Genomic DNA, 70280 nt, shown 5'->3' on the forward strand with positions numbered 1-70280 from the left:
ATACACTCATTCACTTCAGGCTGTGACCCACTTGAAAGTTATTCTTTCATTCTTTAACGAGCACTGTAGCACAGAAGCTGAGCGCAATTGTTATTTACATGGCATGACTTGCAATGTTTTCAAGTTACGAACCGTCGTTTTGTCTTTTTTTTTTGACTTTGTGTTACAAGCCAAAATTTGACAGAGCACACATTGAAAATAAAAACACTCACAAGGAGCATAGAGCAGATGTTAGCCATTCCATGAGGCCACAAAAGTCCTACTTTTTATTGCTTTAGCTTGAACAACAAAAACCTTTTCAGCAACTCATGATCAGTTCCCCCCAAAACCAGCAAAAACTTTGCCAACGTTGATGTGACTGTAATGGCATTTCTGCGGATGTCCAGGTGGTATCGACTTAACTCCAAGACCGGCAAGAAGGAGAAAGAGCGAGGCGACATTCAAGTCAGCGTCCAGTTCACACGCAACAACCTGACGGCTAGCATGTACGACCTGGTCATGAAGGACAAAGGGGCTTCCACGTTCAGCAAGCTGAAGGAGCGCATGAGGGGCAAGAGACGTTCCAGTGAAGATGAGGCAACCTCAGGTGGCACCGGCCCGCTGAGCCACGTGCGCCAACGTCTGCCCAGCGACGGGGGCGGCGAGGAGGACTACGAGGACGACGAAGGCGGCGAAGTGAGGCGCAGTAAGATGAGGACTTTCTTCCTGCGAGGCAAGCTGAGGAAGTCGTCAGACACGCGCTCCAGCACGTCGGTGGGGTCCGAGAGCAGCGAGTCGTCGTCACGTGGTGGGAGTCTCAGCCCCACAGCTGGCATCAGTGTCGTGGTCTCCGACCTCTCCAACTCGCCCAGTAACAGCAGCAACCTGACCGCTGACAGCCCAGGTGACAGAAAATATGCAGCGGTTAGCACATTGTTTACATATGTTGGGTTAATGCTGCATTCAAGGAAACTGGGAAGTTTTAGTAGATGCATCATTGGACCTTGGAAATTTGAAATGTCCCTTTTAGGGCCAATGATGCATGCACAAAATAGTGAACTTTGAAATGAGAACAAAGCTAATGCTGAATTCAAGAAAAACCCAGAGATACATCTATAGGAAATGAAAAACCTATGCACCAGTCTAGTGTTTCTTCATGACCTTGTTTGTGTCTTGTCTTCTCTTTAGAGCGCACGGCTGACGCATCACCCAGGTTGTCTCCCTTGCGCTGTGACTTTAGCGATGAGATCAATGAGATCACCATAGACGTGCCTCAGCTTCCCGCGGGCATCAACGGAACGCACAGGCCCCAGGATCAGGCCTCGGGAGCTCAAGAAACTTCTTTGGGCTTGGGGCACCTGCAGAAGACTTTGCCTCTATCCGTATCTTTGCAGAATCTTCACCCGCGGGCCTCCGCAGAACCCCTGCATGGCACCGTGGGCGATGGACGGCGTTGGTCTTTTGACAAGGCCGGCGAGGAGGAGAGTGCTGCCATTGCAGCAGCCATGGAGAAAAACTGCCCTGCGTTGGGGAGAGAAGAGACGGGCGAGGAGGTCGAACAAGACTCTGGCACAGAGGACAAACACAAAGGATGGTTCGGGTCCAAGGAGTCGCACAGTAAATCCAGGTGAGTTTCGTCATCTATACCAGTGGTGGGCCACGCCTTTGGTACCTGAGCATTCAGGGGGCATTTATCCAACTCCCAGTTCCACTACTATCATTTTCCAGTAATAGAAACCCTCAATACTGCAAAATAACATGTACTACATTATCTGGAGCAAGTCGCAATCATCATATCAGTGCAGTAACAATAAATCTAATCTGATCTGGAACAGCCCTATTGCAAATATATTTTAAATTTCATGGACTAGCACGAAGCATTCTGAAGCCCCTGGGCAGATTAGATTGACATGGCAGCACAAAGAAACTGAATTCTGATTAGATAAAAAAAAATAAAAATCAAACATCCACGTGCACAGCAAACAATTACAAATTTAAGCATTACAAATTATGCTCAGACGGTTCTCGACTGTATTTCAAATCGATCCAATTGAATCTAAGAGCAAAACCCTTTCCAAGCCCTTCAGTTGAGGTTAGTGTGAACCACCTGCACTAATCTGGAGGACTGTGTTCGCTTCCTTCCACAGCCCGGTGGCACCTCATGAACTAGATCCCTCCACTGATCCACCCCTTGACCCACTGCACCACTCTAACCCGTTTTGTTCCTCACCACCCCTGTCACCCAGCAACCCTTTCCTATTGCACGACACTTTGTACGATTCCTCGTTGCCCCCCCTGCCCTTTCTTTCCAATTCCCGGCCTCCTATTGAGCAACTCTTTCCAAAGACGGATACCCCGACTTGGGAGAGTCAAACTACCGAAGACCACGTCATTGGCTTGGGCAATTTAAGCCAGAAGTCTTCAAAGCCTTTTGCATCTACTGAGGAACAGGAACCACATACGGAATGGGTCGATTCTTTTGAGGAGTTTGCCGCTTGCAGGCTGCAAGGTCCAAAAGACCTGGCATCTAACACTTTAACCAGCAACCATCAGCTGGAACCTGGCAGTGATGAAAGGAATGATTCCCTGAATACCAAAAGTGTCATGTTGAGCAACTACATGTCGACCTGCAGCCACCTGCACTCTTTGGACCCTATCCCAGAGGATGAAAGCTTTGAGTACTGCAACGAAGTGTTTAACACTTTGGAATCACACCCTCCCCCTGAATGGCATCAAGCTAACAGCGCCACTAAGATGGCTCCCTTCCCAGATGGCTCTTCGGGTATCGGGAGTTCAGGTGAAGATGATTTCCTCTCCTGTTTCTCTTCATATTCTGCATCGGACAAGTTCTCAGCATGTTCCTTGGATGAAACTGAGCCACAGAATTTCGAGAGCATTGCTCCAACCTTGGACATCATGTCCAAAACGGTGATCACTCCAAAGGGTTCTACCTCTACAGATGAGCTTTTGACTGATGCAGCTCAACAAACTGCAAGTCAGAGTGACGATTCGGAATGGTGGGATTCAGACGGGTCCTTAGTTTTCACACCACCGCCGACTATGTCAAGTGCAATGATCGCAGGTCTAGAAGCTGCAGACATGCAGACACCAGAGAACCTGGACCTAGAGCCAAAATGTGATATCTCTCTGCAATCTGATGACGACAACAATGAAGAAGTATCTCAAGACGAATTAAGTGGACAACCATCGCTGGACATTCCCAGCTCTCCCCTAAGCACTGGCCGATCTTTGTCGTTTGAGGAAGGTTGCTGGGAATCTTCTGTACCTTCCAGGCATCTTGGAGATAGCTTTCTCCAAAGCCTCAACATGAACGCTGACTCGCAGGACTACCAAAATTCCTGCTCTCTACCGCCCCCAGAATGTTCTGGGATTTCCAACCCTACTGAAAAGTCACATTCTGAGAACTTGACCTTCTGTGGGGAGCTAGGACAGATTGGGGAACCCGCCATTGCTTCAGTGAGTCCAGATGGCTCAAACAACCAAGCTGACCTGTTGGCTCCGATTCCGGAAATCAGATCAGAAACTGGGGAACTAGATTTCTCAGCAGTGGACAAGAGTTTTCAAGTTCTCCCTGCAACAGACGTCTTTTCAAAGTCTATTGAGGGAAATGAATTCACAGCTCTTGATGTAGGTTTTGCAAGAAACCCCCCACAACTCTCCAAAATATCCCAGAGCACCAGGAGCTTTCTCCAAAGCCTCAATGGCAACTTGCAGTGCCACCAAAACCAGTACTGCATATATGACCCATCAGAGACACTTGACTTGCAGAAATCTACCTTTTCTGGGGAATCAGGAGAGATTTCGAAATTTGTCGATGTTTCATTTTGTGGAAAAGGCTCAACCGAAGATCCAAACAATCAACATGACTTGTTTTTGGTGATGACCAACAGCCCAGATATTTTCGAGCCTTGTTTCACAGCAGGGGACGACAATAGTTCTCGATTTCTCCCTGTGACTCATGCAGACTCTTATCAGAAGCCCAATGAGGGCAATCAGGTCACTGATCTAAGTGCTTTGAAAAGGCCTTTACCACCACTACCCCAAATATCCCAGATCACCAGGGGCTCTCCCAAAATCCCAGAGAGAAACTTGCAGGACCACCAAAACCATATCAGTGTACCCGACGCCACTGAGAGTGTTAATTACGAGAAATCTACCTTCTGTGGCAAGCTAGAAGAGATTCCAGAACCCTTCAGAATTATAGTGAACCCCAGGGGTTCTACCAGTGGCCCAAATGACCAGGCTGATTCATTGTTTCTGATGTCAGAGAACACACCAGATACCTGTAAACCAAGTTTCATAGAATCTTGTGACTTGGGCTTCACAGCAAGGAATGATGGGAGTTCTGAAGTCCTTCCTGGCACTCCTTCAGATTCATATCCGAATACCATTGGTGACGAACAGTTCACCGTTCTCGATGATGGGTTTGTGAACAAACCTTCACCAGAAGTCTCTCAAACATCCCAGAGCACTAAGAACTTTCTCCAAAGCCTCGACGGAAACTTGCAGCATCATTTTGGCATAGCCACACCCCCCGAGATGGTAATCGCGAAGAACTCTACTTTCTGTGGGGAGGTAGGAGAGATTCAGAGTGCCGCCACTGCTTCACTGATTCCAGAGAGTTTTCCCAATGATTCAAAAAACTTAAATGATTGGTTGTCTGTGGTTACAGAAGACAGACAAGATACTTATGAGTCCAATTTCAACACGAGGGATGATGGGAGTTCTCAGGTTCTCCCTGCAACATCAACAGACTCGTATGCAAAGACTTTTGGGGATGATCTTGTCACTGCTTTTGATGACATGTTTGTGAAAAGCCCACCACCACAACTTCCCAAAATATTCCAGAGAACAATGAGCGTTCCTTCATTCCACTTATCTCCAAACCATTACGGTGACTCAAAGCCCACCGAGAGGCAAGGGTCAGAGAACTCTACCTTTGCTGAGAAGGCTGGAGAGGTTCCAGAAGACACCGGCGCTTCACTGAGCAGTAGGGGTTTGACCACTGGACTGAACATTAACACACACATCACCGACTGGTTGACTCAAGTGATGACAGACCGAACAGATGCAGGTCTCACTAGAGGTGACCTCATGAGTTCTCAAGTTCTCGCTGCAACTCCAACAATATTGAAGCCTGATGAGGTTTTTGGTAACCAGATGGTGGAAAACCCGCCACCACACCATCCCACAGTACATCGCGCAAGCACCCTCCCGTTCAATTGGGACAAGACCCTTCCACTGTCCTTCTGGAACGAGTCCTGCTCCCCCGAGGCGTTATCCACACCCCCTTCCTCCCCCTGCCCTTCAACGGCCTCTGCTCCTACACTAACACGTCAAAATAGTTGCTTCCCCTCTTTCCTTTCCTCCCCTTCTGATGCCTCGTTGCTGCCCGCCACACTGAACCCTCAGGAGGCACTGGAATGCCAGCAGGAGCACGCAACTCGTCAGGAGCTCAGGTGAGCTTGCTCGTCGGTTGGGGGAACTATCTTTCCCCCTTCCTTCCAGTTTTCCAGCCTTTTCTGGCCCTTTCACCTGCTTCTTCCTTTGTGTCATCGACTCCGAAGGGGATCCTCTTGGTAGTGGTGGTGGTGGTTCTTGTCTTTTAATCTCTCAGTTAACACATGCGCACTAATCCTGCCGGGACTCTCCCTGTAGGTGTCGTGTGTGTGTGTGTGTGTGTGTGTGTGTGTGTGTGTGTGTGTGTGTGTGTGTGTGTGTGTGTGTGTATGTGTCCTGTCTCCGTGGTAATGGGAGGGGAAACACTGCCGCGGGCCAATTAGCAGTTATTATTTTGCCCTCCGATTCCTAACACAACCCCTCTCCCCACCTCCACTCCTTCCTGTTTTGCCTTACACACACACACACACACACACACACACACACACACACACACACACACACACACACACACACACACACACACACACACACACACACACACACGCGGATCCCCCTTACCTCACAGGACCTGTTCTCACACTTTGCCCCCCTCCCCCCCTTCCCAAAAAAAAAAAAAGGTGTTGTTGTGTCACTGATAGCGTTTCCTTTTCAACCTGGGGCAATAACACACTTCTCACATTTGTACTTGTTTTGCATAAATGCATGCAATTAAAACAACTTTGGGCGCATTTGACTTTTGTCACCGCTTTAAGGAGGTCCACCTGCCCTATCCTTCTTCTCCTGGACCACTCTCAGATTGTGGAATGTAGAATTTTCTGGTGTCACACAAATTGTTTACAATTCAATGTCATTTTCAGGGGGAAAAATGCTAATCCTTGCAAGCAACCCTGGATGGCACGCAGAGTGTCCGAGTGTGTTGTAACGCGGTCTCTTGTGTGGTTTCCTTGCAGTCCCCACCCGGTGCGGCCTCTGAGCAGTGGCCCGCTGCTCGAAGGCCGATCGGTCCTGGAGAAGATCAAGTCCAGCATCCACCCTGGCAGGAGGAGCCAGATCGGCGAGAAGGTCCAATTTGATTCCTTTTCAGTTCATTTAGAAAATATTCACTGCACTTTTTCACATTTCCTTTCCTCAAAATTCACTTACCAGCAAGATCTGTAACATCAACATATTTTTTCAGTTAAATTCTTTTTTCCTATTTCCAGATCCTGACGGAGGGCGCCGGCTCGTACTATCACCTGACCCACAGCGAGCTGATTGGTCTCCTGGTGCAGCGCGAGGCAGAGTTGGATCAGCAGAAGGCAGAGTTTCAGCAGCAGCGTGCTCTGCTGGCCAAACGGGAGGTGGAACTGCGTAAGTTGAAGCCGCAGGTCCGGGACCTGGAGGACTACATTGATACGCTCCTGGTGCGCATCATGGAACAGAAGCCCACCCTCCTGCAGGTGCGATCCAGGCTCAAATGACGGCACGCTCCCCACTGGGAACCTCGGATACCCCAACAGCTTTTTAGTCTTTTCACCGCTACGCTGTCCCTTTTTTGATACGAGCGTTTTTGCAGAGGTTCTCAAACTTTCTAGATCCAGCAACCCCCCTCATAGTCCCAACAGCAATTCAACTTGTGTACCCCAAAATGCCAAAGAAACTAGGCGTGCGAGAAAAAACAATTTGTATTGAAAAATTTGTCAAAGTAAATAAAATAAAATCGCTACACTTTAAAATGTAGCGTACATCAACTTGTCTGATTAGACCTCATTTGCTCTGTATCGGGTATCATGGAGGCTCCTGATACCAGACACCGATACTTAAGTCAAAGAAAATCTTAAACTCTCCTTGGCAATATTTTGCGCGATGCTACACTTTGGCGAATTATCAGCTGCCCAAAACCTGCCGTTTGAGAACCGCTGCATTTGAGATGCTGACTTGTAACGAATGTGCTAGCTACGTAGTCCTCAGGTTGTTTTCAGCTCCTCACCCGCCAGGTTGGATTGGTTTTAGGATGGTGGGCATGTGCGCACCTATGTTGCTGGATGCTGAATCGGAGTGAGGAGGAAACAAGAAAAAGTCCTTTATGCCTCACCTTGCCTGTTATGAACACAAATGAGAGCAAATTCAGAATGTCCACCCTATTTTGTCACTTTCATCTTGAACTGCAGTACGTTTTTACAGCCATGTGTGGAAGATGACACAGCTTGAGCCAATAAAAATGGACAGCTTCACTTAATTTTTGTGCGGGAAAAATTTGAATCATCATCACAATGCGACAAAATGATTATTTTAGTAATTGTTAGTTCTAGCTGTAGTTACAGCCTCATTCCAAACTAGTGTATTTCTTTTTCTTACCAATTTTGAAAGTCTCTTAAAGTGAAGGCCCGTGAATACTTTCCAGATGCATTAAGTTTGTTCGGGGAAATGTTCACAGCGCTTCACTTTTTCCAGAATTTTACTAAGCTTGTGCTTATTGTGCAAGATTGTTTGCCAAACAGACAATGTTGATTAAGTTTGCAGCAAAATCAGTGCAATAAAAGATATGTGTTTGCCAATATATTTGCTCATGGATTTGTGGCTGTGTATGGACCAGCACTGTATACCATGTCTTCCATTTTGAAAGCTTTTTATTGAGGCGAATGTTTTTTGTGGTGGAGGGCGCCGGCCTCCCCAGGCCCACGTGTCGCAAAAGAGCGTTTACAAGCTGTGATGATGCAATTCTGTTTCACACAATTTTGTATATTTAATAAAGAATATATAGTATTTCTTCCTCACTATGTTTGCCTCGAAATATTTTTTTATGCAGTGTCTTGTCATGTTTTATTTGTTACAATAAATTCGGTTCTCAAGCGAAATTACACCCACACATTATGTGAAATATTACAATATCACATTTGAAATGTATAGATTTATTCAACTTCTGAGCCGCTTAGCCACACGAGGGTCGCAGGCACATTTCAAATTTATTTGATTATTTATATAATATGCACAGTCCAAAATTACGACGAAAGAATTAGACCTTCCTGGGCGCTCTTTAAAACATGATTTTGCTTTCTATCGCAACAAACTATGTATGTCCCTGATTTATCTGAAAGAATCGCTAAAACTACAGTTTTTACAGCTTTGTCCCCACGGGGGTCGCGGGCATGCTGGAGCCTATCCCAGCCATCATTGGGCAGTAGGCGGGGGACACCCTGAACTGGTTGCCAGCCAACCGCAGGGCACACAGAGACGAACAATCATCCGCACTCACACTCATACCTAGGGACAATTTAGAGTGTTCCATCGGCCTACCAAGATTGTTTTTGGGATGTGGGAGGAAACCGGAGTGCCCGGAGAAACGCTGGCCCGGGGAGAACATGCAAACTCCACACAGGGAAGGCCGGCGGTGGAATCGAATCCTCACCCTCCTAATTGTGAGGCGGACGTGCTACCCAGTGCGCCACCGAGCCGCCCCAGGTAATATTTGACAATTAGAATTTCTATTAGGATTGATCTTTAAGAAATATTCAACAAGTTGCTTTATTGTTGTAGAAACAGTTTTTATCTCATGTAATAAAGTGCTTACTTTGGGCCTAAACAATAAACACTGGGCAGATTCCCTAACAAGGACACTGGTTTGGCAAAGAAACGATCCCCACTTTTATCCCCACTCTCCATCCATCCATCCATCCATCCATCCATCCATCCATCCATCCATCCATCCATCCATCCATCCATCCATCCATTTTCTGAACCGCTTAGTCCCCACGGGGGTCACGAGCATGCTGGAGCCTATCCCAGCCGTCATCGGGCAGTAGGCGGGGGACACCCTGAACTGGTTGCCAGCCAATCGCAGGGCACACAGAGACGAACAACCATTCGCACTCGCACTCACACTTAGGGACAATTTGGAGTGCTCAATTGGCCTATCAAGTAAGTTTTTGGGAGGTGGGAGGAAACTGGAGTGCCCAGAGAAAATCCACGCGGACACGGGGAGAACATGTAAACTCCACACAGGGAGGAATCAAACCCGCACCCTCTTAACTGTGAGGCGGCCGTGGTACCCAGTGCTCCACCGAGCCGCCCACTCTACATTCAAGAAATAAAAATAATTACTCTCTTAATAGACTGTGAATTAAAGCACAGGCGCAACACAATTATGCTTGTAATTGAATATGCATGAAATTATTCCAACCATATGTATAGTTTGATGCGGTAAACAAGATGAATATGTTATTAGAAGTATTAATTGGATTTATCCTGCTAATCAGGGATTTTAAAACTTAAAAGTGACCTAGCATTTTTTTTTCAATCACATCCATATGTCAACATCGTCGCAGAGCAGATTTTCATCCAAATTAGCAGTTGCCGTAATTAAACTCAAGTTAGGGACGGGTGCCGGCGGCGGCTGGGCGCTCCAAAATGATTCCTTATGCTGCGTTATTAATAATAATAATCATGATTTAAGGGACGTCGCTGGCGCCGTCATTACGGAATTTAATTGCAAATGGTGCGAGCTGATTTGTGTTCTGACAGAGGGTGACAGGAAACAGTTTGTCAGAGGAACTAATGAGCAAGCGCCACCTGGTGTGTGGAAACATCTGGCTCCCGCTAATATGATGATTTGATGTGATTTGATATGTTGATTGACTGACAGTTGGAGCCCAAAAAAACTCAAATGATGACCTTTATTAAGGATGTATTGGGAAAAAGTAATTAATATTTAGCGAGACACAGCTGACAAAATGAATTCTCCACCCTGCTTGTGGCCGAGGTAAGCAAAATATAGTTTTAAAACAGACAATTTTTGAAATCGCTTCCTTTGCCTGGTGTCTTAGAATGATTTATGTAGATGCCTTTTTGTCAATTTGGAAAAAATATATATTTTTGAATAAAGTGAATCCAAATTATTATTAGCTTTTATTTATTTATTTATTTATTTATTTATTTATTTATTTTCCTGGATGTGTGGTGGCCATTTCAGGTCTGTGAGGAACGATGCTACCAAGTGGTGAGCGGGCTCTCCACTGACAGTGATAGCAACTCGATGAAGTGTGAGTGCGTGCATGCGCACACACACACACACACACACACACACACACACACACACACACACACACACACACACACACACACACACACACACACATATAGAGACACACACACAGACACACACACAGAGCGCACCCCGCAGGGCCAGGTCTCGCCTGGACTTGTTCCTTGTGACAAGAGCGGAAAGGGGCCGGGGGGGCACCAGCCAGGGACCACGGCGCTCTCCCAACCTGATGTCAAGCTAATTAGTGCAAATTGGACGACGGGCGTTGGTAGCTTTTGCTGCGACGGCGTCGTCGAGTGGCGCTCATCACCTTTTAGGAAACTCATTTGTCACCTCACCGGAGCGGCCAATTGGCCAGGCTCGCACACGCTCTTCCCGTCGGTGTGTGTTGAGCTTCTTTTGGGTGTCCCAAGAGAAAAACGTAAATATGCTCAAATATTCTAAGCGTGTCATGCTTACAAACACAGTTAGTGTTTCAAAAGAAGATTTTGAGTTTGAGTGCAAAAGGTGCCTTGGTTCAGAGAATGGGGCTCCTCACCAGACCTTTAATTGGCGACCTACTGACCCCCTCGCGGGTCCCGGCCTGCAGTCACGCCCCCTCCGAGCGCCCCCGCCATTGTTCCTGTCGCTTTCATGAACGCCTCAGGGCAGTCGCTAAAGGACGACTTATTCACTCGCTTTGAGCTTGACACCTGCAAATCTCGTACAAAAACAAAAGGAGTGCTGGGCAGTGCGAATGGTTTTCAGGGGTCGGCCTAGGATGTCAGGTGTCAAACTTCACACCCCTGTCGCGCCACTGAGAACAACACCCTTACACACGGGCAGCATCCCAACTCTGGCTCGGCTCTCATCCCGCCTCCAAAGGCAGAAAATGAAGTGGACACCAATTTGCCATCATTTTGACAGAAAAGCGAAACTGATCCACAGCATGTGAAATTTGACTTGAGTCATTAGCATCGTAGAGCCAACAGACATATCAGGAACGAACCAATCAGAGGAAAGCTGTTGTCCGAAACAACCCAATCACAGCCAAACTGGTTTACATATTGAATATGCGGGAAGTCGACCCAAATTTCTGCCTTTTGGAGGTAACAACACTGACTCATCACAAGCGAACAAGTCTTATGACAAATACCGTGCCCATATTTGGCTTTTTCTTTGTCTTTTTTATCACCTTTCAGTGCCACTGGCGGTGTCTTGCTGTGGAACTTCTTATGGATCTGAGAGCTTGTCATGTGGGCCAACAGGGAAGGCGGCGTTCGCCCCGGGAAGCGTCGCGGCTCCGCGGGGGCAACGTCAGGTTGTCTCGGACCTGGAAAAGGTCACACACGGCTGGTCGCTGATTAAGATCCGTCTCCCGTCGTGTTGCGGAAGCTTCCGTTGGCCCCGAGTCGGAATATTTTGCTTTCTTCACCGACCGCGCTCTGAGATGGCGATTAGTGCGTTAGCACCAAAACGTCGACACAGAATGACTGTATAACAGAATGACAGAACTGTAACGACCTTTTTAAAGTACAGCAACCAAGTAATGTTTAAAGAAATTGAAAAAGTCACAGAATTGAATTTCTTTATTCAAAACACAAAAAATCCTGAGATCTGAATTTCTCTTTCAGGCAGAGATCCCACAAAATACGTTTGTGAGTCTCCTTTGTGTTGCTTTCTTTCTGCAGCATCGGCCCTAGTGGGTCCACAGAGCCGTCGTCCCACAATGCCCCGGGGCCGTCGGCTGGTAATTAAATTGTTTGCCTGCTTCCCGGCGCCGTAGCACGCAGTTAATCTAATTAAATCAACAGGTTTGCGCGGCGACGCAGCCTTTCTCTGCGGTAATTGGTTGCTTGTTAGAACTCTGCTGCCGCAAACAAATTGGGTAATTACCCCTAAAGTGGCGTCTATGTCAGGGCCTCGTTTTGCCGATTTGTCTTTGCGCATTGTTGTCGTTTTGCCGTGCGCCTCAGCATAATAGGTAATTAAAAAAAACTAATTGGATGGAGCACAAGCAAAGTGGTGTTTGGATTTTGTTTGTTTGCTTACTTAGGGCTATATTTATTTGTAATAACCTAATCAAGCGCTGGCCTGTCAATCAATTAGACGATAAAGAGCTCGACCGGAGGCAAAGGCGCCGGCTAGCGTCTCGCGATTGATTTGCCGTTTGTTAGAATTGTGGCCGGCGGCGATTCGCCAGTGAATACCGCGCACGATTGACGCAGTTTCAAATGCATGAGTGAAAATGAGCTTACGAAAAAACGCCACCAGTTTCAAACAATTCCAAATGATTGGAGCATTCACGTTAATTGATTCCATGATTTGAGGCTATCTAGCAGATTACGATTCTTATTATTATTTATTCAGATTATGATTGTGACATAACCAGGTCATGTTTCTGTACAACCTCTAGTTTTGGTTTGAATTCAGATGGTAAGCGAAATGAAGACGCTCATTTGTGAACTAATCAAATATGACAAGTGTGATCGCAGGCTCTCGGTGCAATATGGCGTTCATGCAAACTGTCGGAGGGTGTCTCATAGCTGAAGGGAATCTCGAAAAAGGCCGATCTGCGTGGCCTACACTGATTGCCGGTGTTCTTAGACGGATCCCGATGTCGACGGCGATACTCGGGTGCATCATTTGCCGGAAAGCAAAGCCCTGCTTCCAGCTGGCTATTCAGGAATGCGGCCATCTTTGTGAAGGCCTGACAAGCTTGAGTCCTCTAGCCAGGTGTGTTTGGGATTCCAGACTGCAGAGTGAATAAGGAGGTAGGGGGGTGCAGAGCCTCTCCTCAATGTCAGATCGCCCTCGCTGGTGTTCAATAGAGCGAGAACAAGATGGTCGTAAGAGGGGCCCCCCCCTTCGGTGATGGATCACACCGCTGAGAGCATTTTTACCGTTCAGTTCAAGTGAAGCAATTACAACTTGTGAGCTTCTAGTTTGAGCAGACCCAACTAATCGTTCGGCTCTACCAAACGCTTTGCTTCTGTTCGATAATACGGTTAGAATTGGCAAACCTTGATTGGGGTGTATTTGAAGTCAAATCCTGTGCTAGCTACAAAAACATCATTACATGATGTTACAGAAAATCTCTGAAAAACAATTTATAATTCCGGTATCGTTAACCATACTAGCATTCTGTACCAAGAAGTGGTAATAGCACTATCCTTGCTTGTGCACGCTTGTAACATATTTCTAACGGCGCATGCTAAATTCAAAGTCAAGCTAGTGAGCTAACTGGCATTAGCTAATGAATGTGCTGAACGTCGTCAACACAAAGACGTTACATGCATTTATTCCACTATGAAATACAAACCACGGGTCTCATGCTGGAATTAGCAAGTTAGCATTTTAGCACATTCCTGATTCTGCCGTTGACCTCTTTGACGCCGCCTCTTCTCAGGCTCGGTTTTGTGTGCGAGCTGCCTAATTAAGACAAGGCAGCCTGACGTGTTAATGAGCTCCCTCATTAGGCAGCCGCTCTTCCTTGTTAGGCGGAGCAGCGACGGAGCTAGCTTCTTCACGGGAGCTCACGCTGCGTTTGCCCTCCCCACACGGGAAAGAGGTATTATCCTTGGAGATGGGAAAACTCTGTTTTTTGATTGAGTTGGTTCAGGTGAAGACGTTGCAGGTTTGAAAATGGACAGAATCTGGACAAAATCACTTTAGTGGTGTCAAAGCACATATTTTGGTGTCTTAGCAAGGCACATAGCCAGTTTGATTTTAAATATGGCTGGTATTTGTTATGTATTGACTTACTGAATTCAATTAATTGTCCAAATTGGTCTGTTTGCATGACTGCTTACGTAAGCCTTGTCTGTTCATGAACAGCGTTTACGTGTTTTGTTTCTTACGTTCTGCAGCCATCTTTCGCCCTCGCCGAATGAGACAAACCGCCTTTCTCTACTTGCCGAAGGTTTTAATTACGACTGGAAATAGCTCCCGCAGCCATATGGTGGCAAAGTCAGACATATGTAGCGAATAGACGCCTTCCGTTCCGATGGAAGAGCCAGTTTTGCACTTTCTCCTAGCCCCCCCCCCCCCCCCCCCCACAAAACCAAAAACCAAAACAAAAAGAAAGACACCTGAATGCTCCCCCACCTACACCATCGTTCCACTTCACACCTTGGGTTCTGCCATCTGCTTCAACTATTAGCAAAGCTCCACTCAGACTTTCCATGTGCCAAATTGGACCATTTTCTGCACATTAGCAGCAACGTTTAAAAATGTCTTTAAAATGGTCACAATTTGTTTGGTTACGTTTTCATTGTCGTGTCATACAACTGCTTGTTTTTGTCTCCTACCTTCAGGTCTGCGTCAGTCAATCAGACGTGGTAACAAACACCTGCAAGTGAGTGTTACGTGCTTTCGGACCACGTCATTATACACACAAATGCTTGCTTGCTAAGTCGCTCACCTTAGCCTTTTGATTTTTCGACCAGTTCAAACGTCTTTAGCCTAGCATAAAGTTAGCATTTTGCTTAAAAGCTAACTACAAAATAACGTTATTTCGTGGGTACATTGCTTAACTTGGATTGTCTGGTTTTGGTTTTACATAGTTGCATGGAGCGATGGCTCGTAACTTGCAAAACTCGAAGGTCAGGGCACTTCTAAGTCAAGGTAGTGCCGCAGGTGACAATATGTGTTTGAGTGCTGCTTGCACTTCATTTTCACATTTGCTGCCTCGCATCCTCCGCTGTCAACTGCAGTGTTTGTATGGTTGCCATGGCAATTGTGAAAAAAAAAAACGTCACATGTTGCATTGGTGTGTGCTGTCAAAATGAAGTTGTACCTGAGTGGGTCCGAATAACGCTATAACCATATGGAATCAAGGAAAAGAAGCCATTGCCCACTTTGGTGTGTGTTTACTGCGTGATCGTCATCTTCTTGAAGCGCAATAACCCCAAATGGTGGCTTTGTAGAATGCTAATTAGCAAAGCTGCAGTTTGTCATCAGTTGCACTTTTTATCACGCGACTCGTGACACGAAGTTTGTTCCACGAGGTGCTGTTTTGTGAAGCGGAGGAAGGATATAACATCTGCTCTTTAGCACGATGAGCTAATGATGGTGCAAGGAGACAGTCGCTTCGCTTTCTCCAACTTCTTGTCAAGGTGTCTGTCATCCGCTGTTGCAAACACACTTTTGTTTTTCCCATCACTAAATGTCCTCTTTGCTGACACAGGCGACAATTCCAATGTATTTTAAATTAAAGGTGTGTGTGTGTGTGTGTGTGTGTGTGTGTGTGTGTGTGTGTGTGTGTGTGTGTGTGTGTGTGTGTGTGTGCTCATACAAGTTGGATTTCCTGAAAGCCAGTCCTTCACAACACCCATTTTGTGCTCTTTGTCCAAAAAGTGAGAAGAGCACCCCCCCCCCTCGCTCCTCTTGGTTTACAAAACAAAACATCAAGGTCAGACATCACGGCTCATCGCTAAAGCCCAGCAGTCATTAGCGACAGATTCCTTCCGTTTCTTTTGACAGGTGATTACGGAGGCCCCAGCCGCCGCACAATGGCCGACTACTTTCCCTCTCCGTCTGTTTGACTTGTGTGCGCGGTGACTCGGGTAACGCACCTGACACCTGCGCAAGCGCCCGGCGACATTCTTGACATGTTTGACTAAATCGGCGCTTCCCGACAACAAATAGCAGAAGGTGGATGACTGACTTCCTGGCACGTTGACGTGGTTTTGTCTCCTCGTGTCAATTTGTTTAAGAGGCTCGAGAAGCGCTCAGACCTTATTGTGCCTCGACGTGTGGGAGGAGAGCAAAACGTGACCTGGCCGAAACCGGCCTGGCCCGGGAGTGTTACAGTATGTGGCTTAGGTTAATAATGTACAATTCAAGTCAAGGGAAACTAGCCACTTTCATTCCTCTGAGCGCCCGCTTGGATTGGTGCTGCTGTTTTAGTTAGCGCACGTGAGCAGTAGCGTCTTTTGGTTGACGTCTATTTGAAGGTGGCATTCATTCGAACGGAAAATGCACCCAACCCACTGGATGTCATCAAATTGTGTGCCTGGCGATGAAAATAAACCACGGTTGGTGACTGACACAGCAGCTTTAATGAAAGAACAGCATGAGAATACAGTGGAAGGGGGGCGGGGGGTCCATCTCGTCCCAGTCCATCTCGTCCCACTCCACACACAGTCTTGTTTGCTCCCGGTACGTGTACATATACTTCATCATATTACATAATAAATAGTGTTGTTGGTCCTCATGAGGCAGCAATGTTTCTGTTCCTTTTGTTTTTTTGTTCTCTTTCAGTCCTCCGAGGTGACGTCGATGTCCTCGGAGCTGGTCTGCTTGGTGGCCATACGCCACCTGTTGATGTGGTGGTTGCCCTTCTTCTTCTGCTGGGCGTCTGGCCCGTCCTCTTCCAGCTTCTGACGCTTGTACTTGGTCCGCCGGTTTTGGAACCACACCTTCACCTGTGCGGAGGCAAGCCACACACATGAGTAAGTCCATTCATGGCGAGTACACAACGTTGTGGGAAGATAACTTTGCATTGGGGAGCGACAACGTGTCACACAACATTGGGGAGTGACACAAGTTCATCGCACACAATATTGTTGAGCAAGCAGAGTCTACGAGAACACACAAATTGATGTCTGCTTGCAATTTTTTTGTTTTTCGTAACTTGCCGTCACCTCCTTGCCAGATTTCTTCTCACTTCGCATATCATTTACATAAATTTAAATGTTCTCTAGTATCGTCAAGTCTGTTTGATAACAAGACTGTAGTCACGTGACCTGGAATGAGTCCGTATGCTAAAACTATGTTTTCTAAAAAAAAACAAGTGAGATTTTTTTTTTCATATGCCAATCATAACTGAATCTTTGATGTCATGTTGTGTTAATGTTATGATGGTGAAGGGTGATGCAGCTTAAGCTTCAAGTCTCAAGTCATTCACGCAAACAATACTGCTGGCTCATAAGCTGTCTTTTTATGGCCCATTAGGCCTAATTGACACCCACATAGCATCAATAACACACACACACACACACACACACACACACACACACACACACACACACACACACACACACACACACCTTCATCCAATAAGTGATGTCGGTAGATATGCCACACGCTATTTTGGACTTGTCAAAGCGGCAAGAGCGAGGGTGCGAACGCCATCGTGATGACTAGTAGTAAAAGCCTGGTCGATAAATCTTGCTTTGATCACATGACACGAAGTGTGCTGTGTTTGTGGCTCACTGTTTCCAGATTTGCTCTGGTGGCGTTTGCACATCAGTTTGAAGTTTAGTCACAGATGATTACAAGGTTTCTTTCACAAACGTTGAACAGATAATTATGGGATTTATTTAAATGTAGTTCATAGTATAATGGTCTGTACTATGGTCCGTTCTCTGTTTGTATTTTATTTTCCTTTGATTATTTAATAACACTTAAAGCATAAAATGAAAATGTGAACATTTTACTCGTAGTTTTGATCATTTACAATAAACCAAAAAATATAAGTGCATTAAATCAAAAAGACTGTTCATTTTAATGAGCCTGTTTTATCAAATAATGATATAATTATAATAATAATTATAATAATAATTTTACAAATTCTGCACCAAGTATCACAAGATTCTTGATCACTCAAATGCCTGGTGGGCCGAATTTCAGAACGTAGTGTGCCACATGTTGCCCACGGGCCATGTTTTCCCTAACTTACAACCACCACAGCAAACGAATATTGAATAAGTTGAGCATTAAATCATCATTTTAAAAAAAAATTCTCAATGGTTAGATTAGATTTAAATGTTTAACATTTTTCATTAGCTCTTGTATTTATTTACAGTGTTGGTTTGTTTCTGTATTTCTAATATAAGTGAATATTTCTGTTGTGACAATTTAACCTCTATTTGTGTCCAAATTAAGAAAAGCAATTAACCACAAATCCACTATGAATCAGTATTTCCTCAAATTATTGTTGCTGACATTATACAATGCCAAAATTTGCTAAATAATCAGAGCGGAATTTATATAGTTACTTAACCACTGTTTTTTTCCGCAAGTGTCGATATTTCAGATGTACACGATTTATCCAATAGTCGCCCTCCAAAAGAACGCGAAGAGTCACCCTGTTTATTTGCCTTCATTCCTGACCGGGACCTCACCTGCGTTTCGGACAGGTTTAGGCTACCGGCCAGTTGCTTCCGCTCGGCGCCCACCACGTAATGGTTCTTCTCGAAGGCCCGCTCCAAGCGCAGCAGCTGCGACGGTGAGAAGGCGGTTCGGATCCGCTTGGGCTTCCGGGCAAACGGGCCGTGGAGGAGCAGGCTGTCCTGGGACGCGTCATGACCTGCCGGGCGCGGACGACACACACCGGACCACCGTTACGGCCTTGCAAGAAACATTTATATTTTGGAGCATTTTGTTGTGATTTAATTGCCTTCGCCAATTATCTATCAACATTTTTTTCCTTCTTTACTGCTATTCAAATGTCCAATGCACGTTTATTGTCGTTTAATGTTGACTAAAGTTATATTTAACATCTAAAATGCACACATGCAGTAAATGCTTTGGTAGCAAAAAACTAAATGAGTACAATATTTTTGCATAAAAAAAATCGGTTATTAATTATTCGTAAGAAATAGCGACTTGCATTTTGTACTGTTATGGTGATTGTAATTTAATGTAGACATGTACTTGAATCTCTTTTTCATTTGGTGTGTGCAGGACATGCTGAGTAAGAAGTGCTCATTGCAGAGTTTTATACGCTATGATTTAAATTATATATATATCTACATTGTGTGTTTGACTCAATTTAATCATTATACTGTATTTGCTGTTTTTGAATACAATTGATAATTTTGTCATTTAAAAAAATCTACCATGGCTCTTTGAAATATTTATATTTAATTAGGATATACCGATAGTAATTTTGCTTCTTTATGAATAATTGAGCGAGTGCAGTTCTCAATGTGTGTATGACTATATTACAACGGCCCCACACACGCGCGCATTAAATTGTACTCAGGTACGAAGACAAATATTCATCAGAATGGCTCAGTAAGTGAGGAATGAACTTACTGTCTTTGCGTCTATAGTATTGAATCGTATGCTATTTATAAAAATATGTACTTTACACCTGTAATAAGTAACACGTTGTTAAAGTTAATACAATAAAAAAAACAATATTGCTGTCGTGCATTTCTAAAGACAGATGAGATTTCCAATGGCTAAAAGATGATGTTGTGCATGCTTGAATTTTGCATTTAAATAATATAAAAGCATATTTTATTACTTCTTGTGCTGCGTGGTTAAAATGACCGCGTTGCGTGCGCGCCTCGTTGATTGACATTCATCCGAAAACGAGCGGCCTTACCTTGAAACCTGTGTCCGAAGAAGCGGTTCCGGAGCACCCAGGGGTAAAAATTGAGCGGGTCTCGGTGTTGCGCCGAGCCGAAGAAGTGCGCGTGGTGCTGCAGGTGCTGGTTCTGATGTTGGTGGTGATGGTGGTGATGGTGGGTGTGCGAATGGGGACCCACGGCCAGCTGCGGGTGGCTCACCGACTCGGGGAACACCAGCTCAGCTGGGTTCGGGTAGAGCGAGCGGGCTACGGCCGCAGCGGCAGCCGCCGCAGCCACCCCTGGAGCGGCGGCCGCTTGGTAGCCGCCCATCAGGGCGTCAGGGGCCGGGCCGGCGTAGCTGAGCGCCGTGGGGCGGATGGGCTCTTCGGCCAGCGGGTTCTCCTTGGCCACCAGAGACTCGATGGTGAAGCAGCGCTTGCCTGCAGGCGCGAACATCTCCAGACAAGAAAGACGTCGAGCTCTTTGTTTTTTTCTTTTTGTTCCCTGCTAAATCCTCGTTTAGATCTGCATGTCCAACTTTTCTTTTCGCGTGGAGCCCGGAGATGTTGCTTGAAAAGTCAACAGTGCTGCAAGTCCTCCTTGACGCCAAAGCTTTCTTCTATACGCAAGGCTGCGCAAGTGAGAGCGTGCGCGCATGTGGGGGTGCCCTCGATACCCCCCCCCCCCCCTCCCTTGCACGGACGCTGATTGGACCACCGCACCTGCCCGTCAAGCCAAGTATCGAGAAGCTCTTTTGCAGCCAGTAGAATTTACGTTTTGTACATATCGGTGTTGAAAAATTCTTCCAACTTAGCTGAAATATATTTTCATTTTTTCCCCCCAACTCCCTGCGTTAATTTTCAGAAAGGTCGGTTAATTTCTTTACTTTTCGACTTTTTCCCCCCTCTCATCATCTCATCATCTTTTTGATCATGCGTGTCCCTCTTAAGAAAATGCACTCACATCAAAGTCGACTATTTGATTGGGTTTATTAAATCCATAGGATTTTAAGGACTCACATTAATGGATGTCATCGCGCATTTTTATTATACAAATGCAAATTAACATGTTTTCATGTTTTATTTTAGTTTTTTTAAATTGCTTTTAAATCTCCATAACCGTCGATCATATTCTTGAGATTGTATACTTACAATGGCACTATAAACACTGCCACTCATTAACAGTCGTGATAATTGGCCTCCGTTCTCACACTGAAAAATTAATTTAAAAAAAATCTAGTCACATTAGTGTTCGTGTGTTTTATTTGTCTGTCCATTTTTAGATATTTAATCAAAACCTTTACGTTGTGTGCAAGCTCTGGGCAAAAACACGTTGTCCTCTATCACGAGAAGGATTTAGGTCGTGGAAAGAAAAGGTAGCGAGAGAGAGGAAAAAAAACACGTGATAGTTAATAAGTGACTTGGGAATGTAGAAAATGATTAGCGTCAAACAAGTTGTTGATGAGGCGTTTAGAGCTTTAAAGGCTCCTAAACGCACTAGCCGAGCAGATTTAATTTCCGTCAGTGACATCAGCCCGAGTCAAGCTAAAATTTAAGAGTTACGACTTTGAAGGAATTAAACATTTTGTCATTGGGTTAGCCTTTCTTTTTTAACAACATGAAAGCTTTTTTGATCCTGAAAAAAACCCGGGCATGCACGCTCGCTCATGCACATCCCCGCTGCAGGTTAATGTTTGGGTGCGCACGCGCGTGTGTGTGTCTCACAGAAAACCACTTGCGACACGATTCAGTTTCTTTTCTGGCTGGACACTTCATTAGGTACACTTTCTCGAGCCAATGTAAGCAAAAATCTTTTAGATTGCCCAGTGTGTTGTTCCTAGAATTTTGTCAAAATTATCTGCCTGAATATGTGCATTTTTGCCAACGTTTAAACACATTAAGAGAAGACTAAAAGACTGAAAAGTGAATAAATAGAAGTAGTTTTAAGACCATATTGTAAAAACAATATTTTTTTGCCTGCAGCGTAACACTAAAATGCCGCCTCAGCATATTTGCTTTGAGCTCCGGGCTCCACTAATCAATCACCTGAGTCTCACCAACCACAGAAACCTGGAACTTGAAGTCAATGTTTTTGATGTTTGACTAATTCTAAATGCGTCGTCACAAAGTGATAATAATCCCATTTCAAGATTGTAGACTAAAGAGAAAGACAAGAATGCATTTGACACTTTACGTGTGCGTAATCTAATCATGCGTGTGAACTTTATTATTATATAGTGGTAAAGAAATGAACAAAGGTGTTAATGAAAGTGCTCCACACACTTCTTAAAACAAAGTAATTATATCTAACAGTATCAACATTATCGGCCCATAAGTGTTGATTTGAATTTTTTTTATTGAGATTTCTATTCTTTTTTCCTTGCTCGTTGACTGTTATGCTAATAGAGAATCATCCGTTTTTATCCATCCACTTAATATCCTGTCATCTTTGTGTCAAATGATAACAATGCCAGGCGTTCTTAAAACAATTAAAAAACTGTCCAATTAAAATAACATGCACGCATAATCTCAACAAGTCCGTTCAAAAATTTTCTTGATGGAAATAAATCCGCATAAATTACAGTATTCAAATAAATGAATCCGTGCATTGCAAAATGGTTTTGGTCTCAAGTCCTGTTCAGACATGACAGCTGCCCCCCTGTGTTGGCAAAATGTAAAAGACATTTTTGATAAAAGACGTTTTTGGAAAACACGTTCCCGGCGCTTTTTTTTTTTTTTTTTAAATAAAATGGTGTTATTTATTTACATGCTATCGGATGAATGTTTACTTACAATTTTCTTGTAAAACTTGGTATAACATGTTTTAAGCGCACTGTCCTACAACGCTTGAAGTCCTGCGAATGAAAACGAGCAATCCGAGTTGTATCTGTTTTCTGGGTTTATGCTGCCACTTGTCGGAAAAAGCCAGGTACAACAGTTTGATGTCCCCTGCCTTTTTTAACATTTCAACGCCATAGAATTTGCATTGTATCATGACTGAAGTGAATATGGACTACAACGTGACAAACATTTCCTTATTACAGATGACTTAATCTTTATGCTAATCGACAGTTGAGTCAAGAATAAAAATTTGTTGCAAGTCAATCCGTATAATGAACGCAATACTTTTCCAAGAGAACATTGTTATGGTGAATGGAATGTGAGATGAATGAAGATGTGATGGCTCCTTCATTAAAATAACCTAATTGGCCATTTTGTTTGTGTGCTCAGCGCTAATGTGTGCCTTGATGCAAATGTACGCCACCTGCAGAAATTCACCCTTGCCACAATAACCACATGACGAAAGTAGCACGTCGCCGCGTATGTGGCACCTGCGCGATAACCTGCGACCGCCCCCCACATACCCCCCCCCCACACTACACCCACTTGGCCTAAACAAACATCCAGCTCAATACAGTCGATTGCACCTCAATGATACAGTAAATTTCAAGATATTAAACTAGTTGCCTGTGGTACAAAGTGAAAAGCTTATTTACAATCGGGGCAGTAGAATCACGTGATAGATATTTACTGCAGAATTTTGGGCTTTCCGCCCCTTTACAAGTAAATGCTTTTGAATTAATAACTTGCAATTAAAATGGTTTGTATTGAACTGCAAGCAGAAGTCATTCTACTGTAAAGTTGGCTTTTGTTGCCACTTTATTGGTTCCCTTTCACTCTGCGCGCTGATTGGCTGCCAGTCTGAATGCAGACAGGAAAAGGCGTGTCCCCGTGCCCTCCCCTAAGGAGGCCACGTCCGTGCTTGGTCCGCCATTGTGCTGGCTCACAAAAGAGCCTGCTTCCACTTCAAACGCAGTAATGAAAGCTAATGACTATTAGATGGAGTGCGCCACATAAAATATGCTAAGAGCCATTTTGACGAGGCATGAGAACTTTCACACCTTCTTCTAGCCTCCACATGTCCATCTTCATATGCAACTTCCAATTTGGACTCCACACTTGTCCTGTTGCATTTTGTTCTTATTAACTATTGGAGATTGTTAAAACTATACAAGGTCTCCCTCTAGTGGTACGTGAAAGTAAATGACCAAAATAAATATTCCAACTGAGCTGAATGGTGTGGTGGATTAAATTTGTCTTGAATTCTGCACAGTACTTTTGTTGTATTTGACATCTCACTGATTTTGAAGCCTGGTGACACAAGCAATGAGGACGAGGTCTTCATTTGAAGGAGCCCGTGCAGCCGGCGGCCCCTGGTGTTGCTTTCCAGCCGTTAAGGTGGCCTTTGCTAATTGAGAGCACGACCCCCCCCCCCTTTCCCCACCCCTCAACTGACCCCCTCCCTAAATCCTCTTCATCCCCTCCACTTTTTCCCAGGCCGCCCCTGGTCCTTCCTCAATGGGATTACGCTGGATGCTGAGATAGCGGGCGTCATCTCATCACGCTGCTTTGTGGTCTTAGCGCACAAATCAGATCACTCGCCACTCAGATCTGCTTCACTCTTTTTCAGCTAAATTCAGATTTATTTTGTCGGCTGCCATCCTCTTGTTCTTTTGCTCTTCTCGTCATCTTTGTTAGTTCATTAGGGAGTTTGATCATCAGTGTTGTATTTAATTAGTTAGTTCATTAATGAGTTTGTTTGTTAGTCAGTCATTCACTTCAGTCAATCACAAATCTGTTAGTTGTTAGTCATACAGTGCTGAAAGCATTCTGTCCAAGCAAATTGTGCCAACATCATCATCCAGTTTAGAACTAGAGAGTATCTGGTAGGCTTCCCTGCGTGCCACCTTTGTGGCGTGATGTGCTCAAAGTGTTGGTAGTCATGTTTACCTAAGATGAAAGCCTCAAACAAGCCCTCTTGATCCCCGAGGTGAGCGTTTCTCCTGTTAAGAGCTCTTGGGAGCAGATTAGTGACATGGAAACCTTCCCAGCGTGCCGCCTTTGTGCTCCGTCGTCTGCGATTCGGCGTCGCCAATTAGCCGCTCCGATGCACACCGTGCTCACGCGTCTTATCCTGGCACATGCGGCTGATGTGTCTCTGGTTGCCTACGGGAGGCCCGGGACCAGCACGCCGTTTACGTCCACCCCAGTTTACTTTATTAGGTATACCTGTGCCGAGCATTTGGCTGCTAAAATGCAATTGGGGAGAGGACTTCTTTGACATGCCTTTTCAATTTTTCTGCCAACCAAATGTCGTTAATCCCTTTTTTTCTTTCGTGTATTTCATGACGAAAAAATGGCACCTTTGGTTATAAACTAGAATTACTTAAGCGTTAGCCCTTTGTGAGTGTTTTCATATCTGTTTGGCCTGTTTGCTGAGTCAGCTCTGAAAATTTGTTTCTATATATAATGCTATGTCTTCGAATTAAGAAGCCAGGCAAAGTAGTGACGTTCATTGCATAAAATATTTTTTATGAATATGTCAATCAAATATACAAAAAATAACAATAGTCAAAGAGCAATGCATGTAGAAAAATTAAATATATAACTATACTTCTATTAAATAGGAATAGGTCGTCTTCTGTGGACAAGAGTCTTTTCGGGGGGGGGGGGTCTTCAGCATGGCTCGTGGGCGTCATCGGACACATCCACATCTACGTCAGAGTCAGAGAATTCTTCTTCCTCTTCGTCAGCGTGCCCTTGAGATCCGGGGCTTTTGGGTGGGGTGGTGGCGGCTAGGCCCAGCTTGGCCAGTTTGGCCTGCTGCTGCTCCAGACTCTGCTTGCGCCATTTGATGCGACGGTTCTGGAACCACACTTTCACCTGCAAAGAGAACAGCACAAGAATTAAAAATAAGTCATTTGGAGTCGTTAAAAATGTTGAGAAGTAATCACTGAAAGAGCCTTTACCCTCAAAATCAAAGACATCAAACCCACTATCAAAATGCATTCTCATGAAAAAGAAAAATCTTTTTCAGTGTTTGCAATCATCATTCATCATCATTGAGTGTCTTTAATTGACAATATCAAAGACTAAATGTCTTAAAAGAGTTTTCACCGTTAATATGTAAATGCAATATGTGAAAGGAAATTTGGTTTTGAGTGGTGGAATTGAATCTTTCTATGACCACCCACTCAAGGAGTTATTAGGGTTTTCTCACTTCACATCAAAGCCCTGAGGAAGAAAAGAAACTTCTAAAGTGATTCTCTTCTATTTTGTCATGTAAACAGCAGTTTTATTTCTTGCCTGAGTTTGGACAATTTATCATGTAACAGACTGAACGCCGCTTTGTTTTCCCCTTCACTTTATCAAACATACAATTTTAAACACAGTATCACAGACATAGTGAATGTTTCTCTCTCAACGTATAAAACAATATTTTTCATATTTAGAACATATTTTATATGCTTTAAATTGATTTAATTTGAAATTTCTTATGTCAGCACTCACTGAGTCTCGGTTCAACTTTTCTCCCCTTTAATGGCGACCTCAATACACATTAAAACTTTGTTGCCTTCATTTTGCCTCGTAAACTCCATCCATCCATTTTCTGTACCACTTTGTCCCCACGGGCGTGCTGGAGCCTATCCCAGCGGTCATCGGGCAGTAGGTGGGGGACACCCTGAACCGGTTGCCAGCCAATCACAGGGCACACAGAGACGAACAACCATCCGCACTCGCACTCACACCTAGAGGCAATTTGGAGTGCTCAATCGGCCTACCAAGCATGTTTTGGGGATGTGGGAGAAAACCGGAATGCCCGGAGGAAACCCACGCCGGCTTGTGGAGAACATGCAAACTCCACACAGGGAGGGTCGGAATCGAACCGACACCCTCCTAACTGTGAGGCGGACGTGCTAACCAGTGCACCACCAAGCCGCCTCCTCGTAAATTCAATCATATTAATTGTATTTTTTTCTGACCTGCGCTTCCGTGAGCTGCAGGGCGGAGGCGAGCAGAAACCTCTCGGAGCCGACCATGTACTGCTGCCGGGCGAATTCCTTCTCCAGGCGGGAGAGCTGCTCGCTGGTGAAGCTGGTGCGCATGCGCTTGGACTTGCCCCCCTTGGCTTTCAACGCGTGCACCTTGGGCATCGACGCCGCTGCAAAAACAGTCACAAAAGTCAGTCAAGGTGAGATGATTGAAAAGCATTCCAAGTGAAAAGGACTTGAATACCTTGCGCGTAAAAGGCACCGCGACAGGACGCCTGGTAGGGGAACGGCGGGCAGCAATAGACGGCGGAATAGCCGGCGGGCAGCACGTTGTACGGGCATGGCGCGTAGGTCAGTCCGGTGCCGAGGGGCAGTGCGGCCGGGTAAGTGAGCCCCGGACTCGCCCGCTCCGAGTTGCGCTCGTCTGGCTTGGCGAGCAGCGCGTCGATGGTGAATGACTTGGGCTTGGGCTGCGCCGGCGCGTAATTACGCACCGAGTATCCGCCGAAAACTCCCGTGGCTCTGCTGCTCGGAATCTGCATCCTTGCCACGAGATGAACATGCGAGGCTAACGGTGGCCTCCTTTCTTTTATACCCGGCCGGACGCAGAGGTGTCACCCCCCCTCGCCCCCCCCCCTTTTGTCTCCCCAAGCTAAAGATGAGAGGAGCCAACATCCCAACAACGTATCCAATTAATTGCGGGACGAGTACAAAATGGGATTGTCAAACATCCTCACCCTTTGAGGAGGGGGCGGAGAGGGGGATCAAGGGGGGGCTTTTGAAGACGCGGGTTGGGGGTCGTTGACTCCCAGCCAGAATTAGCCGGCCTACAAATTCCTGCATGGATCTTGAGTCCAGATGTAATCACGACTGCTGGGAAAGCCTTGATGTTGCCAAATGATCTTATTAAAGGCAAATCATCTCACCGGCGTGACCGAGCGAGAACCTTGCAAGAGCTCCATTCCCCCCCCCCCCCCCCCCCCCCCCTCGTTTCCACTTAAGCCACTGAATAAGTCGCCGACGGAACCATGAAGAGATGCACAAACACACGATTACAGCCTTTCTCGAGAACAATGACGGGGGGGCAAGCACAACGTGTGACGTTTTGCGGCTAGGGTGTCGCTCCCCGAAATGGGCAGCCTAATGGAGGCGTCAAATTTGACAACCGATGTTTTTCTCTTTTTTGTTTTGTGGCTTCTGTTGTTTCCCTTCCTATTACGACCATATAATCTGTCAGGGTTGCAACCTTGATGCACAGTGTCGTCCTTAACCACGTTGTCTGTATCATATCTGGCGAATTTGTGATTTTGTATGTGTGTGTGTGTGTGGGGGGGGGGGGGGGTTGCATTGCATGAAGAACACGATGAGTGCGAAAGTCATTAGAGGAGCAACTTTGTTGCCTGACACCTCCTCCCTCTCGGGTATTGAGAAAAAAAGTATCATCTATCAATCAGCTTTACTGGTTTAGGTCAGTGCAATTTGCACATCACATAGTCAGCTCTATTGGGACACTTGAGGATTGTATCAACATAGAACATACTATCATGATATTTATGAATTGACGGTTAGGTTCAGCATTTATATTATTAATAATTTATTAATTATTCTTTATCTACACATTTATACGTCAAATTTAAAAAATGAACATATATGACAAAACACGTGCCAAGAAAAAAGTTAATACTTTTTTAACAGCATCAAAAATCGGTTATATATGTTAAAGGGACACAAAAAGGCTTTTCTAATCAAAATGTGCTGCTAACTTTTCATTTTTGCAGTCTTTTTTTTTTTTTGTTAAAGTTGGTTTAGAAGTTTTCTTCCCACTGTATTGTCATTATGTTTTATGGTCAATGAACGTTTTTAAAATGTCGCTCTTTTTAGGATCCCTGTATGAGCAATCTTTTGCCAATTTTTCAGGTGGGTTGTTTGTGATATTTTCACGATCCCCCGTTAGTCACGTTTTTAAAACAATCATATTTCTCACAAAATTATTCCAACTGAATTCAAAGTATTTTCCCTCTCATCTTAATTCTCCCGTCTCTATATTCCCACCCCAGTTTTTGACACACAGACACCGTCAATGAGAGAATCGAGCAGGCGAGTGTGCCCTTCAGCGAGCCCCAGCGTCTCCGTTTGATCCCAACGACTTTCACTCCTGTTTGGGTTTCCCCTCATTATTGGCCGACGGTGTTTGCGTGTCGTGTACCGATTGCACTCTGGAGCAGCGTCTTTTGTGCAGACGTGTTTGCGCTGCGAGGCGATTGCGGCCCTAATTGCGCCATGTGATCTCTTTGCTTTGCTCACCGAGGTGCCGCTGCTGCGGGTGAGGCGATTCGAGGCAAAACAGCGTCTGCGAGTCAGCCTTTCAACTGCAGCTCTGCAAACACGGCGTATCCTTGTTGGAGAGCGCAACGTGCGCATGCGCGCGCTCACTGTTTGCTCTGCGCAGCTGAGTGACACTCCGACGTCTCATCAACCAGGTAAACACACTGCCTGTACTGTGCTGGGACCACCGTTCATCCAACTCTATCGGACTTTTTTTTTTTACACATAAATACAAATTTTCTAGCGAAAAAAAAGAAATCCACTTCCTTTTCATGACAAAAGTAATGTTGAGGTTCATTAAGAAGGAAGTGGCGGATTGTCGGATGTGTATTGGAACCAGACAAGGAATACACTGCATTCATTGTGCTGGCCCATTCAAAGTCATAGGAGTGAATGCGGACAGCGTGACGTCACCCTATTGGGCCATTGTGCACAATTGAGCTTGAAAGTGCGTGTATGTCAATATGCAGCCCATTCGCAGTCAGCAATTATACAAGAGGTCATAATTGCTTAATTACTCACCATGAAAGCAAATCGTAGAATTATTTTAAAAATATAAATAATACAGATAATATTTTTTCTTATTTATTCTTTGAAATGTTTATATTAAAAAAATCACCAATCAAAGGTTATGGTTGTATCTTTATATTTTTATTTTTCAGTAGATGATCGAATGCTGTTAAAGAAAACTGTAGTATATGATTCTGTGTGGCGTGTGCATTCAAGACCAACAATGAGGCACTCTAAATCAGCCACATGAGCCACAAGCCCCCATCCACATGTCAAGTCGAACTTCAATTTTCTTTTTTACTCTTCTCTGCATGAGATGCGTGCCCTCACGGCTAACAACAAGGCACTCTCACATGGCATGGGGTGAACTGTAGGCAATAGCTATTGCCAGCTAACTGCACACTGAAACTGTGCTGACTCAAAATCCTACAAAATTGTACTTTTATGCGAACTGGCCGTGTGAAGAGCAGTGACACATCAGTGCATGTTGATGCATCTTTAGCGTGTCGGCTATGCAGATGTTGGTTGCGTTGCATTCGCACCTGTGGCCGCCATTATCCATTAGCATCAACACCCGCTACTGTACGAGCCCCTCGAGCGGCCCCTCTGAGGACCCGCGGGGCCATCAGAGTAGCACTGGGCTCATTATTCACTTAATGAGGGATTAAATTTCCCGAAACAACCCGGGAACTCGCTGTGTGTATTCTGGATGCCTGAAAACGTCTTTTTCACTCAAAACACGTTAACTGTTGCAGCTTGTATTTATTTCGTCTGTTTTCATTTAGAGCTGGAATCTCTTGTCATTTGGCTTGTTTGCTTCATCTGCAGAATCCATTTTTATTGATTTTCCTACACTAGTCACAATTCAATCTTTTCATTTAGCATATTAGCTCCGTTGCCCTGCGATTGGGTGGCAACCGGTTCAGGGTGTCCCCCGCCTACTGCCCGATGACGGCTGGGATAGGCTACAGCACGCCCGCGACCCCCGTGGGGACAAAGCGGTTCCATGGATGGATGTTAGCTCCGTCTGCTGTGTCGGTTGTGCCTTAGTGTGTTAGCTTCATCCACAACAGATTACATTTTACTACATACATGTTTAGCATGCTCACCATTTATATATTCATTTAGCATGTTAGCTGTTTCACACATAAGCTTCATTGACTGTATTAATTTAATTGAGCACTTTAGCATTACCTATCTGTGTATCCATTCAATTGGAACATTTTAGCTTCATTTACGGCATTTATTTTCAAAAGATAAAAAGTACCCTTTGATCTGATTTACTCAGGCAACGAGAGATTAAATCCATCGTGTTCTCGTCCTGGCATTGAACAAGAGTATATCATTGATGACCCTTTCGGCCCAGGTGCCGTGTGTTGAGGTTTTGGGGGGGTTCTGTGAATTGCTCGTGGCGGCGGGGGTGCTGATGCAGACACCCCCCTCTAATGGAGGTGAGAATTGGCGGGTTGGACTTTAACACTTGACCTGTGTTTACACTTCCTGTGGGTGTCATTGTCCATAAAGTGCCTGCTCGCTCACATGGGGCCACGCTGCTTTCAGGAACCTCAAGCCGGGTCCAGGCGAGCCGGGCCGGACCGGATATGGCCTTCGCTCCACGCATCGCTGCTCCATCATTTCCTCTGCTTCCTTGCAAACTCTGTTTACTTATAGTGCTGCACCAGTTCCTCTGAACAGCACACACACGCACAGCCTCGGGAACTTTATGGGAAAATAATGACAAAGCTATTACCCACATTATATTGCTACGGCCTTATTCCAAAATAGGTTAGTTTAAGAATTTTCTCTAGAAATCCCTCGTAAAAGTTGTCATAATTCATACATGCCTAAAAGGTTTGAAAATATTTTTAAAAAGTAAAAATTCATATTAACCAGTGAATATAATTCCAAAATGTTTAAAATTTGAAAAAAAAATCCTAAAATGATTCATAAAATTGCCTATGAAGTGAATTAAGTGAAAACAAGTGCTATTATTTTTTTGCACATATGTTGTTTAGAACCCGCAATATTGTGTGCTAGTGCCTAAAGTAGTGGAAAAAAACAAGACACGATGATCCCTCTTTTTGTTTGCGTTGACGTCTCCATGGCAACAGCGGTTTACAGTGATGTGCATTGTATGCATCCATGTCAATGTAAAGAGCACATCAAAGCACTTAAACAAAGACTGGAGGACACTTGCGCCTCATAATGGACCCCATCATGAGCACACACACACTACTTCCCCTCACACACACGCACACACCCCGACACTGCACTTGATTGCATTGCAGTGGAGTGAGAACTTCAAACAAGGACCACACACAGGCAGACGGCAGCTCCTCCGGCGTCTGCTGACATCTGCTGGACAAAAAAGGTAGCAGCGATCAAGAAAAAGATTTGTTGAATTATTTCTTAAATGTATTTATATTCGTATGTTTTACATTTTCACTTTATAAGTATGCGCATATCTATATCTTAACACTTCCTACTGACATTATTTTGTTATTTTGGCATGTAAAAATGTTGCTAAACTCTCTAACGGTATAATTTAGTATTTTGTTACTCTAATTCTATTGTTTTGGTTGTTGTATTGTATTGTGTTGTAATTACATCCAAATTTGTCCTTAAAGAGTAGTAGGTTCAGGTCCGACTCATATTAAATATGTACACTAGAGGACGCTACAATGCCAGCAAACGAGACCAGACTTTCCACCATACGTTATATCATACATGAGACGCATTTGATGATGGATGTGCCTAGTTATGAAATATCTGCTGGACTCCTGTAATGCATGTGGAATTACCTTTAACCATCTATTTATGAACTGTGCATTTGATACTCTAACAGGGGTCACCACGTCCGGTCCTCAAGGGTGCCAATTCAGCCTGTTTTAGATGCATCCCCACTGCAAGACACCCGATTCAAATAATTAGGATCGTTATCGCTGATGAGCTGATCATTTGAATCAGGTTTGTTGTAGTAGGGGTTAGGGACAGTGGACAGTAGTAACAATGAAATGTATATAGCAACATACTCAGTCGATACCAGCAACCTTTAACTTACTGCTGTGCACAAGTGAAAATAGGTATAATATCTAGACCCTGAATATAAGACGACCCCCACTTTTTCAGTCTTATTTCAATGCAAAAAACATCGTCTTATATTCGGCCAAAATGGTATTTTGTTACGTGTTATGTATGTATGGATGGACAAGTCTTGTGCTGTTGATATCTTTTAATCAATCAAAACATTCGCTCCGTTTGTGAACAATTGTAAGCATGTCATCCGTTATAAAGAACATGCATCAGACTTAAGCCACATTTATGAGAAAAGAAATATAACAGAACAGAGAAAAACAGAAAACAGAGAAAAGTATGTCTCCACGACTGGTCTCAGTTTGTGCCAATATCGATGTGTTATCAGACTTGTTTCTTTAATAGCAGCTCTTAATAACTTATCATGTGTAAATATTCATTGTCCGCTTTCCAATTTTCTAAAATGCCACTTGAAAGATACACACGCCCTTTGTACTCAAGCGTCGTATCAAATGTGTGTTTGTTTTGCAAAAATATAAATTCATTATTCATGAAAAAGATACTTCAAAGAACTTTTTGGTCAGGGATGGACATGAAATGTTTGAGGTTCCCACAATTTGTCATGAGCGCTACTTAGGCATGGGCCGTACCACTACGTACTTCCTAAAAAGATGAAAAAAAAAGACATTTTAAATGAAAATGTGCACAAGTCTGTTTTTAATTAAAATAATGTACATCATAGTATAATTTTCATCAATTTCAAAATACAATACATATATAAAAGATCCAGTCTGAAACAACCACAAAATCCATCATCCGGGAGAGACTCGGAGTAGAGCCGCTGCTCCTCCACGTTGAGAGGAGCCAGATGAGGTGGCTCGGGCATCTCATCAGGATGCTTCCTGGACGCCTCCCTGGGGAGGTGTTCCGGGCATGTCCCACCGGTAGGAGACCCAGGACGCGCTGGAGAGACTATGTCTCTCAGCTGGCCTGGGAACGCCTTGGGATCCCCCAGGATGATCTGGATGAAGTGGCTGGGGAGAGGGAAGTCTGGGAGTCCCTCCTAAAGCTGCTGCCCCTGCGACCCGACCCTGGATAAGCGGAAGAAGATGGATGGATAGATGGATGGATGGATGGATGGATGGATGGATGGATGGATGGATGGATGGATGGATGGATGGATGGATGGATGGATGGGGGTATAAGTCATCTTTTTTTTCAGTTTTTAAATGTTAGTTTCCCACGTCTAACTTTTGAAGTCATCATCACTTAATTATTCTTAACTAATATTTGGATATGTAAATATGCGGGTTCGATTCCACCTCCGGCCCTCCCTGTGTGGAGTTTGCATGTTCTCCCCGAGCCCGCGTGGGTTTTCTCCGGGCACTCCGGTTTCCTCCCACATCCCAAAAACATGCTTGGTAGGCCGATTGAAGACTCTAAATTGTCCCTAGGTTTGAGTGCGAGTGCGGATGGTTGTTCGTCTCTGTGTGCCCTGTGATTGGCTAGCAACCGGTTCAGGGTGTCCCCCGCCTACTGCCTGTTGACGGCTGGGATAGGCTACAGCACGCCCGCGACCCCCGTGGGGACAAAGCGGTTCAGAAAATGAATGAATGAATGAATATGAGTACTGAGCAAGCTAAAAAGAACAAATGCCAACAACCTGGTATCACTGACTGCGGCAGAAGTCAAAAGAGACAGACGGCAAAGGTAGCTTTGAATTTACTTCGCAAGATTGTGTTAGTCAACAATTTCAATTTGTTTATATTGAAACTTGTGTCAAGTCTAATGTTTTCTTTCTCACAGAAGAACATCATGAAGCTTCTACTCCTGGCTTTAAGCGTTGCCTTGCTCTTTATAGTTGGTGAGTGTGTCTCCATCTTTTGGAGAAAAAGCTTGAGAATACCCAAGGATTGATTTGCGCTTTCTTTCGTCAGGGGAAGCTCTGAGTTGCCATTATTGTCTGCCTGGACCAGCGGGGGAACCATGTTCTGTCACTGAGCAGCTTTGTAAAGACGATGAAGATTATTGTGGATTCGCCACATACAAGGATTGTAAGTGTCATTAATGTTATGCAGTCCAAGCTGTGGCCCAAAAAAGAACAAATATATTGTGTTTAATTTCCGAGGTTCCACATCATACAAACTGTGCTAGAGTTGATATTAATTCATTTTCATTTCTTTGTCAGTTCCCACACTGCAGGAATGCATGTCCAGGATTCGATGCATTTGGTTTCGAAGGAATCCTGACTTTGTCACAGACTGCTGCTCAACAGACTTTTGCAACACCGTCCCGTAGCGAGCTTTGCAAATATCCCCATCAACGGAGGCTATTAATTCGGGAATCTTACATATTTTGCTCACTTTAGTTTTATCAGGTCACGGGAACCACCAAAGAAAGAATCCGCATAACCATGTTTTGCTTGAACTCCCATCCTCAAAAATCATCTGAATGAGTCCTTGAAAATCAAATGAATTAAAAACAGCATTTCTGACTCAGATTTATTGAATTGATTTGTGTGAGAGGTTAATATATAATATATTATGCTGCAAACAATCAAATTCATGCTAATACTCGAGAAAAAAATTCTTCTGCCATATTATGCAAAATCTGCTTTTTTAGCGTCCGTATACATTTTATTGTTCACCTGAAGTTTCCAAGGATTGTGAAATACTTGAATCTAATCCTCCCAGGTGCTGCAGAGATACTTTTCTCATCAGTTTGGGGAATATGTTTTACTTTTTTACTATATTTTATCCATTTTCTATGGATATAGTACTATTGAGCCACAGTCTGCACTGCCAAAACAAGGTCATGGGTGTGGCCAAACGGTTTCACCAATCCACCATCTTTATTATTCGGAGAGATTTATGCAGTCCAAACAACTCAAGCATGCCGAATTGGAGAAATCAAAATTTTTCGGTTTTGGATGCATCAATGGACACAACTCATTACACTGTCCCCCGGCATCAGAATCTCAGAGAAGTGCCTGGTTTAGGACGAAGTTCCCACATCTGTGAGCAAAGTCCTGCTTGCCTGTGTGAAGCACTTCAAGGACGAGTGTTTCAAAAATCTCTTGTCAGTTATCAGGTCTAAATACCATCAGACATTAATTCACACACTGAAACAAAGAGGAGAAGACAACCAGTAATCGTTTTACTAGGGAGGAGAACTAGCAAAGAGCGTTTTGGTTACAGTCTCCATCAATTCAGTTCTTACTCTGCGTTCTCCTCTTTTTGATGCTTTAGGTTGCCCTGGTTACAAAGGCGTTGCTACTTTAAAGGGAGGGGAGTTTGGATGTGTAGCAACGCTGATTAGCTAACTTTTTTATGTGGTGCGAGGCCTTGGCCGTTTTATGACTCCAGCATTGCAGAGTCTGTCCTGTTACTCCTCCGCCGGTTGGCAGCTGGTTGGCTGATTCGTCTTTGATTAGATATCGCGAAGCGTGTTGAGTGCGGTTTTCCTGTGAAACAATGCAGCTAGATTTTCTTACTAAGTTTCACACAATACTAATATTGAGTAATTATGGGTTAACTTATATGCAACTACTTCAACAGATATGTCTTTTCTATACCACTTAAAAAACAACAGAAATGTATATACGTACTCACTTTGTGAGCTGTCAATCAAACGGCAGGCACCTGATTACAAATATAGTTTAGTCTTTAATTAAAATAGGAGGAAGAATATGGCACTAAGAAGTCAATTTCCCACCGAAGTCCTCCAAAGCAGTGGTCCCCAACCTTATTTGTGCCACGGACCGGTTACGCGTCAGAAATATTTTTGCGGACCGGCCTATATATAAATAATAAAATTATATAAATAAATAATATGGGTAGCCGAGCCGCTGTTGATTATATATATATATATATATATATATATATATATATATATATATATATATATATATATATATATATATATATATATATATATATATATATATATATATATAGAGCACGTCTGCCTCACAGTAAAGAGGGTGCAGGTTCGATTCCACCTCTGGCCCTCACTGTGTGGAGTTTGCATGTTCTCCCTGAGCCCGCGTGGGTTTTCTCCGGGCACTCCGGTTTTCTCCCACATCCCAAAAACATGCTTGGTAGGCCGATTGAGCACTCCAAATTGCCCCTAGGTGTGAGTGCGAGTGCAGATGGTTGTTCGTCTCCGTGTGCCCTGCAATTGGCTGGCAACCGGTTCAGGCTGTCCCCCGCCTGCTGCCCGATGACGGCTGGGATAGGCCCCGGCACACCCGCGACCCCCGTGGGGACAAAGCGGTTCAGAAAATGGATGGATGGATGGATGTAAGCACTGTAATTCTACTTTTCAAAGTATTTGGCGCCGTCTTGTGGCAATATTAGCTCATTACAAAAAGACTGAAAAGACCATAATATTCCGATTAAAATGATTCCGATTCAAATTAAGATGTTGCATTTTATTCGGATCTTATACCTTTATTTAAATGTTCTGTTCCAGAGGGGGACAGGGGAGACCGGCAGGATAAAAAAAGTGAAAAGTACAACTAGACCCCCCCCCCCCAAAAAAAACCGTCTTCATGCTGTTCCAGCAGGAGCAGAGGCCCAAGGTTGTCGCCCTGGTCAACATTCGAAACAGTGCCGATGTCAACAAAGTGGTTGGATAGATTGTGAGTGCGTCACACAAGGTCCTAAAATCTGGTAAAAAAGTGCGTCGTGTTACTACGAGATGCATCACTGGTTGATGTCACGTACGTTTACAGTGGAAGTCGCTGATAAAAAATAATAATAATAATAATAAAAAACTGTTGATGAAATGCTGTGAGCTTGCCGATGCTGCCAAACTACTCCACACATACATTGTATTTCATTCTTAAAAATAAAACCTATCCACATGTAATCAATTGGGTTATATGAAAAAAATTACACACAATAAATAAAAAGATTCTTTTTTATGGCCGAACATGGCATAACATTGATTTAGGTTAAGGTTGTTTGACGGACCGGACGGTGTTTGAAAAGTAGTTGTTTTTTGGGGGGGGGGGGCAAGAGTAGCCAAGACCGCCTCTGCGTCTGGTCACCCTTGTTTTAATTGTAAGGAAATCATCACCTCCTTTTTTTCACCACTACTACCCTTTGCGTTAGCTCACTGACGTCATCCCAACGTGCCGACGTCGAGCGGGCTATCCATGATGACGTCATATTTTGTGAATTACTTAGGATGTTGAGTCAAATATCTGATCAAATTTCACATCCTATGTTGAACAATTCGCATGCTTAAGCAATCGTATGTAGAGGTTTGACTGCATTTGTATTTCTAAGTACGTACAGACTAACGTGCAGTCTGAGACCTCGCCTGTAGGTGGCGGTTCAGTACTCTTCACTGCTGCCCTCACAAGAGTTGGTCGTGGCTTCGCATTTTTGTATTTCTGCATTTGATAACATGTCGTTAGCTAGCAAAACAAGTTGTAAAGTGTTCCCCCATTTTTGTAGTTCTTTTCTTGAAGTTGGAGTTTGATGCAGTTCCATTGCTGTTTTGAAGGTCAGCGTTACACCCAATTAATCCCCATCATTTAAATGACAAAAATCACTTGATGTGTGAGTGATCTGCTGGAGTTCATTTTTGATAAGGTTACCTTTGATATCTGTTGAATGGATTAACTTTTAATCGCTGACCTCATCAATGATGAATAACTCCCTCTGTGTGAGGCGGGAGGCGGCTGACAGATGGGCGGCCAACCGCCCCTCGTCAAATATTTAACACTCGCGCAAAGCCGCACACACGCACACACATTAACAGTCACCCTTGGACACGCCAGGCCAGAGGTCGAGTTAGTGTACAGAATATTATTTAGTGCATTTCTTCCATGAGTGACAAAAGACACAGCTACCATGATTATGAGTTTCAGGAACTTTAGGGCGAAATGCTTTCTGACTTGTTTTGACCACAGGGGCTTTCCCACAAGATATTTTGAGAGTAGCTTACCCAGTTTGTGAGGTCCATTTACTATTTGCCGAACAATGCCCGTTCCTGGAACCTTTGTGGCATTGTGTGTTTGAACCACCACCTTATTGCCTGAATTTAGTTCTGGGCTAATTTAGAAGGGCCAAAAGAATGTTGACGTCATGTTTGTCAGTTGGAGCCTTCTGACATGCATGCTTTCAGTGTCTTGGTGTGGTGTTTTTGCATAGATCAAGATCTTGATCTTCAATGCACATACAGTCGCTGCCCCACCTTATCTTTGTTAATGTGCTGAATGCGCACATGCACAATCAGCATTTTGTCAACTTGCACGAGGAATCATTTTGCAAGAGTGATTCCTCATGCAACGGAAGTATTTTTGCACAATATATATATAAACATTCAATACATACAATATGCCATACTATTTAAAAATGTACCACAGGTTTGATCAGCTATGATAAATATAAATATAAATATAAATATTTTTTAAATTGTCAATGTTTAATTTCAACAGAATTGCTCTTTTTCCAAGTGTGGTACGTGTCTCACTACTGAATCTCTGAATTAAACATAAATGTCGTTTTCAGGGGACTTTTCTGAGCCATTTGTTGAAGGAGACGGCATCCTCCATGTCAGGAAGTATCACGCCATCCCATGATTTGCTCTCTTCCTCCTCTTCATCTCCTCGTTGCTTTTGTCCTCCACAATTCCAAGCTGTTCCCCTCTTGTCCCTCACCCGGCCGTGTCCATCTGCCGTCCTCCTCTCCCAGGAACAGATGTTTGTGTCTTCCCCGCACTGACCCGGGAGGTATGTGTCTACTTAAGTTTGTGTATGTGGGAGGTTGGGGGGTGTTCTTGGGCTCTTGGGTTGGAGGTTTGACTGTCCACTTTGACGCTTTCGGTAGTGGTGGTGTGTAAAAGGGGGGGAGGCAAAGAAGAGGAACAATGGTCTGCATGGACACCAGGGTGGTGGTCGGGGTAGGGATTCATGTGACTGATCGTCTCCATGGATGGGGGGGGTGTCATTCCGCATTCTTCACCTTTGCACATCAGTTGTTGTCATGGCAACGAGACTAATCACTGAAAGCTGCTGACTTTTTGGTTTCATTCAAATTGCATATATGTTCCTTACTCGTACACAGTTTCCGTTTTCGTCCATAAAGGACATGTATATCTGTGTACTTTAGTTTGCTGCCGACTCGAGTACTTCGTTCTCATGTCCCAGATTTTGAAGCTATGTGTATCAGTGGATAGGAAGTGGTGGTAAGACGTGTCAAGGGCGCAAACGGCACTTGAGCATTCGTCTTATCTTTCCATAACAACTGCGTGCGTGCGGCAGCATTGGCATTTACATTGACACGAGTTCAAAGAGGTCATTAGCACCGAGCAGCCACTGCGCCCGCAACTCACTTTAGCTCATTTACATTACAGGCAGTGCGTTACAAAACTCAATTAGGGAAACATCATTTCTGCACGTTTGTATCAGCGCATGAATTAACTGCAAGTTGAGATTCATGTCAAAGCTCATGCAGCATTAGCGTAGCTACCACAAAGGTGGCGAGGAGGACTGGATAACATTTAATGTCAGTGAATTATTTGTATTTAAAATGCTTTCATTTTTTATTGGTTCAATTTTTGATTCAACAACTGTTTATGTTGACGTATTTATGGAGCAAAAAATTACATTGAAAGTGATAGTCGAGGTGAGATGAACAATGCTAATGCTATTAACAATTAGCTCCCACATTCTTGGGCCCTCTGGAGTCAAAAATCATTTTGAACATGTTACTAACATTTATTGATAAAAACTAAATGTGTAAGGGAGCGACTTTTGCACGGCAATTGGCTGGGCTAACTGCTAACTGGTTTCCACTGAGACAGATCCGTTTTCCTGATAACAGAATTGGTCGGTACTGCCGAATAATGGCTTTTTTCAGATAAGCTGTGTAAACGGACCCCATGCATGTTGTTGTTGCCAAAACACCGTCTTGTGTGAAGATAAGGAAAAGGCAGCAGGACAAGTGGTGTACATTTTTGCATTAGTTGGTGAATTTCTGTATGTCAAAGTCGCTCCTCTGTGCTACATCCCTGACAATGAACAGTTAAAGTCTGCGGTGGTAACAAAATGTCATTGGACCTTAATTATGTTGATGCGTCGTCCGAAAGAGCCGCAAGGAGTGTGTGCTGGGGAGGATGATGTGTTAGAAGGCGCTTTTATTCGAGGAGGGGGTGCGTGGCGCGCCAGTCTCCTCGATGGCCTTTTGTCCCGTCCTTTCAGAGGTGGGGTGTGGAGCCTCCGGGAGCTCGTACGTGTCCTGGGGAACTTCATTAAAGCTCATTTGCATGCAGTATATTCAGTCAGTCACGCAATGCATGCATTTAAGTGGACAAAGCCTGCCGAGCGGAAGATGAATTTGTTTTGTGTTTGGATCCAAAATGGAGGCCTGTTAGCACCGAGCTTGGGGATACATTGAAAAATGCAACTGTGGTGTCAAGGCATTTTCACATTTGATTCTCATTTGAACGCACTTTTTGTCCATATCAAATGTAAATGACGCTGGAAAATTATATTCATGCATTGTATCGTTCTGATTGTTTCATTCTCATTATTATTAATTATCTTATCATCCCTGTTACACCATAGCACGTTAGGTTTGGTTTGTTTCTTTGTGGTTAAATACGTTAAGAGTACAATTGAGCCCCAATTTGTGACCTATCTTGCAAAAATGTTAATTGTGTTTTGTGTTGAGCTATTTTGTAATTCACAGATTTTTACTTCCTGCAACTGAATTTTAAATTATACTCGACACATAAACGTTATTGGTTGGCATTCGTGTAATTGTTGACTGATTATAAAGATGTTTATCTTAATTTTCCTTAAATATGTTGCGTTTTATTTTGTCTTCGAGTCGTCAAAATGGCAGTATTCTTTAGATTGAAAAAAAAAAAAAAGACAACAGCAGAGGGCCAAAAGGGAAACTACATTTTTCTTAAGACACTTCGTCACGATGTGGCTCTCCGCTTTGATTGGTCTTGGGGACGAAACATCGACGCCGATTGGCCGGTGAAATGCCGCTCCGCGGCGTCTATTTTGAACGTAAATAAGGATACAGCCAGTCTTTCTTCCGTAGAAAGCGGAGGCTGCTAGACAGGAGATATTCTCTGCTGCCGCGCTCTGATACGCAACACCATGCCTCTCTAGCATCTCGGAAGGGCTAATTTTGCCACCCATTAGCTACCATAACTTATTCGGACATGTTTCCGTAACTTTTCGCGGGAGGCTAAATGCTTAGCTCTTTGTTAGCGTACACCTCGGGCCACCTTGCTTGTTGGCGACACAAATTTTCCCCCCGAAAACAACCAAACCGTTACGTCGGATACCTCGAGAAGCCGACTTTAATCAGAAAAAAACAACATGGATGAATTTTTGAGCTGCCTTCGTCCCGTCGGCACCAGTTCGAGGAGCAGGCCTGACGACATCCCCAGTGTTTCCTCGTTGCCTGCGCCGGACGTGAGCTACAAGATGGCCCACTGCAAGAATCTCTTCTCCCCGCTTCTTCACTCGCCCGTCACCAATCTCGCGCTGGACATGAACAAATTGGTGGGACTCGGGAGGTAAATTTTAAGTTGATTTACGATCCGAAATGTCGAAATGAGTCTTTGGCGCGTTGCTGACTTCGTTTCTGCACTGTGCGCAGTCAATGTGATACACCGAAGAGGAGCAAGCATGCACGCCTGGAGAAGGTGTGCTCCATCGCCTCGGATGTCTCCTCCGATGCTGGTGAGCTCCGGAGTTTTCTGTGTTATTCTGAATGTTGTGGCACAGTTTTATCACAATTGGTATCAAATTTTTATTATGATTGTCTGAATGGTTTAACTCTGGTTCTGCAGGCCTCGGCATGGATCTCACAAGTCCCATCGATGCACTGGAACTGGAGAACTCGTACGTAAAAAACGTCTGTTTAAATCAATCAGCTTTCCCCCTCTTCTTGTCCCTGACCGGCCCTCCACCCCAACACCATGACCCCTCCAACAACAAGATGAGACCACCAGTTTCTAATCCGTCAGATTAGATCAGCTACTGTTGGTTTAAAAAGAGAAATGGCTATTGAATTGGACGGAACAGGAAGTTGAGCATTTTGTTCCTCTTATGTGGGAATTAGATTCCTCAATTTAGAAGGAGTTGCCCTAAAAAGATGTGCAGTGCGAAAATTCCAAATCGCCAAAGTGTGATCGGCTTGGTGACTGACTGTGAAAAAGGTACGCCAGGTTTATTCCATTGTGTTGATGGCATTGTCCTCATGTTGGGTGGCCTGCACGCAACCAGCTGGCAGTTTCCGTCACAAGAGCATTTGGTCACCGAGACCCTTCCAGCTGTTGGTTTTCGAGGAGGTCAAAAGTGGGCCGGCGGGCTTAGTGATAGCCGAGCACAGCCCCTCCAGTCCGTGGCACACTTAATTTCAGTGGGAGGTGGAGGAGGAGCAAGACGAAAACTAAGAAATGAGGCCACCCCCCAAGCCAGTGGCTTGTACATTGAATGGGGCACGCTCCCCCATCCTCGACAAACAAAAGGAGCCCTCGCCATCAGGCATCTGGTGGATTAGCCCACGTCTGCTCAGGAGGCCTTTCTATAGTCACGCTTTAGCATACATGTGCTCCCCAGCCAGTTGCTTGTTCCTCACTTGATTCCAACAGAGGTGTGTTTTCTGAGCCACCAAGCAGTGGCGCTTGAACTTTTGATGCGCATCAAGTCTTTGTTCACGAGTCAAAAGTGTCATCAAAATGAAATCTATGATATGGAGGTTGCACTTTGAGAGTGGCTGCCTTCAACTTGCTTGTTCTTGTGCATGCCCAGGTTCGAGAAGGCCATTCAACAGTCCAGTCGAGTGCACGAGTAAGTCGGCAGCTTTTCCCCAAATTCGCTCTTCAAACCTGAACCTGTTTTGTTTTTCAACTGCGTTTTCACACCTTCAATTGCTTTCTTTCCTCTCACAGGAAAATGCCCGTCAGGCGAAACAACTCCTTGCCGGTAAGTCGCTTTAATTTTGTGGGCCACAGATGCAGTCTGCCATTTTTAGATTTGATTTTCTCTCTTACCCCGTTTAGGCAGCAAAATAGTTGCGTGAGCGCTTTATGTTGCAATTGGGATCATGTCGCTGCTATCTTGTCATCTCGTTACCTTGTGTTTTGCAGCTCTATCTCCTTTGCTTCAGTCCGCCCTTGAAGGGATCCGAACCAGATGCTAACCGCTACGGCATTTTTGGCCAGGACCCCGTGTGTGTCGACTCTGCTTCCTCATCATCTTCGCGGGACAACAAAGAAAACATCCCCAAGGTCCGTCTATCTATTGCTAACCGCAACGATAGCGCCTGCGGGCGTTTGAAGTGTTGATAGATGTTGGTTGTCTTCAGGAGTGCTTTGAATTCAAGAAGCCCAACCAGCCCGTGGCCCGCACCCGACTGCGCTCGCTCAGCAACGCCTCCCCGAAAGACACTTTGGCCCAGCGCCCCAACTCGGCGCCAGCCCTCATGGTACGTACGAGGCAGCATTCAACGGGAGCTTTGCAGGTTACTTTTACCGGTATTCCCGCTGAAGTTTCAACGGCATGTTCTCGCAGGTGTCACCTTCCTTCGTGCGACAGCTGCCGTTTAGTGACGACAGCCCGTTGTTCCTTCGATGTTCCACCCTCACGTCACTCAACGATGATGACGACGGCTTCCTGGATGCGATGGACGACAACATGGAGGTAACGCTGTGTTCCCTTCATGAAACCCAAAGACGTTGGAACTCATTGTCGGTGAGCTTACTGATATTTTCATCTTCTCACAGAACAGCAATGACATGCCCCAAGGGATGACCAACTTGCTCACAGCGCCCCTAGTGGCCGACAGCTTAGGCGCTGACTCGGTGAGTGGAACTAGCTAGCCAACACGATGGGTCTGAATTAAATCCAACTTTTGATTTTCCGTGGCAGCCTGTTGAGGCATGAGATAAGTAGGTTTGCCCATGTCAGCCTGTCTCAGATGTTTTTGTGACATGACAACTCGATCTCGGTGCTTGTCAAAAGGGAACCCCATCTTGTTGTTCTTCAGCCTGTGATCCGCTGTCGGCCTCGCAGCCTTTTCCGCTCGCCATCGATGCCGAGTCCGAGTGTGTCGCGCCCCTGTGCCAAGCGTCCCGACTGCCCCGGAGACGACAACACGCCCATGCAGGCCAAGCGGCGTCGCAGCCTGGCGAGATCCGAAGTCACCACGGAGGATGTCCATTCCCCCAAGAAGGTCAATTATGGCAACAATGCCCAAGGCACCACCTCCTGTATGATTGATTGTAACGTTTTTTGTTTTTTTTTGTCATCTTCAGACTTGTCCGCTGCTGCAGAGATCCAAGTCCTTCTGCCACATGGAGATTGATAAAGTTCTGGACAGGAATGACGACGGCACGGCGGAACTTATTGGTGACTTTAGCAAAGTGAGCACCACTCAACAGTCAAAAACCTGATTGCGTGCTGATGAATTTAAGATGTAACTTTTTCTCCTTGATGCTTTTTTTAGCCCTACGCGCTACCAACTGTGCACGGAAAACATCAGGACCTCAAATACATCACTGGAGAAACGGTACGATTGTGTGAAGTTAAGAGTCCTCAGCATAGCAGAGGTCATAAAATGTAGACGTTTTGTTATATGCCGGGCAGGTGGTGGCGGCAATGAAGGGAGAGTTCAGTCACCTTGTGGAGCGAATCATCATCATTGATTGCCGCTACCCGTACGAGTATGACGGCGGACACATCAAGGTGAGCGAGCGCATTGCTGCAATTTAGAAAATAAACATAAAGTTACTTTTTGATAATGAAACGCTACATTAACTCTAAAAAACGAATTCGCGGAGAAACCTCAAATGAAAGCAACAATAAGTATTATATAACACTACTTATTTGCTCATTGCATTAAATATATTTATGATATAATGCAGATTTTAGGAATGCTATTTATTGTATTGATTGATCCAGTTTTCCTTATACTTTATTATTTATTGAACGTGACCATCAGGGTGCCCTGAATCTCTACCTGGAGGACGAGGTGGAGGACTTCCTGCTACAGACGCCGGTAGTGCCTTTGTGCCCAGACAAGCGCGTCATCGTGATGTTCCACTGCGAATTCTCGTCGGAGCGCGGACCACGCATGTGCCGCTACGTGCGCGAGCGGGACCGCTCAATGAACGACTACCCCAAGCTCCACTACCCCGAACTCTACGTGCTCAAGGGGGGCTACAAGGAGTTCTTCCCCCTCTTCCAGGTACATCAAACTGATGACGTTCAAATACCCCCCCCAAAGAAAAAAAATGGCCCCAAAAATATTTGTTTAACAAGGACAAATGACTATAATACAGTCAACTGTTGGCAAAAGTGTCCCTCGGGGGTCATTTTTCCAATAGCGTTTTTTTGTTTTGTTTTTGTTGTTCAATCCAACAATGTAAGGTTGCCAAAATTGCACCAAAACCCAATTTATAGACACAAAATGATGTCAGGCCTGTTTAACCATTTTGGGACCTGTGTGCGCTTGAAAAGGATCACAATAAATTAATAAATTATTAGTTTCAGCCCCAAAACTGATTAATATCCTGTTTCTCCCGGCACAGATGCAATGCGAGCCCGAGTCGTACCGCACCATGATGGACGAAGATTTCCGCGAGGATTTGAGGAACTGTCGCTTGAGGAGCCGCTCGTGGGCCGGCGAGCGCAGCAAGCGGAGCATGTACAGTCGCCTCAAGAAGCTGTGAGCGCCCTACTGCCCACACCCCCTTTTAATTAGGCAGCTCTTTGTTCCAGTGCTGCCTTTTCTGACCACTTTGGGGCGGCCGGGCTCCTGCCATCACTGCCAATGTTCACTTTAAAATCGTTTCAGTACTTAATTGCCTACTTGGTTGGGAGTAGGTGCGTTATTTTATTTTTTTTCCCCCCTTTTCCACACCGCTTCCGCGGTTTTATAAACTGAGTTCCCCGGTGACCACGTGAAGCTCATCTTCCTCTGTGGCTATCGTCATGATTCTCTTTTTACGGAAAGTTTCCTGTTCTCGCGGTGCCAAAGACACTTGCAGGACCACAAAAACCTTCGGAGTGTGAAAGAAAGAAAGAAAGTGTGAGCGATCTGCATGTGTGGTGTTGCCCAAATATGAGTTTTTTTGCTGAGCGGGCGGGCTCTATCAGTTTTGACGCACAGTTCTCAGGAGAGCCGCCCAATAAAGATCAGTGTGACTTTCAACCCTGGAGTGTCTGTTTTTCATTCTGTGGTGAAATAAACAAAGCTAAAAATTTTGACATGCTAAAAAGCTCTGAATTTCAATTCACCCCTACCCCCTGATTAGTTTTTTTTCTGGGAGCACATAATGTCAAAGCCGTTGACTTTTCACACAAGATCGTTTGTAGTCTCGTCAGGCGACACCACAAACATTTTTCTCTGAGGAGTGTTTGTAGTAATTGCGCTTCATAGTCCATGACTCAGTGTGACTTTTTGTGTCTGTTTTGGCGCGCACGCTCGTAACCAGGCCTCACATTCAAATCTCCCTCCCAAAGCGGCCTTGGGAGCGGCCTCTGCCAAGGCACGTGCGCGCACACACACACATGCATGCACACACATTCCACACGAGTGTCCTGACCAAAGTTCAGCAGGAAGTCACGTGTAGTCAACATGTGAGCCTGGGGCTGGTTGTTATTAGTATGTGGAACAACCAGGTCTCTTGCTACTGGCCCTTCTCACGTGCAGCGGGAAGCAGATTCCTGGCGCCACTTTTAAACTCACTCGATGCTTTGAAAACAAAATCCGTTAAATTATTGTGACAATCAAACCAAACAATTTTCATAAACACCAAGATGTCATGAATTTAAAATCAAACCTAATAAATAAATCAATACATTTGAATTATTTAATTAAATGGTGGATCTTGGCCATCCGTGACCCCCGTGGGGACTAAGCGGATGGATGGACCTTGGCCATGGATTTATGAAAAATGGGGCGAATAATTTTTTTATTTAAAAATTAAGATAAAACGCTTGCTTATTCTTTTGTTTTCTTATTTCGTACCATCCTTTTTGTCTTGGCCTGTTTCAAGAGTTTGTTTTTAAAAACAATTCCTGTGTGTGTGTATGTGTAAGAGTGACACGTAACGATGTCAACGACATGCACGCTTTCAATACGATGTCATACAGAAGATGGCATGAGAGGTTCTTAAAACAACACGCACGGGTATTGAAGTATTGAAATTTAGAATCTCAATCAAACCAAAGCCCCAGAACGAAGAAACTGAGCTCACGTCTTGAACTTTAGCTTCCTTGGCAAGTGGATGAAGGTAAGTTTTCTTTGTTTTACACTTCACTCATGCTAGATATTGTGCTCATTTGTACTTGGCCAGCGACAGACGGGATCGCACATCATCAATGACCGTTGGCTGGATCAAGAAGTCAAGCAAACACAGCGGAGGGAAAGGGAAAGTGGCTCTCTGCTAAGCGTATGCACGGCAGCTGCATGCACGGCAGCTGCATGCACACAACCATTCTGTATGTGAATGAGATAGTATCTCACAAGACGTTTACTTGCACAGGCCCACACCATACCCAAAGGGTCAAAGGTCAACTTGTTGACAGTTTCATGTTAGAAAGAAATGAATCAATTCAATACAATCGAATAATTCAAACCTTTTTATTTGTAGGTTTTACAGGTATAACCAAGTTGTCATGATTAATATGATTGAGACCTAGTATGGGCAAGTTGATGCAATTGAAACCATAGCAAGATGGTTGAACTGTTCACTCCGTTTTATGAAGTTTTATTTATTCTATTATGCATGTATTTCCTATTTCATGATGATGACGATGATGATGAAATTTGGATTAAACCATTGAGATGCTAGAAGTGTTTTTTTCCATGAACTGTAATTATTTTTTGTATATATATCTTATTTTATTTATTTTAATACTTTTTAATTTGATTTTTGATAATGTCTTAACTGTTATTCTTCGATTTATCATTTTAAATTAAAAAAAGATAAAATCCTCTTGCATAAACGAATTAATTTAATTTCTGGGTATTTTTAACAATCTTTTTTTTTCAACAGAAAATCAATGCAATCAATGATCGCAGTCACTCGAATGTATTATCCGCGAGCGCCATCTAGTGGCCGTAACAACATAAAGCAACAAAATTCGTCACTGTGTCATGTGATCAAACCCGGAAGCGAATCGCCTGGGTTGACAACCCAAACAGTTTGCGTCCTGCAGTCCTCGTTGCTGCTTAGCTATGTGGTCGTCATCATCATGGTAGTCGCTTTTGTCATACACACCGTTTGCCCTATTGGGGCGCTCGCTCCCGGGGAGAGCAGGGTGCTCTACTCACGCGTCTTCGGACCGGACGAGGCACTCTTTCAGGGCGGGCAGAGGCTGCAGCTCAACGCCGAGGAGAGGCGACTGTTATCAGTCGAGAAACTCGCCGTGGTGTCACGGTACGTCGGTTCTTCTCTATGAATTGGCCCACCATTGTGATTTTTTTAAACGAATTTTTGACGCATCAGCCAAATCATCGATCAGAAAGTTATTTGTTCAGAATTTTTCGTATTTGTATTAAATTCCCAAAGTACTATAGGTATCAGTACTCATTATCGGTGAGTACTCTGAGTGAAAAAAGTGATATTGAGCACCCCAAGTTCATGACGTACGAGCTGGCAAGTATTTGACATATTTAGAATGATTGTGTTATTTTGTCCGGTTTGGACCAGGCAGGTCCAAAGCGCCGTGTCTCTGCGCCGAGAGGCATCAGGGCATCCCCCGGTGGAAACTCTGCCTGGCGAGGAGGCCCTCGCCCTGCAGGACGCCGAAACCGGCGTGCTGAGGCTGCGCTGCGGTGACCCCTACTTGCAGGAGGTCAGCGCACTTTGGTTGGCTGTCAATTGCTTGTCCTTCGTGATTTTGTGCGAGCCCCATGAAAATCTTCTGCTGGCTGAAGGAACGCTCCGGAACCTCGCCAGACACTGCTTGGAGAACCTGCACATGCTGGGACAGGGCAGCGAGGTGAGGGGGAAGCCCAAGTACCTATTTAGTGGATTATTATCATATGCATTCCGTGTATTTCAACAATCTGGCCTTGGACTGGCTTATATCAGGATATTGATAAACAGATCCCAATAGATGGCAGTGTTGCTTCTTTTTAAAAATGATTGATTTTGATATTATGTATTTGTGTGTCAATTTCCCAGATACTGTTGAAGAGCAGCCGTGTGGACGTCCTGCTAAGTCGGCTTCTTCCTCACGGCCAGCTCGTCTTCCTCAACCACCGCTTCGCTCAGAGTCTGGAAAAAGACATGGCCGCCTACATGCACAAGTGACCTCCGGTGGCCAAATGAGATCCTAGCAGCCTACAAAACACGTCACGTCACTTCCCCATCTTGTGACGCTTGTGAGGAAGGCTACAGGAAGTAGCCAGAACATGTAAAATCTTCCCCCGACTAAAAGAACTGTTAGATAATTTTATAAAGTCAGATATTTCTCATGGACGAAACCTTCCTACAATTTGTGCATTAAATTGAGGCTCTAATGTACCTCGCAAACCTGAAGTGAGTTTTCCAATATCCCTCAATCACTTAAAATATTAATTATTCTCGCCATGTAGGCTGATGTTGCCTTTCAGTGCTAGTATGAAATCATGTTTTGCCACACAACTGTTCCATACTCTCGCTACTGGAGGGCACTGTTTCACCATCCACTCGTTGACTACGGCAAGAGGAAAATAAAAATAAATCTCTCTCTCGCGCTCTCTCTCTCTGTGCGCTAAAAAAGCCTTGCAGACATGGAAAACAAACAGCAGCGCGATTTGTTTTTCGGCGCGTGCATTTTGTAATTACGTCCAATTAATGGCGCGCGGCGCGGGAAGTTGTTGTTTGCTGCCAACAGCTGTTTGGATTAAACGGCTGAGCGGGTGTCAAGTGGAGATTAAAATCACACCCGCCCGACAAACCGGCCCGGAAAGGGGAATCGACTGGGGGGGGGGTTCAGGAATTGAGTATCATATTTATTTCCCCCATCGGAAATAATGGATATACAAATCATCTTTCAAACTGTGACCATCATTAAACCTTTATTAGTAGTCCATAACCTAAGAAATGGTCATGAGCCAAAAAAGCTAAACTAGTGAGTGTTTAATGCTAACAGAACTAGCGTATGTTTTTCATTGGCAAAATTGTATTAAATGTTTCATGATGCATTGAATGATTGAAAAAAAAAAAAATCAAACGTCCATCACAGGGCACATATAGACAAACGACCATTCATAGATGATATTGAATGCTAAATGGTGATGCTAACAGATGCTAAAAGAACTGGCCTTTTACATGAAGTATTGCTGTAAAATTATTTGTCCAAATGTTGCCTGCATCTTTACCAGTAACACGAGAACTAAAGCCAATGCTAACACAACCAAACTGAACTTAACTGATCATATGTTCAAGCACTCCTCCCAACGAAAAGTCAGCCGATGCTAATGCTAAGTGCTCTGCTCATTTCAACTGACTCTCTAAACGGAGCTCTTGTGAGTATCCACATTAATGCCTTATTTTCCTGTCTCCATCCATCCAAAGTTCTAACCACACACAAAAAAAAATCTTTAAATGTGCATGCTGCTCTTTGAATAACTTTAAGCTCATTTCCCCAACATAATATTTCTTTTTCTCCCGCCTCATTAGACGGCTATTGTAAAATGCGCCGGGGCTCGGTGCTGATGGGACATGGTATGAATTTCAATGTGACGCTTACAATTTCACACATTCCCCCCAAAAACTAAGCAGGATTAAATAAAAGCGCACTGAAGCAGATTAGACTTTCAGTTACTGTGGTTACTGATATAAGACACGTCTCAGAAACATTGGTATCAGTAATAAAAAACAAAAAAAACAAAAAAAAAAAACCTTTTTTTTTTTTTCCAACTTTTCAATTCAATTGTAATGCAAATGCTAACACCTCGATAGTCGGTGTTGTGAGTCACAATGGCAAAAACAACAACGTCATGTTACTTTTAACAAGCAATGCATCTCATGGACCTAAACTAATGATTTTTTGATGCTATTGTCTGCAACTGTTGATGTAATCATTTTCTGATTTGTTTTGTACAACCTTGTTGATACTGAAAATGCTTAATTTGCATCGCCAAACTGTAACACAAGTGGCGATGCTATTGCCAACACAACCTTGTTTTTGTGGATCTGAAATGACATTTTTGTGTATCTTTAATCTGGCTGCTCACCAAAAAATGTATCTTCCTGTTGTTTCTGTGCCACCAAGTTCCAAATTATACTTGGCATTTCACACTGCATCTTTTCTGAGCCTACCTGCAGTATTCTGTTGAGCGTCTCTAATGGTGTTACATTTACAATTTAAATCCATTTCTTTCTCGTCTTCCGCTCAATTAGATTTCCCGCTGTTGCTTTTTATCAATAAAACCAAGACGACTTTTAATTTCCCCTCATCCTCTTCGTTTCAAATTGATTCGCCACCTCATGTGGAGGACAGGAAGCTGCCATTTAGCCCTGTTTTTACTTTCTTTTGATCCTTTATTGGACTTTTGGAGTGCCATTGTACTTGTTAGAAAAATGTTACAACCAGCCAGATTTTACAAAAAATTTACTGTTATACATGGACAGTACAGAAGAGAATATATTATCTGACGGCTGCTCTTCGGTCAAACGCGTGGTCACAATCTCAGTGCTGGTTGTAAACTCTTAGACCCCCCCCCCCCCTCATTAAATTTCCATATGGCTGCTTTTTGGTTGGCTGCTGGTTAAAGTGAAGTTTAATGGAGGCTAACCTTCCTGTCTGCTTTGCTTGTGAGCTGTGAAGGAACGATGACAGTCCAACACGTAATAACTCGACTGCGTAGCAATAAAAGGTGCAAATGAGCCCATCAGTTCAGCTCTGCTGTTAATTTAAAGTGTCGTAAATTTTAGCTCTCTTATTTGGAAAGTCAATTTTTTTGCATTTCAGTGTCACCCGCCCAACAATTTAAGAGCTTTTTAATTACTGACTTTTTGTAAAGTACACAATTGTATAGTGCACTTTTTTGTCATGAATAAGAATGGACAGTCAATTTGCTTGAAGATACTTGATTTGCAGTCTGGACGCGTTTGGTGGTTGTGAATGTCTCACGAGTCTCCAACAACAGCAGCAAATAGAAACATTGTGCTGCTTAATTAACTGATGTTGTCTTCTCTCCAAAACGTTGAATGCCGTGACGAGCTATTATGCGATTGGCACGCTGCATTACAAACCGCATCAGTGGAGCGCAAAGCATTGGCTTGTTGTGTGAAAGAAAAACTAAAAAAACAAAACTTTGCCATGATCTTTCCCTCAATTTGTAGCCTTTCTGCTAGCTTTAGCGCATCAAATCTCCGCTTTCCACGCCATGATGCCCTCCCCCCCCACCACCACCCTTTCCCCTGAGTAGCAGGAGAAACGCGGGTCCAAAAGTGCCTCATTACGAGGGCTTTCCAAATGAAACGGGCGCCATGTTTTATTCATATGCGTGCCCAATGCCCCCGGCGAGGCAGCCAGGAGGGGCCGAGCGGGTGAGCGGCGGATGTTGATGCGGGCGGGTGGCGGTCCCGCAGGCCGCAGTCAAAATGAGCGTGGACGACGCTTGCTCGCTAATAACGCATGGCCACCCTCCATAACAATTAGTTATTCAGCTCGGAAAACGGAGCGCATTAAGCAAGCACCCTTGGTTAACATGCTAGCACGTCATTTAAATAACAAACACGAGCGGCCTTGGAGTGAATCGACATCAACGCATAGTACAAAAATATAAAACATTCATGTTGTCAGTTTTTTTTAAGTGCAAGCCAAGGAAGTTTTCATCAATGTGAATTTATTTTTTTGTCAGTTTGAGCGGTAGTTTTTCTTCTGTATCTCATTAAAAAGACACATGCAAATTATTTATATTGCTGCATATGTGAAAATGAAATATGTAAAACTAGACTTTTCCCCATTTCCATTGCTCCCCGAGCAGCACCTGAGAAAATTTCAATCTAAAACCAGTGCTTATGTCAATGTTTTATATAAAATATATGATATGAAAATTAAATTATGCTACAATTATCAGTTTTCATGGAATCATTTTCACGATATGTTCCTCTATCTAAGCAGTGTTCGTATTCTACCTCAACGCGGAAACATTTGCTTGAAAACATTGATCTTTGCTTTGACATTCCCTGGGAGGGCAACGGTGGAGCGTTCTGCCACGCATGGATGTTCACGTTGCTCAAAGCGCATGGCTGAACTTCTGTCCTGTGCGGACGGGAATCAGCTGTGCGCCGTGGCGACTCGCTCGATTGGCCGGACGTCAAAGCAAAGTATGGGCTTTGGGCCTCGGCCTTTGGAAAGTCCTCACGGGCCTCTCCGTTCGTCCGTCCGTCCATCTGCAGAGCTTTGTGTCACAGCCCTCTCCTCCGCTCGCCGTTTTATCTTGAACAGTAATTGGACAGCAAACTCACGCATGCGAGTCAAGCAACGCACCTCCAATTTTGTACTCAAAATGGAAGCAAAACATTTTACTTTCAAGTGGCCATTTTAGGGTCCTTTGGCATTTGAAGCATGGCTAAGAGACAGTCCACTTTGAAATGTAACATTGTGCTTAACTATCAGAGAGAAATTGGCCCAAAATGCTTTTTGAATGCAACATACATTAGAATTTCCCTAGGCATATCTATCATGAAGAGACGCACAAAAAAGGTTCAAGGAGCCACAACTGAAAAGACAGGAGGTCGGCCAGTTGGGTTTGAGGAAGCCTATGGATTGCATTTGACAAAAAAAAAAATCCAGACTTGGAAAAATGGAATTTGGTAGGTGTGTCTATCATGACTAAACCAACAAAAAAGTTTCAAGATGCCATGTCCTAAAAGAGAGAGAAAGTGATTGATCCCGAATACCCATTTGTCCCAAGTATGGTGGCAAAGTTTGACCATCAAGCAGCAACCTGCAGAAATGTGAAGAACTGTGGAAATGAGCCACTTAGATCTGAAGCGAGTGGAGACAAAAAGGCTTTCTGAATGAGTCGCTGTGATTGGCAGAGTCAACGACAAAAGAGCGTTTCCTTGGTGTACCGCTGTCTTGTCGGTGTGGGAAAGTCATCACGTCGGGCCAACGTGGGAGGCAGAAATAATGAGAAGGTGGCACGCAGTGGCGTTGCTAGATCTCAGGTGTTTATCAAAAAGCACGACACCCGGAGACAATCTAGACGATTCATTTAGTTCAAACTTTTTAGCGCCTTACTCCACTCGCGGGTCACTCTCAGCAGGTAGAGGCGAGCAAACCTCTGGGTCAAAGCTGCATGAGATAAAGCTCCGGCCACCCTAAAATAAATCTCATAATTCCCCCATCAGGACTGGCCCAACACTAAATTGTCAAGAATTAGAATTTCTGCAATTGCGTGTGAGGGCGGAACATGACGCTTAATTTTGATTTGATGCCACAAAACACTGACATAACGCACTTTCTATGAGCTAATTGCTAATCAAAAGTTAGCCCTTTCGAATACAAGCACTTGACTTACCCACGGGTATAAAAATTGTGCTCACAAAAGCTGCTTTTTTTTATTTTTTTTTTTTTTTTTTAAGCAGAAAGTGGTGACTCTGTTAAAGACGTTTTATGCAAATATTTGAATATGCACTACACGGCCTGTTTGATGTTCATCCACCTGTTCTCCTTTTAAGCTGCCAGACGCACACAATCAAACGTTTTCCTCCCCGCCGCTTATTTTCCGCTGATGAATGATTGAATGGCCGAGGGAACAATACGGCGGTCGGGCCTGCTCAAGTGCCGTCGTTATTCATAATCTGCCGGCAGAGGTTTATTATGTCGTTGATCTAAGCGAAAACATTTTACAAACAAGCGCGGCCTTTAAACATTTATCACCTTGGAAATGGAGCGCCAAAAGCAAGCAGCGTCATCGCTAAAAGGAGGTCAGTGTTCACAAAATAATCCAAACCAGAAGCAAGGTTTCAAAACGAGTTTACAGGTTCTAAGTCATGTTTAAAGGACAATATTGGATCTCAAGTAAAGATGAGCTTGATGAGTTGCAGTAAAGGGGAAGAACAAGAAACAATTTGCAAAATATCAAAAGGAGTTCTTGAGGATAATAGGTTGGGGACAGGGTTAAGGTTTCTAAGTACAATTTGGGGTTCAAATAGTCGCAGGGAATAAAAACAAACTTGTATCATGTCAAAGGACCTCTCAACACGATCCACCTGCGTGTGCATGCACACGTCTGATCAAAGCGGAGCTGTACGGAGGAGGACAGCGGCAGACAGAAGACCAAAAAGATGGCTGCACTCCAGTTGTCAGATCAGCAGGCCTTCTGCTGATGCTCGGCACACCGCCAAATTGATGGCGACGGCGGAAGCGACTACTCACAAGAAAACGGACAACCAGAGTTTCGCATCCCTACTTTTTGGAGAATAACTAAAAGTTAGTACCGTATTGGCCCGAATATAAGACAACCCTCATTATAAGACGACCCCCTCTTTTTCAGGACTCAAGTTTGAAAAAAGACTTTTTGAACACCAAATTAAATTTTTATCCAGAAAATAATTACAGTATATCTGAAACAAATGATTATAACAATATATTTGAGAGAAAAAACATGTTATTTTGCCTCATTCAAATCATACAAAAACTGTCTATCACATCTTAATATCTGAACATTTAAACATGACAACTAAAGTGCAATCACATTTGTAAATGAATGGCTTCTGGTTTTTGAAATGTAAATAAACCAATCTACTGTGATAAAACAACAAAATCGCTATAACTGCATTAACCATCAAAGTGAAGTCTAACTAACTGTTGTCTTGAAACAAATCTGAATAAGGAAAAACATTGCAATAAAATAATGCAAACTGGTTTAAACTTGAGAGTAGCTGAGATCTCTTTCTTCTTCGTGACAGGGGTTCGCTTTGGCCTGGGGAGTTAAGTTCAGCATTCCCTTTAAAGATATCTGGCGCCATCTAGCGTTGTGAATGGGTATTGTGTCTAGATCCCGAATGTAAGACGACCCCTTTTTCAGTCTTATTTCAATGCAAAAAACACTGTCTTATGTTCGGGCCAAATTTATTTTTACCCTGAGCCCGCAACTTGAGTTACTACAGCCTTGGTTTTCAGATTGGGTTATAAACCAAGGTTAAGGTTTCAGAGTAAGCTAGAACCATGGTTACAGTTTCAAGCAAGGCTTATTTTACTGTTTGTGTGTGTTGGACTTTTATTTTTCTTCATTTATACGAATTATTAAATTGGCATCTTATCAGAGAGCGTCAAATGGTCGTCAGGGGCGCTTTCGACACAGCAGGTGTTGCGCCCCTGCCGAGGGTTTTTCAGGATCTGAGGATTTGACACTAATCTCGTCAGCGAAGATGACAGAGCGGTCCCACGCTGCACCTCGGAAAACTCAAACCCCACTGACGATGGCGTCAAATGCTTAGCTTTGAGGTTTCAGGTTAGCGCCGTGAGCGGCTATGAGCGGGCATGTTGCAAATCTCCAACAGCTATATTTCAAATATGTGTCACGGATCCACTGTTAAGACAGCAACAACACAATGACGTATATAATAAAATGGTTTATTAGCTTAGCTTTGCTTAGCGGCCTATTCTATTCTACCGAGCTGTTTGTACCATACCAAGTTTATTTTTTAACCTTAACCTACAGTACTTTATCCTTAACCTTTAAACTGGGCTAACAAGCTATTATGTTATCCTGTCCTAGCCTAGAGCCACACTATGCTATCTTAGCTTTTTTTCCTCTGGTTTAATTTCTCCTACTTTGCCGCTCTTTAGCTTACATATGACATCTTTAGCCTGTAATCTTGCTGGTAAAATGTTTTCAGCAGCTCCTCAAATTAGCTAACCTCGTTTGAACTCACTCATCCTACTAGCATGCTCGCTATCAGCTACTCAGCAGAGATTTTTTTTTCCTTTTCTTTTTTCCCTGCTGTAAAATTGGTGGAGGCATATTGCGTTCGTGTGAAAGCAGCAGCCGCGATGCCGCTTTTGTGGCCTAACGAACGGGCGTGAAATTAGCGTGAATGGCACGGTGGTGGTAGTGCCATGTGTACTTTATCCCGCTCCTTGTCCTCCATCCTGTGCCCTTATTACCTTTAACGCATCCCTGGCTTTTATGTAGGTGATAAATAAAGAAATTCCTCTGCCTCCACTTGTAACTCTGCTTTAGGGCCCGCTGGAGTAATGCTAACATCAAGCTTGCTTAAATGCTACTTCATCTTCACCGCTTCTGTAGTGTAGCTCACTGATTAGCTCAGCTCATCTTAATTTAGCTGGGTTAGACCTCTCCCAGAGATGTCACGAACTATTTTGCTACCTACTTTTGCCTACCTTAGCCTAGCTGTTCTGAGATGTATCTTACATGTTTTCAATGTGCCTAGATTATTTTAGCCTTGTTAAATTGCATTTAGCCCAATAAGTGCACAGTTGGGCTTGGTGTTGAGTTGCTACCGGATGCCATTTTTCCTCATTTTGTGTTAACACATACGCTCTTTGTGGGGAATTGTAATGTGTGCCCTGTTTTGCTTAAAAAATGTCATCTCTGAGTCATTATGAGTAATTTATTGAGTCGACTGTCACAGCGGCGAGCACCTGCCGCCCACACGGCAAAAGCCAGTAAAATTTGGCAGGGCGGCTGTCAGCACGTCGGGAATATGCAAATCATTAGCGCCTCCTTGTCTTTTCTCGGCGGGGACGCATGACGACGTGGGCGGCTAATTATTTTTTTTCCCCAGCCTCTTTGGGATCATTGATTGCGCGTCTTTCGCGGTGAAGAGAAAAAAAAAAGGTGGCGCGAGCTCGTCACTTTCTAATTAAATGTTTCTTTAAGCTCACGCTGCCATGAAAGAACTCATTATTTCCCCTTTGGCCGCCGCCGACCTCCCCCAAGCTCTGTTTTATCCCGATAATAGAACTATTCAGTTCCGGTCAAGATGATATTCCTCGACAAGCGGGCGGAAAATTAAGTTTGCCGTCAAACGTGGACCTGACAGCGGGTCGTATGTCATTGCCGCGACCATTTGGTCCTTTCATTTGATTATTGAATCATCAATTTTGGCACCAACACCGAACTCAACTGGCTGTTGATTAGTCAGTTACCTGCTATGGAAATTTACCAGAATGGGAAGACAAAAAAGCCCTTTTTAATTTTTTACCAGATTCTGTTACCCTTTGTTTGTGGTAGTAAAGTGCGTTTGTTCTTTTACCTTTTTGGCAGCCTGCTGTGGCATCAAACACTGTGGTGAAGCAGCATCTGACTTATTGCCTCAGGTTCTTCTTGCACTCCCTGTCCCAAGTACTCAATTTGTGCTCATGTTGAGGTGTTGCGCTGCTCCGAACAACTTGTTCTACAACCTTTTTTCACCCTTTGACATTAAGTCAGCAAGTTCGATTTTTTTCTTTCACTACCCGTGGAATCTAGAATGCTATCTCAGTCGAAATGTTTAAATGTGGAATATATGACGTATTTCTACGTGCTCAAATTTGTTTAAACTATACCTCGTGTCTTCTGAATTTTGCCCTGTTTTACTGCCATTTCTCCTTCTTATTGGAAAGGGCCACCAAGTGAGGCTCTCAAACTGTTTAACATTGTACACAGTCATAGAGTTTTATGTGTGATAAATGTTGTCCACTTGGAATCCATTCCTTCTCAAGGTTTCTTTAAAATGGATTCTCTCTGTGTTTTTGCTTGGGGGGGAAGTCGTCCATCTTGGCCCGTAAAGCCCTTTTTGTGATTATAATCCACAAAGACGCCTCTCTGTGTTTCCCTGCATTGCCAGAATTGATCAAGAAGCAAAACACTCGCGCGCTCCAAAAAACCACGGCGGCGTATTGCGACTTTGGCAGACTGACGGCGACGTGTTGTTTGGCCACGGCATTACACCCACGCAGTGGTGAGTTGAGTGGCGGCAAAACCACATGGGATCTTTCTAGTGTATAAACATGACTCAAAAGTGTGAAAAACAGGCAATAAAAAGACCAATTTTGTGCCTTTAAATACATGATATGGATTAACGTATTGCGACAAGCTTGTGTTTTGACAATCTGTGACCATATATGGTCATGTGGATATTTTGCACTTTTAACTTAAATTCAGAAGCAGAGTGAGGCCTGAATAATGAATGACTCCTGGTTTCATCTGTCAATCAAAAGTGCACCAAAGTCGTGACTTTTCACTGACGACGTTCCATCACTTTGAATTACGTATGTCCTCTATAAGTTGAAAGTGGCCCCAAAATATTGAATTTATAAAATTCGACATAGTCCGTCGTTGAGGCTCTAAAAGTACGTGTTCATATGTTGATGGGCCAATGGTGAGTATGTTTTTTGTTGTCATGACAACCGGGGTGGAGCTAGGGCATTGCGACTAGGTGAGTAACTTAGATAATTTTGGTTATTTAACAGGCAGCTCGGTGGCGCACTGGGTAGCACATCCGCCTCACAGCTAGTTTGATTCCACCTCTGGCCCTTCCTGTGTGTTCTCCCCATGTCCGCCTGGGTTTTCTCTGTGCACTTCGGTTATCTCCCGCATCCCAAAAACATGCTTGGTAGGCCGGTTGAGCACTCAAAATTGTCCCTAGGTGTGAGTGCGAATGGTTGTTCGTCCCTGTGTGCCCTGCGATTGGCTGCCAACCAGTTCAGGGTGTCCCCCGCCTACTGCCCGATGACGGCTGGAATAGGCTCCAGCACGCCCGCGACCCCCGTGGGGACTAAACGGTACGGAAAATGGATGGATGGATGGATGGATGATTGTTTAACAAGCAGTACAGGAAGTAACCGATCATATCACGCATTTCCTGGTTGGAAATGAGTTTTTATTGGCCGCACCTTCTGCTCACCTGAAGCGTTAGTGGCTAATTGGTTAACGACACAAGGAAATCCCTCTTTAATTAGTCGCAACGGATGGCGTGACGCCATCTCGTCGGGTTGACGCTAACGCCAGATTTCCCGGGACGGCTATTCATTTGCTACTCACCAGCCTATAAAAACGGAAATGTGCCTCTGGAGAAATTCTCAATCGTTTACCTTCCCGCCACTGCTAATTAGATTAACAACACCTCGCATCCAGAGGAGCCCTCTGGGGGGGCAGGGGCTAGCAGTTAGCTTAGCGACCGCCGCGTATCGACCGAAGCGGCCATTGTTAGCCGAAGGCGACTTAATGCAACGCTTCCCCGGGGACGCTTTCAAAGCCGGTCAATATTTACGGGAATTGCTGCCGTGGGCTCTTCTCTAATTTGGTGCCCGCGTTGAGTGGGGAATGTCCTGGGGGAGCTATCGCTAGCGTGTGCGTGTGCGTTTGTGATTGTTGGCACTTGGTCGTCCGCATTGATGCGACCTTTGTCACGGTGATGTTGTAATTATCGGGGCTCGGTCACTTGGATTAGAAATCAGAGAGACACTGAGAGTCAGTTCTGCATATTTAGTCAATTGTTTACAAATTGTTCTTTGGTGCAGTCCAGTGTTTTTGTGCATTTCGGGTTGTACATAGTATGTTTAGCCCGGCGTCTATGCTTGGTTTTTGAGCTGTCTTCTTCACATGCACTATAAATCGCGGATTTTGTCATAGTGTGGGTGGGGGGGGGGGGGCGACTTATAATCAGGAGCGATTTATATGTGATTTTTTTCACAAATTTTCAAAATTCAAAAATCCGCGATGTAGTGAAACCGCGCTAAACAAACCGCGATGTAGCAAGGCATTACTGTTATTTGAACTGCAAGTGACGTCACCCGCGCCACGCGGCGGTTGTTTGGATGGATGGATGGATTTATACTCCGGAGCGATTTATAGTCCAAAAATTACGGTAATTTAAATCATATTTTTTATTAATTTGGCAGGTAATTATTAAAGCCATTAATTATTTTTAATTGAATTTTTATTGTAAAACTCAAGACGTGTTCATTGAAATGTTGAATTTATATTTCAATTTGTATATCTGTTTTAAGTCATTTTATTTATCATATTTTCAAAAATTTGGGTAGGTAATCATTCATTGTTTTTAATTACATTTTTAATCTAAAACTCATAGACATACTCATTGAAATTTTGAATTTAAATTTGGGGTATTCTTTTGATTTTTATATCTATTTGAAATCATTTTCAGTTTCATATTTGTTTTTTGTTTGATTCGATTAAATGAGTAAATTAGGGATATTCAATAATACATGTTTTTAAGTCTTGTTTAATGACCTAAGGTAAGTGTGTATTCATCTTATATAGTAGAAGATACATGTATTGTCGAATGCAATATTTTATCTGATTGCATTTAGATGGATCAAAATGATTTATTCTTGGAGGGAAATTGAGGGTTTATTCCATACAAATGTTAGACTCAGTTTGGTGCGTGCTGTCTGTCTGTGTAGTGCACTTGGTTTGGTGTGATTTTTTTCTTCTCAGCTACCTGATGAAAGTGTAAGCTTATGTAAGCAGGGCCTCATTAGCTGCCTGCAGTAGGCAAACACGTTTTGCTCTCGTGTCGTGGAAGTGAATGTGGAAACACCGGCAGCAGCGATGTGAAAACGCTTTTTCAGCACCACGTGCGTGCGTTTACATGTCGCTATCAATAAACGTTTCCTCCTATGAATGTTAGCAAACTAACAGCAAGTCCTGTGTGTCCCAATCTGATGTAAAAGTTGTGTTCTCGTGTTATTTTGGGAAGGCTGGGCCGCTGATGTTCACGTGCAGAGAAGAAGAGAACTCAAGACAAAACTGCAAAACGACTAACACGGCAGACTTGAAAGAGATCAACCTGAGCTAACTGGCTAATGCTAACATAATCATGAATTCCTTTGTAGAGTCACTTACAGATACAGAATATGATTCAAGTTCCTTCTTATCAACATTGATAGATCTACAATTCCTTCTTGGAGACACTTACCGACCCAGAATTCCTTGTTGTAACAAGATCCAGAATTCCTTCTGAACACTTGGATAATCAACAATTAAGAGATCCAGAATTGCTTCCTGTTGACATTAACAGAATTTTGTCAGGGGTTCACTTTGTGGATATGACCCAGGAAGGGATTATTCCCGTTTCTGTGAGCTCCTATGGGACAAATAGGAGATAAATTGGGATTATGGAGTGGATTACGTTACGTCCCATTGTCGACTCGCTGCATGTTTAATGTTTGACTTGTGAAATGTAAGAAAAATAAAATGCTGTCTGAAAGTGATGATTTCCACCGGGAACAAATTGAGAGATCCCGTCAGTGAAAAAAAACACGCAAGGTCGATGTCTCACGCAGCCCGTTACAACATTTTAAAATCGGAAACAAATCAACCGGAGGCTCGTCGGAGGAAACTTTTTGGCAAGGCGATGACGACTCCCGCCTCCGAGTTGTTTTCCATTAGCTGAGGAACTCTCTGGAGACGCCAAGGCGGGAGGAAGAGTGCTCACGCGGCGCCCACTTGGACAAGACGAGGAAAGTGGTGTAAAAATGAAGCAGACGAGAAGCAACGAGAGCAATAAATACCTCTTGGCACACACGCAAGATTCCCTCGTGATTCCCCCCCAAAAAGTAGCAAGCTTGTTGGCAAGTGCTGCGTGCGTGTGTGCGTGGCCATCGGGTTAGCGAGAAGGACGAGGAAGGAGAGTGCCTCTGGAGATGCTCACTCGGTCTCTATATTGAGAAAAGAAAAGACAAATTGCATCAATTTGGATATTAATACAAATTCAGTGTAAAAGCTAGTCAGACGTTAATGGGATAACAATTCGTAAAGGTTTGATGATTTCATCCCCAAATTCCTGGTTTGCTTATCCTTTTCAACTGGGAGAGTCCAAATGTTTTCTTCCATGGGCCACATAGAGAAAAAAAAGCAAAGTCCAGGCGATGGCCAGAAGGTTTATTTTTATAGTCCATTTAGTCCATAATGCTGACCGCTAAAAAATGGATGACCGTCGTTTGTCCGGCCTTTTTTAAACCATGCAATCTTTTGGAGGCTGAACTATTTTGGACCAGAGTCACAATTCAAAGTCATTATAAAAAATAAAAAATCTAAAGTGGTGTCAAATAATTGGTTCACATTCAAAATGTGTTTGTGTGATGAATACTGCCGAATACATTTTCTCAACTACAGTGTGCAGAACATTGTTAAATGCTGCAGTATGTAAATATTGTCGTGATGCTCGACTTTAAATGATGAAAAAGTGGAGCAAGACCATCTCACGCGCACCAGCGCACGAGCACCTTCAAGGGGGTCATCATTAGCGCAGAATATCAACACAGGCCCACGCGCGAGCTGCTGACGAGCGCAGCTTTAGCTTTCGTGCGGAGACTTGATGTGACAGCGGCTGCCGCTACTGCCGTGATGAAAAGCGCCGCGGTGGTTCTGCGAGGACGCTCCCGGCTAAACGCTAACCGCTCTTTGTTCAGATCGTTGCCCTGGAGCGCTTTGTTAACTAACGACAAAGACTTATTTCATGGTGACCTCTGACGCATGCGATGCAATCTTGTGTTGTCTTGTATCACTGGAAATCGGGCGTTTTCGATTGATACATTTCTGGATCTGTAAGTGACTCCATTTTGCCTCCATAAGCTAGCAACAAACTCCCCAAATCAACAAAAAATGACTTAATTCTCGCTCTGTTCTTAACGCCTTTTTAAAAAGATAACTTTATTCTGGAAAAAGCAAGCGATAAATAGTGCTGATCAAGTAATTTCTACAGTTGGGAAAACAAGTCTCGGAAGGAGGCGAGCGTCTGATCAAATGGATGTAAATGAAATGGAAATTAAAGATGCAGCAAAACAAACAATTAGAGCGTTTGGGAAAGCAAACACGCTGGTTAACGGTTAGCGGCGACTGGCGCTAACGAGTGGCGTGGGCGGCGAATCAGGGTCAGGGGAGGGTTGGGGGGTCGGGGCTGGTTATTAGATTAGTGTGGGACCAGAGTTTCCTCAGGACTTACTGACTTCAATTAAGAACGGAGCAGTTGGCTAGTGTAGCAGCTCAGTAATTGAGTGGTGCCGCACTTGTAGTGTCGTCGAGTACGAGTAGAGCCAAGCAAGAACGTCAACATTTCGTCGCAGTGCAGTGTTGAGTTTAGCCCTTAAGTAGGACTCGCAGTAACGTACAACGCCATTGGTGGCGCCCCCCTGAGGAAATTGCAAGTGTCGTTGTTTGGTCGGATGTACGTGTCGCCCGGCAGACCTTTGGGACAAAACCTTGCAAACGCATTCAGTTCCGAAAGGAGTCCATTTGTTTTGCTCAGGGACAGACGGGCCCCCCGTGAGGATCTACCGCTCCAAAAATTATTCCTCCTTCCTCGCTAACCTTCTCGTCCTTTTACCTCTTTGTGTCAGTTTGCTGGAGGCAATTAGATGCCTGGAGGAGAGAAGAGAAGACACTAGAACAGCGCTTTCCTCATCCAACATGCTCCTTCCTTCCTTCCTTCCTTCCTTCCTTCCTTCCTTCCTTCCTTCCTTCCTTCCTTCCTTCCTTCCTTCCTTCCTTCCTTCCTTCCTTCCTTCCTTCCTTCCTTCCTTCCTTCCTTCCTTCCTTCCTTCCTTCCTTCCGTCAAGGGAAGAACCCAGCAGAGTCTTTCACAATCTATCGACTGGAACCTAATTAGATGACGCTCAGGCCCCCTGCAGTGACGCCATGCACACACACACACACACACACACACACACACACACACACACGCACGCACGCACGCACGCGCGTGCGTGCAGGCTGCGGCTCGCTGCTGTAGTAGAGCGACTCACCAGTCGGGTCATCGAGTCTCGTCTCTCGTATCACATTAATGTCCCTCTATAATAATCAATAACTCTTGAAGTATACCGTGAACGATGTTTTTCCGTAATGTCCCATCATCTGGCTTCGGTTCTGGCCTATTTGATGTTTTTTAATGTGACTTAAACAACTTGGGCGTCAATCAAGAGTTTAGGGTGGACTAATAAATCCAAATAAGATTACAATTTTCCTTAATTGTCCTCATGTAGTGCACTAGTGGAGTAATATATTAACAAAGTCGAGTTGTGTTGTTGAGAATGAGTAGCAGTGCAGTGGCCAAGTTGTGTCGCTAGCTTCTCTGAGTAATTGCTATCATTGGCGCGTGAGCTTCATGTGGCCCAATCCCAGCTATTTTTAGAGCACCTCATCGTAGACCAAGCTGTCAGATCTCACAGTGACTGCTGACAAACGAGCTGCGACCAATCAAAGCGAGGGAGAGCGCAAGTCAGCGTGTCATGACGACAATGGCAGCGCAGTAATGGCGCCGCTGCGCACAAACAGCAATTGAAGCTACTCGTCATTTCGGCATTGTAGCACTCTTTTGTAGCGGTTTTATTGTGGCAGGTTGCTATTTCCTGTTTGAGTTGGCTTGACAGGACTCTCGTATTGGGCAGCAAAAACTTTGATTTGAACTGATGCTAGCATGATTGTTTGCCTCTGTTCCTTCTGGAATTGTTCTTTCTTTCCCGTCGGCTCCCGCCTGGAATTCCGCTCCTCTTTAAGCACATTTCTACGACAAAGTTTACATGGTGTCATTTGCAACAGTGCCATTTCCTTCCAATCCATTGCCGATCCCTCCAGGGATGGGGAGTCTGTTCAAAGATGACAAAACTGCTTCATAATTCATACAACAACATGATTCGTGCACTTGATAGAAATCAACATCAGTCCACATAAAGCCGATTATCTGAAGGTCACCTCTATGTTTTCCACAAGTCGAGATGCTTTTTGTCCCTGACTCCTGTCCGGTTGTTTTATGACCCCGATTAAGTTTTTTTTAAAAAGCTGAAAGAGGAGAAGAATGTGCAAAGCCTTTCGTGTATGCGAGTCTTTTTTTTCCCCCTCCGATTGTGTTTTATAGCACCGCGGAGGATCGATAGCGTGACAGCACAGGTAATAGCTCGGCGGCTCTATTAGATGTCGTATTGAAGGAGAGACGTTCAAGAGCATCTGGATCATAAAGATCGCAAGCTGCCTCGCAATTGACGCTCTGACAAACGCACGTCGTTACATTGCGATGCGACAGTTGAATCATTCCAAAAACCATGTCGAATCAAATCGGAATCCCACTGAATCGTTCCACTTTGAAATCAAAATTTGCTTGAATTGTGTCGCATTCTATTTATCAAAAGATTGTCGAATCAAATCGGAATCCCACTGAATCGTTCCACTTTGAAATCCGAATTTGCTTGAATTGTGTCGCATTCTATTTATCAAACGATTGTCGAATCAAATTGGAATCCCACTGAATCGTTCCACTTTGAAATCCGAATTTACTTGAATTGTGTCACATTCCATTTATGAAACGATTTGATGAGTACTCGACTCTTTTTGACGTGATGATGTTATTTAATTTTATGGCATAATCGCTTTGATTTTCTGCTTTGGTTCTTTTTTGCAAATCAAAGGCAGCGTTTGCGCCGCTTCCTGGCTGGTCTTCCGGGCGAGTTTTGCGTTTTATGTTTCAATCACAAGCACTTAGGGCGCTAACGAGGCGTTCATTTCTTCCAATTAGATTCGTGACTTTTGAGGTGGAGGGTCATCATTTTGTGCTCATTAGCGCGCAACCTGAGGCAAAGCCGTCTCCGCTTTGGCCGTCTGTCGTTGACCTCCGGCTGCCTGTCCTCTTCCTCCTTCATTCCTCCGTCATTGGGCCCGCCTGCCGGGCCTCGTGCCCATTTCTAAGGGAGATAAATGGCAGCTTCCTTTCTTGGGCTTTGGAGACCTTTAAGAGCCTCCATTTCCTGCAAATCCCAAACGATTTTGTGGGATCTTGTAAATTTAAAATGCTTGCTAGTAACTTCATTTTTTTTCCTGAGCATTCTTTTTTACTGAAATTAAAATTTAGGAGTAAAATTATATTTTACATATTTTACATATACACATTTCTCAGAAAGTTTTCTTTTTTTTTCTTGTAAATTGTAATAACACTAAATTTGTAATATTTTTCTGTCAAGCTGTTTTATCTTGCTTGCCTTCTGTTCTTTTTTTATTTATTTTTTAATTTATTTTTTTAATTTGTTAAAGTAAACTTTTTTGTGTCCATTTACAACTTTAGTTTTTTGGTTGAAAAATTCACAAATTTCTTGTCCTAAAACGTTTCCTTCTAAAATCTAAATTGTTCAAAGCATTTGCTTTTTAATAATTGACTAATTTACCTTTCTTGAGTGCAGCAATCTGAAATATAAATAAAATTCGACATCAGACACTAGATCAGGGGTGTCAAACTCATTTTTGTCACGAGCTGCATCGTACTCATAGTTTCCCTTGAAGGGCCATTATGAATGTCAACATTTTCTATATATAACAAAGTGACCTAGTTTTGAGAGACTAGTAAAAACTGTTCAAATATTTTAAAAACACGAATTGCAAGCAATATCTCTTTTTTTTTAAGTAATTTGTAATTTTAGTAATGACACAAAGTTGATGCGAAATCTGTCTTCGCGGGCCACATAAAATTATATGGAGGGCCGCATCTCGCCCCCGGGCCTTGAGTTTGACATCTATGCACTAGATGAAGGTAATTCTGAATCAGCTGATTTGTCACTTGAAAATAATTAAAAATCAATAAGAGTTCTTGAAAGAAAAAAAAAAAAACCCAGATGTTTTTTGCCCAGGTATTCTAGAATTGTGACCAAAATTCAACCTTGTAATTCAAAATCAATCGCCGTCCTGCTGGAGTACAATTTCAAATCATTTGGAGTCTTGTTGACAGTGAAGGTCCGCAGAGGAACAGTTAGAGATGCATCGGACATCTCTGGTGACAACATATTGGTGTGTGTGTGCGTGTGGTTGGGAGGAGAGGTCATTTGTCACGGGCGTGAACGATGTTGGCGGGCTAGAAATAGATGGCGGCGGCACGATAGATTGCGCCGTTGTCGCTGTCGGCGTCAGCGTCGTGGTGGCGGGCGGGGGCCTTTGCGGCCGTAAATTCCCAGGCCCGGAGCGAAAGCCGGCCAGCTCGGGCTTTATCTAAGAATGATAAATTCGGCACACTTGCGGCGGAGGAAGAAGAGGAGGAGAGCGCTCGGGAACCTTGAGCTGATGGATGGGGGTCTGAATGACGTCGGGAGTGAGGGAGCTGTCCTCTGGGTGGAGAGTGTGCACTTTCTTTACGGCTTCTGCTTGAAAATGTCCGTGAGGAAACTCGTCTTGTCTGCTTTTCAGGAACATTTGGATCATTGCTCCTCTCATACGACAGGCGCTCACTTTATATCGAGAACAAATCATCACACGTGCATATTAGTGTGTAATATTGTCAAGGGGAGCCGAACACAAAACTGCATGCATTGGATGCGTTCTCAAAGAAACTTGACACCAAATTGGCAGACTTGGTCTGCCTTTTCAACCATGTTTTTTTTTTGTGTCAAGCCATTATTGACGTACTTGGCAAATTTTATGTTACTCAGCAAAATTGAATAGGATTTTTAAAAAAAGAGTGATATTACGTTAAAATGGCCATTTCAGATTAAAATGTTAGACTTCCTTGGTCTTTTCCGGCATAGCTTTTTGAGACTTTTTTTGTGGCCCTAGTCATGACAGACATTTCTGCCAAATTTTTCGTTGCTAAGCAAAACTGACTTTGGGGGTTTAAAAAAAAAAAAAAAAAATTTCTCAAGGGTGTTACTGAGACAAAGTGATCCCTTCAAAGCAAAATGGAGGACTCTGTTCTCTTTCAGGCATGAATTTTTTTGTCGGTCTTCCTATGACACACACACACCAAATTTTATGCGGCGTAATAAAACAGGCTTCCGGGTCTGAATTCTTATTGTGCTCCTCCAGGATACAACCAAGCCAAAAATAGCCACTTCAAACCCAAATGTCAGACTCGTGGTTCTTCTTACAACAGATATGGTGACCGAATTTCACCTTTGCTAAGTCAAGCAGTATTTTCTGCCTTTAACAGGAAGATGACGGCGACCGTTAGAGTTGTGCTGATAGCGCCATTTGGCCGCGTCACACCGCTGACAATAAACCGAGCTCCATTACGTGCAATAAAGCCAACCCTTTGCCATCCATCACGGCCAAACGTCTATTTTTGGAGCCAATAACAGCCAGCTAATAAAACCGCGCAAGCAAAGTGCCATTAAACATGGCCGCCGATCATAGGCAGAGGTCACGGAGATGTCGACTCCGTGGCTTGATAATCACGGCAAAGAAGAACACCTGACATTTGCTTGGAGGGCGTCTTCCTTCCTGTGAAATAAATTCAAGTTGCACCCCGGGGATTTTCGATTTTAAAATTCAGCCAGTTTGACTTGACATTGTGAAATTTGGTAGACATGTTGAGCAAAGACCCACAAAACAAATCCCTACAAGCCACGCTGAGACGATAAATTCTCAGAGGAATTCATTTAAAAATTCACATCCCCAAAGCAAGTTTGACAGTGCACTGTGAAACTTGGGCGGCGGTTCTATCATGAGTAACACCGACAAAAGATAGAAAACACGCCATTTTGGTTCATTAACTCAGTGATAAGTTTGACTTCCATGAACATTAGTCGACGGTTTATCACACAAGTAGAACTCCAAAACTTCTCTGGAGGCCATGCCTGAAAAACCACTGGAAGTCTGCCATCATGGTTTGAAGCGACTATTCTGACTCGCTTGTGCCCTTTATAGAACTTTTTTTCATCTTTAATTCAACCCCCAACAGGCATCGCGGTTATGTAGATGAAGCTGTCACGAACCAAAGATGAGGGGAGAAAAACCCCATCAGGTTTTTTTTTTTTTATTTTTATTTTTTTTTATGCAAGGGCTTGAAAAGGTTGCGTAAAGTTCAAATGGGGCAGATTGTAATTTTCCTAGCCGTCAAAATGATTTCAGAAGACACCGTAACCATGTCAAGAAGCTAACGCTCGTGACGTCACGCCATGAGCAGCCCACTGACAAGAGCCTCCATTTTT

The 70280-nt window shown here is 44.0% G+C and overlaps 5 protein-coding genes and 1 long non-coding RNA gene across 10 annotated transcripts in view; 4 read left to right on the top strand and 2 right to left on the bottom strand.

Moving 5' to 3' along the window:
- Positions 1-8160, top strand: part of rab11fip5a (RAB11 family interacting protein 5a (class I)) — a 10960-nt gene extending 2800 nt beyond the window's left edge. For 4 of the 5 annotated variants that reach the window (XM_085932294.1, XM_085932295.1, XM_085932296.1 and 1 more), the window contains 5 exons: positions 387-883; positions 1168-1606; positions 2127-5459; positions 6354-6465; positions 6606-8160. In XM_085932294.1, the coding sequence (XP_085788420.1) occupies positions 387-883; positions 1168-1606; positions 2127-5459; positions 6354-6465; positions 6606-6863 (4639 nt within the window). In that variant the 3' untranslated portion in view covers positions 6864-8160. The remainder of the gene's footprint in view (positions 1-386; positions 884-1167; positions 1607-2126; positions 5460-6353; positions 6466-6605) is intronic. The other variant, XM_085932298.1, reaches the window with a different exon arrangement.
- An 8492-nt stretch (positions 8161-16652) lies between these two features.
- Positions 16653-20163, bottom strand: emx1 (empty spiracles homeobox 1). The gene is made up of 3 exons (XM_085932249.1): positions 19743-20163; positions 18532-18716; positions 16653-16830 (listed from the first exon to the last, which is right to left on the bottom strand). The coding sequence occupies exons 1-3, from the start codon at positions 20161-20163 to the stop codon at positions 16663-16665; spliced, it is 774 nt and encodes a 257-aa protein (XP_085788375.1). The 3' UTR covers positions 16653-16662.
- Positions 20164-25223: 5060 nt separating this feature from the next.
- On the bottom strand, positions 25224-27093 carry noto (notochord homeobox). Its single transcript, XM_085932663.1, has 3 exons — positions 26784-27093; positions 26531-26709; positions 25224-25430 (listed from the first exon to the last, which is right to left on the bottom strand). Exons 1-3 carry the CDS (start codon positions 27079-27081, stop codon positions 25224-25226), a joined length of 684 nt encoding a protein of 227 aa, XP_085788789.1. The 5' UTR covers positions 27082-27093.
- A 6520-nt stretch (positions 27094-33613) lies between these two features.
- LOC147045571 (uncharacterized) lies at positions 33614-34784 on the top strand. The gene is made up of 3 exons (XR_015068375.1): positions 33614-34271; positions 34345-34461; positions 34596-34784. It is a non-coding gene; the product is annotated as an uncharacterized LOC147045571 (long non-coding RNA).
- Positions 34785-41346: 6562 nt separating this feature from the next.
- Positions 41347-46602, top strand: cdc25b (cell division cycle 25B). The gene is made up of 16 exons (XM_085932637.1): positions 41347-41959; positions 42043-42125; positions 42236-42287; positions 43200-43238; positions 43340-43373; positions 43538-43678; positions 43756-43875; positions 43962-44090; positions 44174-44251; positions 44437-44622; positions 44705-44812; positions 44896-44958; positions 45036-45134; positions 45391-45636; positions 45980-46141; positions 46176-46602. The coding sequence occupies exons 1-15, from the start codon at positions 41760-41762 to the stop codon at positions 46118-46120; spliced, it is 1719 nt and encodes a 572-aa protein (XP_085788763.1). The 5' UTR covers positions 41347-41759; the 3' UTR covers positions 46121-46141; positions 46176-46602.
- A 1964-nt stretch (positions 46603-48566) lies between these two features.
- Positions 48567-51691, top strand: ap5s1 (adaptor related protein complex 5 subunit sigma 1). Its single transcript, XM_085932810.1, has 3 exons — positions 48567-48835; positions 49109-49400; positions 49586-51691. Exons 1-3 carry the CDS (start codon positions 48651-48653, stop codon positions 49712-49714), a joined length of 606 nt encoding a protein of 201 aa, XP_085788936.1. The 5' UTR covers positions 48567-48650; the 3' UTR covers positions 49715-51691.
- Positions 51692-70280: the final 18589 nt, after the last annotated feature.

The sequence above is a fragment of the Syngnathus leptorhynchus genome, chromosome 15 (assembly GCF_054491065.1).
Source record: "Syngnathus leptorhynchus isolate UIUO chromosome 15, UIUO_Slep, whole genome shotgun sequence".
Taxonomy (NCBI): domain Eukaryota; kingdom Metazoa; phylum Chordata; class Actinopteri; order Syngnathiformes; family Syngnathidae; genus Syngnathus; species Syngnathus leptorhynchus.

What these genes read in the sequence shown, in the direction of transcription:
- emx1 (XM_085932249.1), bottom strand. Translation starts at nt 20,163, where the DNA reads ATGTTCGCGCCTGCAGGCAAGCGCTGCTTCACCATCGAGTCTCTGGTG. An exon ending in CTTCGGACACAGGTTTCAAG is followed by an intron (nt 18,717 to 19,742) that starts GTAAGGCCGCTC and finishes CGCGCCCGGCAG; the next exon opens with GTCATGACGCGTCCCAGGAC. An exon ending in TAAACCTGTCCGAAACGCAG is followed by an intron (nt 16,831 to 18,531) that starts GTGAGGTCCCGG and finishes GCCTCCGCACAG; the next exon opens with GTGAAGGTGTGGTTCCAAAA.
- ap5s1 (XM_085932810.1), top strand. Translation starts at nt 48,651, where the DNA reads ATGGTAGTCGCTTTTGTCATACACACCGTTTGCCCTATTGGGGCGCTC. An exon ending in AAACTCGCCGTGGTGTCACG is followed by an intron (nt 48,836 to 49,108) that starts GTACGTCGGTTC and finishes GGTTTGGACCAG; the next exon opens with GCAGGTCCAAAGCGCCGTGT. An exon ending in TGCTGGGACAGGGCAGCGAG is followed by an intron (nt 49,401 to 49,585) that starts GTGAGGGGGAAG and finishes TCAATTTCCCAG; the next exon opens with ATACTGTTGAAGAGCAGCCG.
- noto (XM_085932663.1), bottom strand. Translation starts at nt 27,081, where the DNA reads ATGCAGATTCCGAGCAGCAGAGCCACGGGAGTTTTCGGCGGATACTCG. An exon ending in CGGTGCCTTTTACGCGCAAG is followed by an intron (nt 26,710 to 26,783) that starts GTATTCAAGTCC and finishes CTGTTTTTGCAG; the next exon opens with CGGCGTCGATGCCCAAGGTG. An exon ending in TGCAGCTCACGGAAGCGCAG is followed by an intron (nt 25,431 to 26,530) that starts GTCAGAAAAAAA and finishes TTCTCTTTGCAG; the next exon opens with GTGAAAGTGTGGTTCCAGAA.
- cdc25b (XM_085932637.1), top strand. Translation starts at nt 41,760, where the DNA reads ATGGATGAATTTTTGAGCTGCCTTCGTCCCGTCGGCACCAGTTCGAGG. An exon ending in ACAGCTTAGGCGCTGACTCG is followed by an intron (nt 44,252 to 44,436) that starts GTGAGTGGAACT and finishes GTTGTTCTTCAG; the next exon opens with CCTGTGATCCGCTGTCGGCC. An exon ending in TTATTGGTGACTTTAGCAAA is followed by an intron (nt 44,813 to 44,895) that starts GTGAGCACCACT and finishes TGCTTTTTTTAG; the next exon opens with CCCTACGCGCTACCAACTGT.